Source organism: Haliotis rubra, unplaced genomic scaffold (genome assembly GCF_003918875.1).
Source record: "Haliotis rubra isolate DU_JTF1 unplaced genomic scaffold, ASM391887v1 Scf474, whole genome shotgun sequence".
Taxonomy (NCBI): Eukaryota; Metazoa; Mollusca; class Gastropoda; order Lepetellida; family Haliotidae; genus Haliotis; species Haliotis rubra.
In genome coordinates, this window is record NW_025767162.1 from 680,258 (window position 1) to 752,346 (window position 72,089).

Below are 72,089 nucleotides of genomic sequence, written 5' to 3' on the forward strand. Positions count from 1 at the left end.
AAACTGCAAAATCCACAAAAAAACATTGAATTCACAAAGAGCTCCCATTGTCGTAAAAGCAGTTTCTGGCCAGTCGTCAGGTTTTACCTCGACCGTACCCTAAAGCTAAGTCCAGCGACGAGTACCAACTTGAACCAGCTAATTGATCTAGAGTATCATCTACTCTCGGTAAAGGGTACGCATCTTTCACTGTGATATCATTCAAGTGTCTCATGTCAATGCAAACACTCAAAGATGAGTCTGGCTTAGTTACTAAACCTATTGCAGAAGCCCAAGGAGTATCAGAAAGTTGAATAATACCATACCTTTTCACAGTATCAAAACATTTTCTAACCTTAGCCTGTGTATGATACGGTAAACGACGAGTTGCTTGTTTGCTAGTAGGGTGGTCTTTATGTCATAATAAACTCTATTTTGACCTTCCCAAATCATTTGACCCCTTTGCAAAAATGTCTGAGAAAGCTGCCAAAAGCATGTCCAGTTTCTGACGTTGATCAGAAGAAACATCTCCAACTTCACACTTTCCATATGTAGGTTCTATTTCAGGACTCTTCTGTCTTGTTCTGTCAGCTATCTCTGTAAAATCTCCTAATGCTGTGCCTTAAGGTATTGAGATGTCTTTATCTGTTTTGTTAACAACTCTTACAGGAACTGTTCCTTAACCTGATTTACAACTACACTGGCAACCATGATATCTGAAGTCTTTTCAAAGGTTGGCTGACTTTCAACAATACCTTCGCCCTCAAAATCTCCATCCAATTTAGAAGGGAAAGCCATCTCGTGTATTGCCGGGAATTGTGACAGCGCAACCAGTCTTTAACAGCCAATCAACGTTCACGACACATTTTGTGTGACCAATCAACGCCCTGGTCTTATACTCTAGGCTATCATGCATGTCCCTAGTGGTCACAGTCCGTTTCGGAGTTATTAACGTGTGCGCTTTTATGACTGCGTGAGGTGTTGTTACAGTTGTTACATAATCCCCTCCTTCGGAAAAGGTTTACACATCACACATGACAAAGTATCATGCACGAAATGCCGATACCTATATCTTGGGGGAAAACACATGTTGCACTTTCTGCAAGTTCACAGCATACTTTCACCTCACGGCTGTGAGTCCTTCCACAGTGACACTACGCCCACAAAATGTACACATTACATAACTGGCCAGTTTCGAACAAGACTGTAGGCGAGCAAAACGACCCTTGTTAATCACAAACTTGGTCGTTTATTATCCGTTTGGGGGGATAAAGTCCGGTTTGGACCATTAAGGTGTGTGTGTGTGGTGGTGGTGGTGGTGGTGGGGGTCTCTCTCTCTCTTAGTAGCTCTGGCCAACACAAGTCTGGTTTCCTGCTATAGCTAGCCTACTTGATCAGTGACATGATTCCACTACCAAAGGGGAGAAAGGTCCTTCTGCTGCAACAGCACCCAAAAAGAGCTGCACAACAATCTCCAACTTCTCGTCTGTCACTTGTCCGGAGATCCCTGCCTGAGAGACAACTATCAGAGAGGGCTACAGACATTATCATCAAGTGCTGGAGGACAGGTACTCAGAAACAATACGATACCCCAGCAAGTTGTAACGTTATTGTGGTAAGGAAGAGATTAATCCCATTACAGCATCTGTAGAAGATGGCGGTAACTCTCTAGCCGAGCTAGTTCATGATAGGCTAGGCTGTAGTGGAGTGAACACTGCTAGAAGTGCTCTATCATCAGTGCTGAACTGTTCTAACAGTTTTTCCTTTTGTGAATATTACCTAGTGAAGAAGTTTGTGAAAGGTGAATATGAATGAAACCTTCATTACCTAAGTATCCATGTATATGGTCTTGTAAGGCTGTTTATGACGTATCAAGTAATACATTATAGTCCGTTTGGCTTAAAATCGGACGGATGAATTGCACTCTAACTTGAAAACTACTAAACATATACTAAGCAGCAAAAGAAAAGTCAGTTTTGGAATTTCCCTTCGCAGAAACGGATGACTGTAAACTCATTTAATGTTTTGATTGTATATTTTTGACAACATCTCCAACTTTATCTGAGCAAAGACATTCCTTCCCAAACTCAGAATGGAACCCAGGAAATGGTCTCAAAAACGCAACCTGATCTCAGAGATGGTACGGTGTTCTCCATGTTTTCATGCAACTTCATGCTGCACGCTGTTCACAAGGAACAGCCCTATAAAATGCACCCCAAACCTGGTTGAAACATTCACATTGCCAACGTCAGCAGGATGCCGCGACTCACGACAGCTCAGAGGAACCAGGCGCTAGGAAGACTTGAAGCTGGCCACACTGCACAAGCCGTTGCCAATCACTTCCAGGTCAACGTTCGGACCATCTACATGCTGCAGCAACGTTTTCGGGTCACCAACACTACAAATGATCGCCCCCGTACTGGCAGACCAAGGGTGACCACAAGACGACAAGACCGACATGTTGTGCGACAGCATGTACAGAATCCCTTCATTCAGGCATCCGGAACAGCACGCCAGACAGTGGGAACACACGGAAGACCAATCAGTACTGATACAGTACGCCGACGTCTTAACAGCGGGAACCTCCATTGCCGTAGACCTTACCGTAAACCTATCCTCACCCTTCGTCATCGGCGTGAATGCCTACAGTTTGCCCTACAACACAAAAACTGGCGATACAGGCAATGGAGAACTGTTCTGTTAACAGATGAGAGTCGCTACTGCGTATCAACTGCAGATGGCAGAACAAGAATATGGCGATGACGTGGCCAGCGCTACTCAGACCAATGTGTTATGGAAAGAGACTCATGGGGAGGTGCAAGCATCATGGTATGGGTGGAATAGGCCTGCACCAGAGAGTGGGTGCTGTGGTGTTCCAGAACCTTGGTCCAGGGAGAGGAGGCGACATCACAGCGGTGCGCTACATCTAATCCCCACGCCATACCACATTTTTTGCACGCCACCGAACAACATTTCCAGCATGATAAAGCTCGAGCCCATACTGGCAGAGCTACTCGGGAGCTAAACAGTGATGAGAAACAAGACATTTCTTTTAAATTCGCCTTACCATTGTTTTGAGGCAGAGAATTCTTCATAGAAATCTTAAATTTTATTAATTACCTCAGTTTATGTGAGAATATGGTCATACATTCTTAAGTATACTTGCAATAAAACTATTTGTTTCAGATAACCAAAGAGGACGTGGAAGTGCTTGCTTCGGCAGTATTTGGTGAAGAGTGGTGTGAGGTGGTGCCTGAAACACCAACAACAAGTCAGGACTCTAGATCTTCGTCACATGGAACTTTGTCATCTCAACTGCAGACATCTCAGGAATCCACCTTTGAGTCTACAGCGTCCAGTGAGAGTGAATACTCTATGATAGAGACACTTGGCAGTGATTGTGGTATGTAGTATGTAGTACTTCGATTAATTTGTGTATCCACTTGAAAGGTAACATCACAGTACCGGTAATGAACATTTGAAGCAAAATAAACTCGACATCTGATTCTCCCATGACACTTCAGTCTCAATTTAAGGGGCAGTGAATGCATTATCTGACAACATTGACAAAACACCATATTGGGCCGAGAGATTCCCATACAAAAGCTTCTCGGTCATTACATTTCAGAGTTGAGTTTTAAAGATATTTATCTTTAATATATGGCTTAAGTTAATATATGCCCAAAAATTATGTATTGATAACTAAAAGTCTCAGTTAAAGAATCTGACTAGAAATATTGATTTTATGTGAGAATTAATGTTTGGACATTGCGCTGTATGCCCCCCAACTAATACGTCATCGCAAGAGTATAATTACTGAAGACATGATGATAATTGGCAAATTTTAACTACTAATTGTGATATGCTTGGACACCTGTTTTGTTCAACAGTGCTGTTGTTTGCCCTTGAAAATTAAGAGACATTTCGACCAATTTGAGATGTTAGGGCTCTTTGCAGTGTCAAAGAAATGGTGAGTTCAATTTGATAGAGGGTAGCTGCAATTTTAGGTGGGCACATTACCCATGATCCCTTTCAGCACAACACTGATTCGATAAATATTATATTGTACGTTTGAATGTATATTAAAAGAAATGTTTGTATTCATGATGTGATTTGTGTGGCATAAGATCTATGAGACAAATAATTAAAAACCTTCTTCATTTCTTTCCAGACACATCAAAGCAGATTCTTCCAACTATTCCAATGTTAACTCAAGTCTGTGAAATATGTGGCAAGACGCTGCTGAAGACATCAATGACTTCCCATATGAGACGTCACTCTCAAGACTTTCACATAAAGTGTCCTGAGTGTCCATCCCTTTTCTTTTCGAATGATGTGATGAAGGAACATTGGGCACGTGACCATAAGGGAACAGGAGTGTGCAAGTGTAATACATGTGGCAAGGTTATGCAGACTTTTCGGGGAATGAGGGAACACATCAAGCAACACTCTGGTGAACAATATGAATGCGAAACATGTGACAAGAAGTTCACCACTAAATCTCAACTTCAAAGACATGTTAAGACACACCTGAAATCATTTGAGTGTGAAGTATGTCACCACAGGTTTGCCCAAGAACAGAGTTGAAAGGTCATTCTGTACTTCATGTGGACCAGCCAACTTTGTATAAGTGTTCTTCCTGCAATTACCAGATTAGGTGGAAGTCTGTTGTCTCACGACATGTTGCCGTCACACATTCAGACTGCCGTTCACATGTATGCGACACATGTGGACGTACATTCAAGGAGAGAAGCAATCTGGCACGTCACAAGAAGAATGTAAAGTGTGATCGTGCCCCGTTCAGTTCGAAGTGGACTGTATTGGTCTAATAAGTACAACATATTCTGGATGCAAAACTTCTTTATTTCTTATGAGCACAATGCTAGACCATGATTTCCGTCTGATGTCTGCTTGATTGGTGATAACTGAAATTCTGGACCACTACTTGTATTGTCAACACGTCGTTTTTTTAGCGGGGTGCTGTGCTCAGGGATAAATGTGTATTTTGCAGTATGTCCAGTCTTGTTGATAGGCTTAACTCTTTGTTTAACTCTGTTCAATGACAGCTTGTACTTTCTCCGCCCCATTCTGAATCTGAAACACAAATACATTGGCAACTAAGTCAACATACTCAAATATTTGAGGGAGGAAAAATTGCATAATTTGAACACTACATAATTTCTATTTACGGACACCTGACAGGAATGTCAAGTTAAATAGTTAAAAAGAAATTAAGAAACGAATTTCAGTGAATTAAAGGTTCTATTGCATATCAATAGAGCTCGCTGGTCTTCAATATTAAGATAACAAGTATTACAAATGAACACTACAAAAAACTATTTAACAATCAGTTACTAATTTAGGCTTTCACAATTTCTAACAAAAGGAACTGGCAAACAGACATACCATTTCCCTTCACATTGAGCTTAAATGGAATTCCCAATCTGAGACGGGTCTCTCAGGAACATTCTGCAACAGTTTGAGGAGAACATTACCACATGATCACACCACAAGTAAGGGATACCTATTGAAGGTAACATGTTGTTGATATTATTACTATATTTAATGGGAAGGAGAGATGTAAAGCAACAGCATAAATTATTTAAATGCAGATAATCATTTGGGTATACCACCAGTTTTTTGGTTCTACGTTTTAACAAAGTTTTCATAACTATTATAATGCTCAAATGCATATTTATTGTTTCTATCCCAAGAGTTCATTATTAACTATTAGGCCGAGTAAAAAACAAATTCCTCACTGCTTGACCTTAAAAATCCTAAATACTGCATAGAAATTTTTTTGTGCTTCCATCATTTCAATTTTTGAGATAATTGTGTGTTTTTCGTAATGAAAAAGAGTTTAACTGAATAAAAAAAACCTGCCCGCCTGACTCATTTTTTTTTTAAAATGATGAGAACCAAAACATTTTTTATTACTTGGCCTTAGCTTAGCGTGAATTCAAATGACAACAGCTTTCATCTCCGGATACAAGTGATATGAAAAATATCAAGTGTTAAGAATAATTAAAGATGTAAAGGCAGAGAAATAAATTAGTTTTTCATTTGATTTTGCTAAAAATGAGCAAATCTTGATACTTAACCCATCGAAATTACATTGATTGGAAAAATGTTTAACCTTTCCTAAAATTAAATAATCAATTTTCGTATGTGAAAAACAAATGCCGTTATTGTTTGAGAAATAAATAAGTTGTGTTTGAAATAATGAAACAGCACTACAACGTCATCGGCTATCTGTTTTGTTATCAGCCTGGCAGCAGTTAGCTTTCCCCAAACTGCACGAATTTCTGCCACGCTTGCAAGGAAATCTACACGTATTCATTACTGAAACTTGATGTCAGTTGGATAATGATGTTTGTTTATGCTCAATGCGGGGTATTATTGTCACCTACAACATAATGGTAAGCTCTAACAGATAAAAATGTAACTTACCACAGTCGCTAATTCTTCGTCAGTCGCCATTTTCCCACTGTTCTTGTTCCGGAAATGACGCTCTCGTGTCGACAATAATTATTACCGATTGGGGACCGGAAAAAACCGGAGTTGTATCCGTACCGTACCGTTCAATTTCCACACGAGATGGTCTTGCGACCGAAACGGTCGAATTCGCAACCGAATATGCGACTATTTCTGCCAAATTTGATATTCGTGCATGAAAACTAGTTCGTCTTTTTCCATTCTGAACGCGTTAGGGACCAACATAGATCGATTTCCTTCAATTCCTGCTATTATATATTCTGAACTGGAGGGATTTCTTTCCATATACACATTCTTGCTTCCGTTGGTTAGGGGGGCCTGACGTTGTTAGGGGAGATGTAAGCTCCAGCTCTACACTCGCTTGTTCAATGGGGAATGTTAAGTCAAGGAGTGAGGGGTCGGGTGACCGCATCTCCTAACTAAAGTACTGTCGGAAATAGAAAAAAACCTCTTTTTTTCGCATTTTTATCTACAATTTATGTAGTGAATATGTGAAAGTGTGAAATATCTGTTAAACTAAGTTCGGCCTTACTACAGTCTCGGTGGTAGGGAGACAAGAAACGTAGATAATGGACTTTACTGAGGAGAGATTAGTGCAGAAATGAGCAATGCGGGTTTTCTTCGAAGTCCAAAGCGATTTATGTGGAACATACCATGACTGTATGCAAATTAGTGTGCGATGATATTGTATTACAAAGGACACCTTTTAAATGCCCACTCTGAAATTAGACTTATCTTCATCATAAACGATAGCTGACGTAAACAATAATAACTTTAATACTGACACTATTAAGGATGTAGCTGCCATAGAGTCTCACTATCACTATAAACTGAAACAGGTAGGAGGGGTCGTCTCAAACAGTGTGTCAGGACGGGTGTCACAGACGGTGGTTGGGGTCGGGCTGTAGGATAGAGATATCAGCTGAGGTCAGATAATCATTTAGGGGAAATAAACTGGGAAGCAAGCGGCATGTATGGGCATCCATGACTGGGCATCCATGACTGGGCATCCATGTACCACACAGGGAACTGAGTGGCGTGGACTAGCTTCCGAAATGTAGAGCTCGGACTGCCCGCCCACTGAGCTCCTAGTGCCAAACATGTCTTTTTAAATGGTTCCAACCTAGCCTGATTTTTTGTCACATGCTTCGACTCATCGTTTTGATTCGTTAATCCTGTGTCCACCTTGCACTCATGTGTGTCGTGATTGGATGAATATCGGGCAGCATCGTTCGATGACTCACCCCTTTTCATTAATTTGTTATTTGTTTCATGTAAGATGAATCTGTTATGTCTTTCACGACCAATGTGGTCTGTCTCTCTTTCCATTGCCTACGGCTAAACGCCATTCTCTTGAGACTTTCTCTCTCCACACCGTGTTTAACCGTTGACTCATGAGCAAAACTGCAAATCTAAATACGGAATCTGATGTCATTCTCTAACGGTTGAGGGATGCATTTTTACGTTATAACACAAGTACCTGAAAAGGATCGACAGTGTAACAAGATGTCTCCCCCTCAGCGTCAAACTCAAAGTGCGTTATGTAATCGTGCCTATTTTTCGTTTTTAACATTGATCATAGCGATTTATTGATATTGATGAATTTCTATATTGGTAATGAATAGTATTATCTCATTCAATATTTGTTCATGTAGAATATCTTTTCGGGTCTTTGAATGGCTACCCGTGAAGGTCCGGGTTAGAATATTGATCTTCAGTAACCCATGCTTGTCTTAAAAGGCGACTAACAGGATCGGGTGGTCAGGCTCGCTGACTTGGTTGACACATGCCATCGGTTCCCAATTGTGCAGATCGATGCGCATGCTGTTGATCACTTGGTTGTCTGGTCCAGACTCGATTATTTACAGGCCGCCACCATAAAGCTGTAACATTGAATATTAGTAAACCTAAACTCACTCACTCTGAGTGGCATTTAGAAGTGATACACATAAAGACAAGAAGTTAATAGATGACAATTCGTCCCCTATCAAATCAGTCACCTGATAAATGAGTAAGAATATACTCCGAAACGTCGTGTCCATCACAATAAAGAAGTTGACATCCATAAATTCTTGCCTTTATGAATATCTTTTCGGTGTGTCATTTGGATTTTCAAAAGAAATAATTCATTCATTCATTTAGATCTAGGAGTTGTTCTGATTTATTTCATTTAGATGTGGTGTATTAGTGTTTTGTTTTCATGTAGAATTTCCTTTCGTTGTGTCTTTTTAAATGTTTTGTGGTTGTTGTTGTTGTTGTTTTGGGTTTTTTTTAAAAGAATAACAGTTTGCACCTGTATGTAGACGTGTCTCCTTTACTCGTCAGCCGATGGTATATTAATCTGACAGGGTGATAACATGATAAACGAGTCAATATTGTGAATTCTATCATGAATCAAGAAAATACTAGATTCTGATTGATTTTTCAGAAAAATCAAACGGTTTCAATTCTTGATTGACGATCATCTGATTTTAAGGCCGCTTTTCCACGCATTTACAAATCTTATTGTGAGAACTACTTCCGTTTGACCACAAAGATGGCGGATCATAACAACAACTCCATGGATTTTGACGCGGACTTTGGAATTTTCCACACAGGCAATTTTTCAGAAGTTTACGAGATGGATTTCAGCGACGAGGAATTGAATGAAATTGTCTCTACTATTGATACCTCAGGTGAATTGACTATCACATATTATTTTAAGTAAAAGCTTTATAAGAATTGTCTGCTTACAATCCAGTCAAAATATTTTTTGGCTCTAACTTATAACAAATTTGACAATGAAATTACAATATAATTTAAAACTATATTTTTAGAAATCTTCGCCAATGCTGCTACAACCGGAGCCCAAAATCTTGGCTAAAATCCTAAATTAGGCCAACAGTACATACGCAACCAAATTGTTACTTAATTTTTCTCTACAGATGGGCCTATCATTCATGAGGACCAAAATTCTGGACGGTTTGCCATAGCAGCGGAAAGTGACCTGGCTTCTATCTTCCTGGACGGAAGATCAAAGGCAACCCTACGGACAAGCTGGGGTGTTAAAATTTTCAAAAGTGAGAAAAATAAATATATTGTGATACAATGATACCTAAAAAACGAGAACAAAAATATATTGGATTGTTATTTTGTTTTTTAAAATGAACAGCCTACAAAAGGATCTGCATATGTCAATGATTTATCAAAGCAAATAAGTAATTCCCCCAGTTATGAAAGAAACAACAGGCCAACCCTACTGATAATAAAATGGTCAATTTGTCCTACCTTTATCTAACTTCAGTTGCTGGCAATCTATAGCCCGTTTTTACATTGTCTTGTCATTTCTAGTTAAAATGTTTTAAAATTTAATTACTAGTTTTAAATGGATATCTGTGATACATTAGTAGTTTTTATTTTTAATTTTATTGATCTATAATACAATTATTAATTCTTCTCGTCAGGTTATTGCAGAAATATTGCCGATGTGACGATAAATATTAAATCACTCACTCCCACCTTTAATTTTTCCTTTTTACAATGGCTCTCACAATACGGTAAATCCGAGGAATTTGCATCCTCTCTTCGCCACTTTTATGCGGACGTTCGGTCAATCGATTGTGTGTGTGTGTGTGTGTGTGTGTGTTCTGACAAGTCCTCCTACGTGGAAATTCGATCTTCCATCCACAGATATCTCAGGGCCCCGCCCTTTGAGAGAAATATCAACATTCTCCAAGATGTTGAATTTCATAGCGCCAATAATGTCCTTGTTGAGAAGTTTAAAAAACTATAAAAATTGGGCCTTGACAATTCAAAACATCATGAAGCCATTTCAAATGCTGATCTTTTGAAATTGAGAAATAATCTCACAGTAGACACTCCCACGAACTTGCAGAAAAAAGTTTGGTTCAATATCACTCTGGGTTGGGTCGTCGGGGTAATGAAAATCAAAGAAATCTCAAGATGAATTCTTTCGAAGTTCAAAGGAATGATGTTGGCGCAGAATACAGTACTATGACCCATTCTGAAGCCACCAAAAATCACCAAGGCGATTTAGGCGATACAGCACAAGCCAAATCCCGCATCTGTGCTACCAACACTGAGTCGTGTCCTGTGGCGGCATTATAAAAATATGACTCAAAATTAAATCAGGAAATGAATGTTTCTTTCAGTATCCTCGAAAAATCCGTCACAGAGTTCGACTCGTGTTGGTATACCCTAAATCCAGTAGGCCACAATGTCTTGTCACAAATGATGAAGACAATTTCCAAAGATGCAGGTTTAAGCAAGATTTACACAAAACACTGTACGTGCCACCACGGTCACTCTTCTCTCGCATGCGGGTGTTGAGGCACGCGAAATCATCAAACTGACAGGGCACAAAAATCAGCAATCTTTGATCAGTTACAACACGGATTCTTCCATTGATCAGAAAAGATATTATTCTTCACTTCTTCAGGGTTCAGAAGACACTCCCAGTCAGGTAACATCAGTTTCAAACTTCAGTCAGATGCAATTATCCAGTGCTACCACTTCGGCTGCCTTCCATTTTGCGAACTGCAGTGTCGCGCTCAACAACTATTAACGGGAAATCAAGTAGGTCAAGGTGGACGAGTCTAAGAATCTCAGTGCAGGTGAAATACTGTGCTAACTAATACTGACTAGAATTGTTGTCCAGATGACTTTGGAATTTTTCGAAACGAGATGTTTCCAAAGAATATTAAAGTCAAGTTTGTTGATCAAACGATTTGTTTGTTATTTCTTGTGAGAGTGAGTGTGAGTCAATAGTGGAACGTTCTGAAAGCGCTTAGTTGCCCCTGTCACCCCTTTGGAGGTAAGTCCAACTTCGAAACCGCTGTACGCACCGTCAATGCCGCTTATTGCGCCAAGTAAAAGAATCCATTTGTAAATGGGTCATGGTCGAATGGAGATAAACCTAGTGTGTTTGAAAATCCAGAGACATGCTTTGCTGAATTGATCGCGACTAAACTTCAATTAGAACGCGTAGCGTGTGGTTCCAAATGACATTTAGTCGCCATCAATTCAGCAAAACATGTCTCTGATTTTGAAAACACTAGGTTTATATCCTAAATCAAAGAGGGCGGTGGGGTAGCCTAGTGATTCAAGCGTTCACTCGTCACGCCGCAGACCCGGGTTCGATTCCCCACATGGGTACAATATGTGAAGCCCATTTCTGGTGTTCCCTGCCGTGATATTGCTGGAATATTGCTAAAAGCGGCGTAAAACCCAACTCACTCACTCGCTCCTAAATCAAAGTAGTCCGGGTAACTAACCTCCGATTTCTAGATACAAGAGTGAGTGAGTGAGTTAAATTTACGCCGCACACAGCAATATTCAGCTATAGCTGTAAATAATCGAGTCTGGACCAGACGGTCAGTGATCAACAATGAATCGAGTCTGGGACCAGACACAACCAAGTGTTTTTCAAGTGCAAGAACATATTTTAGCAATGTCGGAAAGTTATATTTAAAAAAAAATTCTTTTCTAAAATATGATTGTATTTTCTTTGTATTTTAAGAAGCTTGATGCAATATTTATGTATTTTTTATACAGTATACTATATCTTATGTTCTTTATTTACAGGTTTTTCCTTTTAAATACATCGTTTTAATATGTAGCATTAGTTTCTCATAACCCTATAGTTGAGGGTGGCTCATGTACATTTATGTTTTGTTTGTATGTTTGATATTGTATACATGGGGTGAGACTGAATACAATATCGGTCTGTTTGTCTGTTTGTTTTACACTAACAGCAACCCGTCACGACGTGGATGAAGGATATTTGTTTAACGCTTAGAGTGTAACCAAAGAAAATCATATGCAAACAAAAGGAGAGATGCAAGCCGATTGTTGTATACAAAGGACACGTGAACAAATTCATTAAGCACTCACAACTGATTGATTTATATATGAATATATTGATCTTAAAACGAAAAGTTAGAATTGGGGAAATAATGAATATGATGTAGAGTCTTGTTTACATTGAATAGCATAGAATAATATTAAAATATTACAGTTATACTTTCATGTTTTCCAGAATCAGGATCGATGACAGAGAGAGTTTTATTTCGATAAAGTGGCCACCGTCCCATTTATACGTGTAAGCAGCGTGCGAAATAGTTTCCAAATTTTGCTGGCCAGTCGGGCTAACTATGCCTTAACGTTACTAGCCCACAAAATAATTCACTAGCCCGACATTTGAATGTAGAAACTAAGCCAGAGATCACAAAAATAGATGAGAACAAGATATTATCGGCATGACACGGCTTTCATCATTAAGCTGCTGCTAATATGATGAACATTTTTATCAGGCCATAATCATGCATGATTTAAAAGTGTTCTATAACTTAATAGTGATATATCTACAAAATGACCCCATGAAAATTCCTCAGCCAGTCGAGCCAGTCACTGTGGAGATTTACTGGCTCTCCTGGGTTTTTACTAACCACGGGCTAGCTGGCCAGTGCCTGTTTCGCACACTGCGTGAAAGTTGGTTATACAATAAGTTGCCGAAGCGCCATAAAATATCATTTACAGATGTTGTGTTATTGCAATATTATGATGGACATTGATAGCATCAACAAGATGTAAACTATTTATTTCGTTTCTTCTGAAATATATAATAATAATTTAGGAGGATAGTTTATTATAACATTAGGTTTTATATGTAAATGATGAAATAGGCGTATTACTAGATGGAAAAACAATAACATTCTTGCAAGAATCGTGAATCGTAGGTCGTGATAAATGGATATTCAAGACAAAGATGTCATTCAGATTCAATAGCAGGTATAACACAGAATGGGCCAGAGAGGATCTTTACTACTACTTCCACTAATAATTCCATAAATAGGGTCCATACTCCATCCACTCGGTGACTGCTCCAGTGGCAGTTATATCAGCGATACTTCTTACAGAGAAATGTCTTTGGAGAGAGAGAGAGAGAGAGAGAGAGAGAGAGAGAGAGAGAGAGAGAGAGAGAGAGAGAGAGAGAGAGAGAGAGAGAGAGAGAGAGAGAGAGAGAGAGAGAGAGAGAGAGAGAGAGAGAGAGAGAGAGAGAGACGTCTTTCAAATCAGGTTGTTGGCGATCTACAGCCTGTTTTATATGGGAAATGATGAGTATCCAAGAGAGAGAGGGGGAGAGAGAGAGGAGAGAGGGAGAGAGAGAGGCGTCTTTCAAATCAAGTTGTTGGCGATCTACAGCCTGTTTTATATGGGAAATGATGAGTATCCAAGAGAGAGAGGGAGAGAGAGAGGGGAGAGAGAGAGGGAGAGAGAGAGGCGTCTTTCAAATCAAGTTGTTGGCGATCTACAGCCTGTTTTATATGGGAAATGATGAGTATCCAAGAGAGAGAGAGGGAGAGAGGGGGAGAGAGAGAGGGAGAGAGAGAGAGAGGCGTCTTTCAAATCAAGTTGTTGGCGATCTACAGCCTGTTTTATATGGGAAATGATGAGTATCCAAGAGAGAGAGAGGGGAGAGAGAGGGGAAGGGGAGAGAGAGACGTCTTTCAAATCAAGTTGTTGGCGATCTACAGCCTGTTTTATATGGGAAATGATGAGTATCCAAGAGAGAGAGAGGGGGAGAGAGAGGGGGAGGGGGAGAGAGAGACGTCTTTCAAATCAAGTTGTTGGCGATCTACAGCCTGTTTTATATGGGAAATGATGAGTATCCAAGAGAGAGAGAGAGGGAGGGGGAGATAGAGGGAGAGAGAGAGAGGGAGGGAGGAAGAAAGCGAGGGAGAGAGACGTCTTTCAAATCAAGTTGTTGGCGATCTACAGCCTGTTTTATATGGTATCGTCTTCTATAGTTAAAATGTTTTAGATTTAATTATTAGTTTAAATTTATATCTGTGATAGTCCAGTTGTTCTACTGTCCTTCTTTGACGGGTGATTTACTTTTAATTATTATGATTTTATAACGTGATTTAGTCACGATATGGCTGAAATATTGCCGATGGGATTTAACTCTTAACTCACTCACCCACTCTTTCAAATCAAGAACGTCAACGTGCTCTGGGGAGTCTCGGTGCTGGTCAGCGTGTGGTCGCTGTTTCAAGAGCCTTTAATTGCTCACGACAAACGATTTTTAATGTAAGTATGAAAGTGCATCTTTATCTCCTACATATCCATGTATATATCACATTTCAAAATGTTACAAGGGAGTGGATTAAACATTGACACAAACCCAGTATTGTCGATGTAACATCAACAGAAATATTAAAAAAACAAAAACAGTCAAAACAGCATATGTATGTAGGGCGAATTTTACAGACTTCAATTAAGATACAGGTAAATACCCTCCAATCCGCTGATTTTAATCCCGGAGTGAGTGAGTTTAGTTTCACGCCGCACTCAGCAATATTCCAGCTATATGGCGGCGGTCTGTAAATAATCAAGTCTGGACCAGACAATCCAGTGATCAGCAACATGAGCATCGATCTGCACAATTGAGATACGATGACATGTTTCAACCAAGTCAGGGAGCCTGACCACCCGATCACGTTAGTCGCCACTTACGACAAGCATCCCTGAACAATACCTGCAGGCAAAAAGAGAAGTTGTGACCATTACATATTTTGGGTGGATTTGACATAGGAAGACGACGTTTGTACTTTCAGTAAAATTATAGCTGTAATTTAACTAAATTTCTCGATAGGCATGTATTGTGTGTTTTTTTATGTTATTTATGTAGTTTAATAATTTATCAAATGAAATGTGACATGTAAATTTATATTCTTTTTTTAAACTAATATATATTGCTTTACAATTATAGAAACACCATGTATGTATTGTATATAATGGCAATGACGAACATGTAATAAACTTCTGGATTATTTCGTTTCGTGTACTTTTCCGTTTACGCATTTATACTTGCCCAGATACTTGTAATCACAAGAAACACCTTTTGTTTTCCAACTTAACAACATTTGATCACAACATTTCTTGCTCATTCCAAGGGATTACACAGCGAGGCGTGCCCAATCCGCAGATTAAGCAAGCTAGATCGAGGGCAATTCCGTATATTACGCACGACATTTACACTTTCACAGATGCTTGTAATCACAAAAAAAATCATCTTTTGTTCTCCAATTTCGACCACTTGCTGTGTGTTTACGAGTCGCCTTCCTGGGAATAAACCCTACAAGGAAATGTATTTCACTTTCTATTATATTCTTCCCAACTCCTATTGTTTCAGTAGAAGAAATTACTGAGGCATGATAATCCCCTTTAATCCCTTATTTTGTTCCCTGTGAAATAGTATCCGGGACCAAATGTGATAAAATATAAACTACTTTTGTCTCAATGTTTATCTTTATTTAATAATTAAATATATATACCAAGTACATTTATATACAACATCAATACATTCAAACACAAGTAATGAAATCATGTCACATATTACATGAATGAAACATCAATATTTCACAGCAATACACATAATATCCAGGGTGGTGTGTACATCCTTGTAATATGTCACAAGGCCATCTTTAGTGTTGATCGTCAGTCTTTCTCACAAACTTCCAGTGGATGTAAGTATTTCATCTTGTCTGGGTACTGTCCTACAGTACTTGGTCTTACCCTGACCGCCGCGTCCATTGGGAATGAAACGAATGTTAATGAACCTTTGCCATAGTGCAATGGAGAAACAAGGAAATCTCCATACTGTAGTGAAACCCCGATACCATGTGTGCCCTCAAATGTGACGTATTCTTCTGCAGTGTTGACAAGAGTCACAGAAGTCACAGTTGTAGGACCAATCCGACTGAAGCATAAGCACGAATCACTACCAAATAGTATGAAAGCAGGTATTCCTGAAAATGTGACTTTTCCCTCTGCACTGTTGACAAGAGTCACAGAAGTCACAGGCGTTGAACGGATCCGATTGTAGCAGAAGCAGGAATAACTACCAAATATTATAATACCAGGTGCTCCTGAAAATGTATCCTGGGGCTGTGTTGACAAGACTCACAGGTGTAGAATCCTACCATCAACGTCATTCGATTACAGCCGTGATGTTTACCCCCATTTCCCACTTGTAATATCCTTGACAGGGGAATATACCCACATCAACCAGAGTTACCTGACATCTTTCACCTGGGGGTGGGATGAGGTCTACGTCTTCATCTTCCACAAGACACCAGATACATGTTTTCCATGGGTCAGTATACAAATCCCTAGTGTCGTCAATATCCGGATCTGTTACCCCGCTCCACACCTTCCGTGAGATGGCGTCCCGCTTTATTTGTTTCAAGCATTCCGTTATATTACCTTGATCCACCTGAACAACATGTCGACTGAATCCTGTTCGAGCATTTTCAATACGCCCCTTGTACACTCCAGTGAATGTCTGATATTCTATCACTTTGTACATGGAGAGAATATGATCTTCCAAAGACATGCTTGCCATGGTGTTCTGAACGGCACACATCATGTAACCGCGTCCAATCTGTCAGGGGCAGCTGCGCAAATGACAGCGATTGAACCAAGGCCTATCGCAGTCACGTAAGGTCTAAATATAGCCAAGGTGTACAAACAGCACGTTATCTGTACTTCAGAACCAGGGCAGGTGTATCTAGAGGATGAAACTATGAGATGAATGCTAGATTTCTCGGTGGGTGGGTGTGGGGTCAATCAATCGGTACAACAAACCCGTCGTACTGGTCATTGACATACCTACCGTCTTACCTATCATCTCGCCCGTCGTGTTATGTACATTCGGTTCATTCTCACTTACCCACCACCCTAGAGTTATTACAAAGGATTAATTAGGGAGTGTTAGTGTTCACGGGTAAGTGATTATACTGCTCACTGTGAAATGTAGTCCTGGTGGGTGAACGGTGGTAATGGACTGTGGTCATTGATTTGTTGTTTTTTAAATTTTGTGAACACTTTTTACCTTTAGTATATAATATTGTGTACGGCTAACCAACAAGTCAATGTCAAGTTCATTCCTAATGGAAGGGGTGGAGAGGATTTAGTTTTTCGAAACAATAAGTTCACAATCAAGAGAAGAAGAGGTGAATCTATCTATTGGGAACTGCTCCCAGAAAACCTGCCACGCCGCTGTTAACACCAAAGATACCAAAACCACCACGCAAAAAGATGAAGTAAGTCCATTTAATTAGTAGATTGTGTAACCTTAAAGAACAATTTGTCGTATGAGTATTGTGACGAGGTTTCCCATTTAACTGGCTATTGAAATGTGTACATGTGTGCAAGCTTTTGTTGTATCTTTCATATGTTCTAATAAATAAACTGATAAACCTGATCATAAGAGTATTTATGAATATGTCTATGCGATACTTAAATGACTTAATGTTGAATAATATTCTATATTTCATGTTATACTAATGGTGAATACTATTTGGGTGATCTTATTTGGTTTAAACATATTTATTCATTTAATCACTGAGGGATTGGCAAACAAGCATAAGAGGACGAGTGTATATCGATACTGACAGGTCATAGACTTGGGACGGACCATGCATGTAGTCTTAAAGCTTAACACATAATGCTGGTTATCTTACAGCTTGGATAACGAAGATCAACACTAACTGAGACAGCGTTTAGTATTCTCGTTATTGAATAAAATATACAAAATGTGCTATTTAGTCCTATTTTATAAAGTCACAATTATTTATTTAGGAAAATATGACATATTTTAGAACTATGATATTACTGATAAATCATTTTTGGGCATTGTGCTGCTTCATTCGGATCGTTTATTACTACATAGAGCGAAGTGTCATCAGCAAATTGACGTATATTACTGCCAATGTCATCGACGACAGAACTGAAGCCGTTGATTACGACACGCTGTCTTCTGCCTTCGAGGTAACTTTTAAACCATAAAAGTAGTTTACCACAAATACCGCAAGCTTTCAATTTCTGAATTCCTCTGTGCCATACGACCCGTGAAGGTCCGGGTTAGAATAGCCCTTCAGCAACCCATGCTTGCTATAAAAGGCGACTATGCTTGTCGTAAAAGGCGACTAACGGGATCGGGTGGTCAGGCTCGCTGACTTGGTTGACACATGTCATCGGTTCCCAATTGCGCAGATCGATGCTCATGTTGTTGATCACTGGATTGTCTGGTCCAGACTCGATTATTTACAGACCGCCGCCATACAGATGGAATATTGCTGAGTGCGGCGTAAAACTCAACTCACTCACTCACTGTGCCATACATTATTGCATGCTTTGCTTATGTCGCAAAAACCTGCTCGTATTTCCTTCCCTTTGTCTAATTCTTTAGCATTAAAATCATCAAGGTAAGTCAGTTGGTAAGATGGTGAATATCCAGGGGTAAACCCGGACTGAAGTGAATTGCCCACCAAGAACAATAGGTGGTGGGTAAATGAGAAGACCCCGTACATTCAACTAGCCCCGCGCTTTGCTTGAATTTAAAAAACCCACACTCACACAAACCATCACCATCAAAACGTGAAAAAAGCACTATTTAATCACTGAAGAGAGCACTGCAAACACCTTTACCGCACTGTCTCAATTACAGCCCGGTCCTCGAATACAAGCCCAGGGGATAAGGGGATGCTGAAGGAAACAGAACCACGGGATTGTAATCGAGGAAATACGGTAACTATACCATCAAAGGTGGAAGATAGTGCTCGAGAAATCAGAGATGTTTCTATTTGTAGTACCTGTTCTTATTAGTGTGTGAAGATTTGGAAGATCACACAGTCCAGCATAAATTTTTGGGTATTTATATAGCGCACATATCCACGCACCAGTGCATGCTCAAGGCGCTGGTATTTTTTCCCTCTATCATTGGATGTCAATCTCAAGGACACATCTTATTATCAATCTCAACTCCCTGGGGACCATACAACTCTTGCTGCCACAAGGCGCACCGAGTTTTTGCGGCTTTCCCATCCTTACGGGGTACCCATTCACAGTTGGGTGGACTGGGACACATAGTCACAGTACTTTGTCCACGATTACTGCACGTTGCTGTACCCGCAACTAGGTGTTTGCACGTATTCATGTGGCCACAATCTGGTCATATACCAACGGATTCGTGGGTTCTTTTAAATGGACAGGGTTGTGTACTGTACACTATGGGTTGTGTACTGTACACTATGGGCTGTGTACTGTACATAAGGGGTTGAATACTGTACACTAGGGGTTGTCTGCACACAAAGTTGACTCCAAGGTTTTAACATCCGGTCACAGGTGGGCTCGATCCCGTCACCTCATACTCGCTGGATCACCAGCCTGGCGCTTTAGCCATCTCGCCCACCATGCCCCACAAGGAAGTGAGGACAGTAGGTAGACCTACACTTACACATGATTAAGGCATAGAATATTTGATCTTGTTATTGCAATGATAAAGCAAACAAACTGTCTTGTATCACCACTCATTAATAACATATCACATCCACCCATAACAATATATGATTGTCACATCTGCTGACAATGTTAGGAATGGCATTGATTTATGGCCCGAGTTCGGACCCTGTCACATTATGTAATTACACAGACAGGCAGGTGTGATACTTGAACACATGACATGTTTTGATGTCTGTTGATTGCAAAATGTTATAAACAAAAAATGAGCATGTATTTACAAAACCCAACAGCTCTCTCTATATATACACACAATTAGCCGTGAAGGCATCTGCAAATGAACCAGCCGTTACACTTGAGTGCACACCCACCCGCTCTGACTGGGTTCGGTATCCCGGCTGCTTCGTTTCTTGGGAAGTAAACCGAAGTACACAATTTTGCACTTTCGATTTGCGATTGTACGCTTATAATTTTGTTTATATATTTTTTCGTAACCAGCAATGTATATTATATGTCATGAATAAGTGATAATTGTGTTTTTATTATGTTTGATCTTTTGGTTGCATGTGACCTTTAACAAAGGAAACCAACCCGAACTGTAACATTCCAGCAGCAATTATGTTCTCCAATTAGCTAACGTTCCCCCCGCTTCGACTACCCAGCTTTGTCAAACTTGCATAATATCACCATCAAACTTGCGTAATATGACCAATGTGTCATGCGGGCTTCGACTTGTTTCAAATTCGGACAGGAGATCTCGGCTATAACTACAGGTGTTAGCTCGCCACTGAGTTATTCCTGCTATGCCTGAGATCCTCTCTGTTTGTATTTGAAGGTAAGTCACTTTTACTTGTTACTTTTTCATTTGGTTAAATTTGCTTAACGTCCTTCTAGCCGTGTTACCCTGCTTGCACAATGAAATCATTTTACTTAATCTAAAGTGCTGCTCGAATTTACCGTTCGCTATATGCTAATTCCATGTAGTGGTGTAGTTGTTAGAGCGTCCGCCCGGAGAGCAGAAGGTCGCGGGTTCGATCCCCGACCGCGTCATACCAAAAGACGTTAAAATATGGTACTTGTTCGTCCCTGCCTGACGCTCGGCATTAATGGGTACAACAAGGACTGGTCGGCTCGGAGTCAGTATAATGTGTCTGAGTGAGGTATTCATGCTTCACTGCGGCATGGTATCTCAGTGGGCTAGCACTATAAAACCAGCTTAAGTCTGGGCTAGTACAAGCAGCCGCACATACACATACACACGCATGCACGTCATCATATGAGCGAAATATTCTCAAGCACGACGTTAAACCTAGTTTCACCTCACCTCACCATGTAGTTTAAATCGATATTCAATAGGTTATGAATAATCGCGAATCCCAGATAAAAAATCGTTACTGTCCTAGACCACCATTAGTGTATCAGACGCCTAAACTATTTCAGCTAAAATATAACGTTCGCTTTAGTTACTGGAGTCGTGGAAGCCTATCGTCAATACATGCCCAACGCGTGTAACGTTTACAACATATTCCAAGAATCTGTATTTTATCCCTGCCGTGTCACTTGTCATAGTGTTTGTAATTTCAATGGGAATATTTTCTGCACGCATGTATCTATTGTCTGATTGCTGGTAGCTGAAAACCAGTCTGTGACCGTATATGTCGAGAATACAATACTCTTTCTATAACAAAATGCGCACAGATATGGCAATGTCTTTTAATTGTATTCTCATTTAATGCATCTGCATTAACTTGAAGCACCGGTCGATTTAGTGTTTTTTTTTGTTTTGTAGAGTCGTCACAAAGTGTCAGGCTTCTCAATAACTACGTAAGAAGTACAATGTTGCAAATTACCAACATTTCCCTTATAAACACCTTTTTCTCATATATATGATATTCACCTTGTAAAACTTGAAAACTTAAGATTAATGTTATAATGGTTAATTGTCATGATTTTTGTTAGTATCTTCAGGTTATCTTGGTTTACCTGAAAGTGATACGGTTTGTGGCTCGGTGCATACCCGCTTCGCCTAAATTCCCTGCTATATTTTTCCCACATCGCCCCATGAGCAGACATATCAGAACGCCTAATATCTATAATCACTGAACCGTGGAGTCTCACTGGAACAGGCTAAGTTCCCAAGTGGGGGTGTCCCTTCTCCCAGCACTCCATTATTTTTTTAGAACAACATAAATTAAGCTAAAGAAGTTAAGTAGCTTTATGTGACTTTGAGATGACTTTAGAGCAGGATATGTGGAAATACACTAAACGATACGTTACCCTCCTTCCGTGATGACGGAGGTACCTATCTTCAGCTGGCGTTGTGAAGCGTGGACGTCCACTTCTTGGTCCGTCTGCGGTGATCCCAGTCTGTCTAAGGTCCTGAATAAGTCTTATAACCGTGATTCGGTGGCATCTCTCCTTTCAGCTGTTAATCGTGGCATATTTCTCGTACTTGTGTATCAGATCATGTCTCCTTGGCTCTCTTTATGCCCTATATAATCATTCTACATGTGAAATGGATGTAAATACTGTTTGAATATTGCTGCGTTTTGGCGATTGATATTGGTATGTGTTAAATCAGAGACTCTATTATATGGTCTCTGGTTAAATGGAAATGGAAATATGTTACTTTGCAAGCCAAAATGTTTACAAAGATATTTGTAGATGTTTCTAAACAAATGGTGACTTTAAATGGTCTATCATTGTCCCAAAGCAGAACTTTATTTCAACCTTTCCTTTGGACATCAAAATCACTATTATTGGTTTATTTGGGCATGGACGAATATAGGACAATTTAACTCTTCTGAAAAAGATGCATTTCACCCAAATATGAATGCATTTGAGTTTTTTTCGTGATTTGCATAAAGCTGTGTGTAAACTATTAAATATATATAAAAAGGTCACTTGCATTTTGTCATTCTTTGAACACCCCTCTGATCACTACATGTGGACTCTCCCATTCCTACTTTGCCTACTCCTTAGTAATCATCCAGGCGTTACATACCCACATTGCCTAAAAGATTTTCAGTACCTAATCGGTTAAAATTAGGCGAAGTGGGAGGACACCTATGGCTCACAGTGCCGTCAGCTCATTGTTTACTTGACGGCGCACTCACCGTGACGCCCGGCTTGGGTATCTATACTTATATAGTTACCATCGTTACACGGCATCTCGCTGTTATATTTACTTTTCTGTACAAGCTAAGTAGCCCCATTTATCTGTCACATTTAAATTCTAAGCAGTGGGAAATGTAAGGTTAGAAATGAAAGTATATGAATGTCAGAATGAATTATTAGGTGAGAGTAAGAATAGGTGAAACATTAATTACCACGCTGTATTATCGCATGATAGTATCTGGCGTTATTGCGTTTACTAAAATGAAATATGGATTCATTGATCAAGAAGAGTATTGCAGAGTGATCATTACATATCATTGTTTTACAAAACTTATATTGTAATATAACATTGTCTTAACAATGAACTAAGAATTTGAATGTGACTATAGAATGCTAATTGAATGTATGTTGCTTTCACCTATTTTCTTTTATTCACGTTTTTTCTGAGATCTTCTCTGTATTTGAAGGCGTTGAGATTCCGGAGCTAATTCCCCGAAATAATTCTAGGTAGAAACAGTAACACAAAAATACTGTTTCAACAATAAGGCGTTGTGATGAAAGTCCCCAAATGGGTGCTCCATACATGAGAACCAGTTCGACCGTTGATACGTATAAATTGGTGAAAAGATCGTAAGCCATATCTCCACATTGATGGTATTTTGAGTACAGATAGAGCTGTATTAGCAATTTTAGATATTTCCAAAATACTGTGTTTCATATCTAAATGTTCCTCGAACCTCACCTCCGAGATACTTGTAGGATCCAGCAGAGCACAGTTCATCTGCGCCATAGTAAAAGTTAAAATCTTATAAAAAGACTCTTCTATGTCTAAAATGAGTTACCTTTTTTATCCTTATTTATAAGAAGCTTCATTTCGAACACCACTGACACAGTACATTTAACATCTGTTGCAGTGTAGCTCCTGTTGGAGCCATCAAAACGATATCATCGGCATATAGCAATATGGCAATACATATATTGTCTATCCACACACCATTATCACTCTCTTGAATCTCCTGCTAGGTCGTTGATTTACAGTGAGAATAATGTTGGCGACAATACACATCCCTGTTTAACTCCTCTTTTCACAGTGCAAAAATGTGTCATAAAAAACTTCACCCGCACAGTACAAGATTTATTTTCATATAGTGTTTTGATAGTATTGAATATTTTACCCTTCACGCCGAAGTTTCTTAGTTTAAACCACAGGCAGTCTCTATCAACGTTATCGAATGCTTTCCTTAGATCAATAAAACATGTTAACGTCTCTTGTTTGCCGTCATGCCTGCTCTTGATGATAGTGTAAAGACTATACATATGTTCAAAACTACTTCTCTCCTTTCGAAAACCATTTTGCTGTTTCGCTATATTATTTGCGGAATCAAGCCATGAGGTTATCCGTCTATTCAAGATATCACAGTATAGTTTGCACGGTACAGATATCAGGGATATTCCTCTGTACGCCATAGGATTTTTGGAATGCGTGTTAAGTTTAACAATTGGATTAAAAACAGATTCTTGCCATGCACTTGGGACGATATTTTTTCTCAAAGCACACAGTAAACAGTTTATGAAGAAAATTAATACAGTCACTATTTTTCAATATTTCCACAGGAATATTATCTAATCCAACCGCTTTCATATTTTTTGCCCTTTCGACAGCGTTTTGTACTTCGTCTGTTGTGATAGGACTGTTCAATACATGATTACAATCCCAATCAGAAAAAAAGTAGATCTCTCAGTTCTTCTTTCACATTACCATAATGGGTCTGGTCAAATACGTTATCCCGGTCATCGACCCCCGAGTATATGAATCTAAAACCAGCCTTCCATCACTCTAGCACAGCGGGTGTATCAGTTGCTATAGAACCGTTAGCTGTGGGTTCACCGCCATGGGTATTGGTGCTCGTCATGCTATTCCTAGTGTACCAATCACTTTCCAAAAATCAATCTCAGCCTCATTCAGTTTTTCCAACAAATTTTGTTATTTGTTTTCCTGATGTTTTCTTTTATATTTTCTGTTTAGCTTATCAAATGTTTCCCACTCAACACAATAAGCATGTGTTCGGCGTGCTTTCTCAACAGTGGGCCCGTTACATTTAAGCCATGCACGCTCATATTGTGTCACTTCATTCCACTGTAACTATAAATCATTATTCCAGTAAGGTTTCTTGAAACTCTCCTTTTTGTAAGTATTATCTCTCCTTTTGGGAGCTCCGAGAACATTGTGCAAACACTACATACTGAGATGGACAAAGTCATTATATCCACAGTATATTTCACATTTCGAACTTTGTTCATCTTCAAGTTTACTTATGGTATCCTTCAGTTGTTGCATCGTGCTATCATTCACAAGGAAGTTTGTAGGAAGTTTACTACGGTTATGTCTCTTTTTGCACTTCTTTACACCTGCGCATGTCTGTACGTCCCTGTCATCAGCATGGTCGTCACTTCCTGTAAATCCATATAAATCCAGACTATACACTAACATAGACTGACTGACTGAGTTTGGTTTTACGCCGCTTTTAGCAAAATTCCAGCAACATCACGGCGGGGGACACCAGAAATGGGCTTCACACATTGTACCCATGTGGGGATTCGAACCCGAGTCTTCGGCGTGACGAGCCAACGCTTTAACCATTAGGCTTCGCCACCGCCCCCACTAACATGGAATGGTCTGGTAAACTGTCTGGGGAACTTGCATCATACTCATTCAATAATGACGTCATCTTGAGTACTTCGAAGTCCTTGAAATAAGGTAATTGTTAGTGAGGTGCTAATACATAATCCACCACTGATCTCCCGTTAGCACTAATGCACGTAAAATCGTTTCTAACTGAGTTTCGACCGTTTAGCATGCAAAAGTTAGTATCAATTAGAAAGTCAATATGTTTCTCAACCAAGTAACGACTGCCGCGAGCTGTAGGGATGAATCTCTGATCTAGCTGTGCATTTGCCATTTCGAAATCATATTTGAATCCTTTGGCCATTCAATAGATATTTATACCAAAGATATGAACAGTGTTCAATATTGGCACTCTGCTAAGTGTTATTGTAAATTTTTCAATCCATTCGAAGTGACATGTGCGACGAGTTCACCGTATCCAAACATCTATAGTAGATTATCCGCAACGCTAATTAAGCCTAATCAGAACCTAACCTTCAAAGGAAACCGCAGGTCCTGAGACTAGTGGAAAATCGAAAGGTCGGCATCCTGAGACGACACCGGTAAGACAGCGTTTACGTATGTACAGATGAATGAATTCCGTGCCTTGTCCACTACCTGGAATGTCAACAACTCCCCGCGCAAGCAAAGCTACGTGTAATGTGGGCCAGCGGGGTTTTCTCGGGACGTGGACACCCTGTGTCGTGTAAAAACAATGTCCAGACAAAAGTGTCCACTTCGTGCGAATGTGTTACTGCGCTCATTAACGCCAGACAATAGACAACGCTTGTGATTGCAAGACTTCGGGTAATACTAAATTGTGAAATTCTAAGGAAACGAAGCAAATATTTTTTACAATTTTAATAAATAAGACAAGCACAATGGCGCTGGTGGCCTCGTATCTTTCTTGCAGGTTTGCGTATTTTATTATTACACATCGACAAACCTCAATTTCATTCGGAACAGCGGGGTGGTTGTGTGCACTGAGCGGCTCGGTGAGGATATCGTTGACGGTAGATACAAATCGTACAATTGATTTACAATTTGATGGTACATTGCCAAGAACATCAGTCATTTCGTATTCTCTTCAGGATTCTGTAAGTGTGCTCATTCACGCAGATGTATCTTCCACTTCAGGATGTGGGAAGGAATTTGTAATCCAACTGTATGTTGGCCATAGCGAAAGTGATGCACGATTTACCTCATTTCGCCAGAATTATAAGTACATGTACAATGTCTTTACACTAAGTAAATGTTTGAGTAAATTTACTCACCTATTGATGTATACTTATCGGAGTGAACATGAAATCCATCAGCGCTGAAAACAATTTCTGAGTGAACTCACTCACCTATCATAGTCATATGCTTACCAGAGTGAACATAGAGAAATGTACATAACACGAAGGGCGAGATGTTAAATAAGACGGTAGGCATGTCAATGACCCATACGACGGGATTGTTTGCTTTCTGGAGGTTTGGATTAGTTTTCTAAGCAAGTACCGATGGCTGGAGTCAACAGAAAAAAGCCCGGGCAATCTAGCACTCATTACAACTCATATTTTCATCCTCTAGATACACCTGCCCTGGTTCTGAAGTACAGATAACGTGCTGTTTGCACACCTTGGCTATATTTAGACCTTACGTGACTGCGATAGGCCTTGGTTCAATCGTTGCCATTTGCGCAGCTGCCCCTGACAGATTGGACGCGGTTACATGATGTGTGCCGTTCAGAACACCATGGCAAGCATGTCTTTGGAAGATCATATTCTCTCAATGTACAAAGTTATAGAAGATCAGACATTCACTGGAGTGTACAAGGGGCGTATTGAAAATGCTCGAACAGGATTCAGTCGACATGTTGTTGAGGTTGATCAAGGTAATATAACGGAATGCTTGAAACAGATAAAGCGGGACGCCATCTCACGGAAGGTGTGGAGCGGGGTAACAGATCCGGATATTGACGACACTAGGGATCTGTATACTGACCCATGGGAAACATGTATCTGGTGTCTTGTGGAAGATGAAGACGTAGACCTCACCCCATCCCCAGGTGAAAGATGTCAGGTAACTCTGGTTGATGTGGGTATATTCCCCTGTCCTGGATATGACAAGTGGGAGATTGGGGTAAACATCACGGTTGTAATCGAATGACGTTCATGGTAGGATTCTACACCCGTGACTCTTGTCAACACAGTGGCAGGATGGTAGGATTCTACACCTGTGACTCTTGTCAACACAGCGGCAGGATACATTTTCAGGAGCACCTGGTATTTTAATATTTGGTAGTGATTCCTGCTTCTGCTACATTCGGATTGGTTCAACACCTGTAACTTTTGTGACTCTTGTCAACAGTGCAGAAGAATACGTCACATTTGCTGTCGTACCTGGTATCATACTATACTCTTCAATAAAAGTAGGGGGACTTCATTTATATTTTACGACTGAAAACATTTGGGAGATATATCGGAGTCAATCAATGTTGATATGATAATAATCACCTTGCACTTCCTTATGACCTTAGTTGTTTGTACAGTAATCGCTCTTGAAAGATGAGATGGTGCATGACGTGAAATTTGCATGTGTACGATTTTCATTTTCAAAAAAAAACAGAAACAAAGTCTAACGACCGTGTGATGCAAGATGATTGTCCAAATTAACGGTCCACAGTGATTTATCGACCTTCTTGAAAACCGTCAAATCAATGCACGTGTATGGGGCTACTGTGTTGCATGTGCATCCCATGCGTTGTGTTTACGAGTGGTGATAAACAGAAATGGTAGTGCGTTCATAAGATGTCTGGCTTTGAAAAGTTGTTTACGCTTATAATATACTTCCTATCCAAATTGAAAGTTCAGGTTCCCTTACTTTTATATAAGAGTATATTTGGTGGTGATTCATAAAACATTCTTATGCATGTTTAGTATTACCAAGCTGAAGTGAGCTAACAAGCAACTAAACAACTGTCAGTTATCACTAATGATGATACAACAATCGATCTGCATGAAACATTCCGGATGACAAGAGACCCTTGCCAACAGTGCTGTTCTACTGGATGATTCCCATGTTTACGTGTGGCGGTGAAAAATGGATCGCGGGATGTTTGTGAACGACTTTGTTGTGACAATCGATATCATTGTAGCTGCGTTGTTGTGAAACAACATTGACATTTAATTGATTGAGACCAAGGCCACTTGTTTTTAGGGAAGAATTCGCCCAAAGCATGAGGAATGGAAACATGATTGAAACTTGATGTTTGTGTACCTTCCTATACATTCTTTGGACTTTATTTATTAAATCATTATCTTCGGCAAAACATACTATGTGTCAAAGTCTTAAAATAACTATAATTAATCCAAAATTTTGGTGATTATATTTCAATAATAAGTTGCGTATTTACATCAATATTTTATTTACCAATCAGCGAAACATTTATATATTTCTTAAAGGTCACATGCAACCAAAAAATAAAACATAATTAAAACACAATTATCACTTATTCATGACATATGATATACATTGCTGGTTACGAAAAAATATATAAACAAAATTATAAGCGTACAATCGCAAATCGAAAGTGCAAAATTGTGTACTTCGGTTTACTTCCCAAGAAACGAAGCAGCCGGGATACCGAACCCAGTCAGAGCGGATGGGTGTGCACTCAAGTGTAACGGCTGGCTCATTTGCAGATGCCTTCACTGCTAATTGTGTGTATATATATAGAGAGAGATGTTGGGTTTTGTAAATACATGCTCATTTTTTGTGTATAACATTTTGCAATCAACAGACATCATAACATGTCATGTGTTCAAGTATCACACCTGCCTGTTTGTGTAATTACATAATGTGACAGAGACCGAACTCGGGCCATAAATCAATGCATTTTGTTTATGGCGTTAAGTTCAAATTGCATGTGGTCAGTGATAGCAGCTGTGTATTGAATATTGTCATTAGCAGACAGGCAGGCAGACACATAGGTGTCAATAAAACAAGACATTGAGTTTTTTCTGTGACAACGACATATCTATATCACAGTTAGAAATTCTGTCAACGCTAAATAATGACATTGCTTTTAAGTATCGAACTGAGAAAGTGTCTCGGTAAGAAGAACGTGTGATGAAATAGACAAATGAAATTATATAAACAGTTAATTTACTGTCATAACATATAAAAAGCTCGCGCCTGTGAGATATCAACAAAACATTAGAAAAATAGCTCACACCAAAGCCTTCACCGAGTATTCACCCGACAACCCGCTTCCAAGCTGCGCGAACCTATTTACTTGCGCTCGTGCTATGAGCGCAGCCCAGCTGTTGAAACCCGTTTTCCCCAGAAAAGTCTGGGGCAAATTAGTGAAACGTTTGAACTCCGATTTCGCGCGTTTTTTTTTCATCGCGTTATTTTTCAACTTTATAAGTTGAATTTGCATTTTTTGACGATTTGTTTCGGTATGTCCACACCGAAAGGTATCAGAATCTGCAAAGTTGTGTTTTACGTTGCATGTGACCTTTAAGGTAAAGTTAACGACTTGCCATCCACGTAGCTGACCGTGACATATCAGTAACTCTGAATCATGCAACTCGGTCAAGCTGCCTCTGCTAGGGTTATGCCCCAGCCCGTAATGTGCATGGTCGGGCGCTTCGTCATTGTAAGTAGATAAGGCCAGATACGTAGTGATATATATGATTTTAAATGGTCAGTGCATACCGTGACACAGGAATAATTGCAAATGATACCCCAGACGATGGACACGTCATTGTAAGTAGCTTATGTCAGTTGCGTAGTGATATAAATGATCACATACTCAACGTACAATATTTGAAGGACCACCACAATATTCAATATTTAAGTATCATATGGATCATAATATGAACTATAGCTACTAAATACTTTATATTGAAAATTGCGATGGGCCTAACGTTTGTGTTGAGTATTTACCTCTCATCACTTGGTTGTAGTCACTTTAAGCTTGATAACCGTGTTAGATTCTCCACAGAAGTGTCACTCTAAACAAGACGTCGTTATCCATAAGTCGCAATCTTTCTTATTTATTGTTGTGGTCGAGCCTTTTGTTGTAACTGAGATGGGCAAGTCACTCATATCCCCTTATCTAAATACTTATGTTTTAATTTGTACAGCCTAGCACGATCGTTGATGTCACGAACCTCTTAGGGATTTATCAGCCAGGGCAAAGCGTGAATAGGTTAGCTCTAAATTACTGCGTTTCCATGTGAAACGTGATTCTGTTATGAATACCAATATGCTGACATGATAAATAAACACGCTGCAGTCATGTGACAAAGTGAGTAAACATTGACCACGTTCATAATTAAATCATACTCACATTTGTTTTGAAAATGAACTAGCAGGTAAAACTGTTTAATTAAAGACATTACAAAGTTGGGTTTATGTTCATAGGTGCATGTGTCATCTCGTCATGGTACAAACATATTAAACGTTCACGTTATGCACAAGTCAATATGATTAAAATAACCATGTACAATATTCACTCAGTACCAACATGTCTGTTCGAACAGTCTGCTTAGATTATTCGATAAATGTCCACGAAATTAAGCTGGGTTAGAACTGATCTTCAGCAACTCATGCTTGTCAGAAGAGGCGACAACCGGGATCGGATGGTCAGGCTCGCTGACTTGGTTGACACATGGTATCGTATCTTAAGATCGATGCTCATGCTGTTGATTACTTGATTGTCTTTTTCAGATGTCCTTGGTGAATAGAGAATCAGATAAAGTAAAATGCGCTTTAGCTAATTGCCATTGATAACGAAACCATAGACAAAGTTGAGGAATATAAGTATCTTGGCACATTGATAGATTCTAAGCTCACCTACGGTTCAAAAGAGGACCGATGAATTGCAGTCTAATTAACTCGAAAACTAATAAACATAAAATATTCAATGAAAGGCTGATAATAATCAAAACATCAGACCAACTCTGTGATGTTTTTTTCAGAATATATGTCCTAAAAATAAAAAAGGTTGTTTAACAAACTATCATTAAAAATTTGACACAGTTCACCGTTTGTTACGAGGGTGGAGTGCAGAGAAAGGGACAGCCAAGTGTTCGAGCAGCACGGGCAGCAGGGCCGACAAAGTTATTGATTCATTAACTTGTGCTGTGCCTCCTCCATCCTTTCTCGCACACCTGGCTCTCTCTTTCTTTGCACTCCTTCCTCGTAACAAATAGTGAACTGTGTCAATATTTTAATGATACTTTCTTAAACAATCGAGTGGCGGTTACTACCCTTTTTTGCATCCGTCACCAACTCGTGTTATTCCGGGACAAGCCGAATAGCGACTCGTGCCCCTCTGGAAGGATTTCATTTTGGCGTATGAACATCAGAACTGCTTTAAACAAGAACGTTAATTCTATTCCTGTTCGATTCCAATGGTACTTAATATCGCCGAAGCACTTGTATATCGATGACCAAGATATTTTATGGATTCAAGCTTCTTTATACAACAACTTCTAAATGCCGCTAAATGACATCACTGTTATATCTTATTGCATTTTCAATCCATATACTTATTTCGTTTAATAAAGTAAAAATCTCTGATACAACTAAAAGAAGGAGGGAAAATATTTGTTAAACACATTCTAATGTCTTTCGATGCTTGTTATGTGCGAAAATACGACAAACCATTCAGAACGTGTGTAATGATTGCGGTGCTTTGATACAAAATAATCCCGCGTACTAAAATCGTTTATGGCATTATGTGATTGTTTAGAAAATCATGAAAATGATATATCGTCATTTTGAAAGTATAAAATAACATAGCTTACAGAAATGAGTTGCCTGGTGTGAAGTGTTAGCAAGGATAATGCCTGGGACGGTGAGAGATTCAAATACAGGCATTTGCGTTTGTTTGCATAACGGCTCTCATGGGTCCAGTTCGGTGTATTTCTGACGATCTTGCGAGCTTGTTTTGGAGATTGTATGTGCGCTTTCCACCAATTTTAGGAAATATAGGTATGAATCGCACGAGTTTCAAAACAAGCATATTATAGCTACACGTAACTAATCAACTTTAATCTTTAAAATTGGGTATATATTTCATATCTCTGGGGATATTTTATTCATTTTGAAATTCCACCAGGGGTTTGGCAGCAAGCCTAAGGTTAGATAAATGTGCAGTTTGAGAAATATTTTGCAATGATTTTTGAGTATCTGCTTTGGTATTTAATGTAGCTGAAAAAATTGGTTATTGTATTTGCATGTTCAATAAAACAAATCCCATTTGTGATTCTTAAACCTTATTTAGAAATATACATTTGGAAAAATAAGGTGAATAGCTGGTAATGATTACGTTTGAATGTTTGTTTAACACATATCTTCTCCCTTCGTTTAGTTGCAGACGTTTCAGATGTTTAATTCTTTTAAATAGATAAACAGAAGCGAAAACAAAAGAACAATACAATATACGAGTACCATTGGAATCGGACAGGAATTGAGTTATCGTTCTTCTATAAAGTAGTTCTGATGTTCATGCGCCAATATGAGGGGCACGAGTAGTTATTCGGCTTGTCCCGGAATAACACGAGTTGGTCACGGATGTGTTATTCTGGGGCAAGCCGAATAGTGATCTTCTGTCGGGTTACGGAAAGGGACGAGTAGTGACGAATGGCCTGTTGTACTCTACACACGTGACAGTACGTCCCTTGGCTACATCATATTACAGGGCACAACCACGTGCAGGTTACAACCAGAAAGTGCCCTGTTGACCAGGAAGTTCATCAAACCACAACACCGACTATAGCTGCACCTGTGTCAGAGGAGGAGAGGTGAGGTGAAATTGGGTTTTACGTCGTGCTTGAGAATATTTCGCTCATATGACGACGTGCATGCGTGTGTTTGTGTATGTGCGGCTGCTTGTACTAGCCCAGACTTAAGCTGGTTTTATAGTGGTAGCCAATACCATGCCGCAGTGAAGCATGACTTAGACACATTATACTGACTCCGAGCCAACCAGTCCTTGTTGTACCCATTAATGCCGAGCGCCAGGCAGGAGGAACAAGTACCATATTTTAACGTCTTTTGGTTTGACGCGGTCGGGGATCGAACCCGCGACCTTCCGCTCTCCGGGCGGACGCTCTAACCACTACACCACGGAGGCGGTCGTGTGGAAGGCGTATATTTGACAGAGAGGCTTCTAACATATCTTATCATTAACGACGAAACGGGAACAGATTCAGCACAATGGCATCATTGGACAAAATGTTTTCGTTTGATTAATAAAATCCTGAAGGATAAGACATACTACTGGAATAAAGAAACTGTGCATTATTTCATGTCATGCCTTACTTAATGCAAAACCATAACATGATTTGTGGTGTTTTCTTTAAAATCTGTTTAACTGTTGACAGGATAATATCGAAATATGTATGATTTGACACTAGGCATTGTGACACGCCCTTGAAGAGATGTGGTGCCAAAAGTCAGTTCACAAATTCAGCATCGTGGATGTCCACCACTGGTGTTGATGCAAGCTTGAACATGACGTCGCATAGACTACACTAAGAAAGTTTGGGGAACGTCTGAACCAACGCTTGTCAATGGCTGATTCAGGGCTTGACGTAAACGTCACTCCACCATTATCCCCAGCGTGCTCGATAGGGGACAGGTCCAGAGAAACAGCTGGCCAGGGGAGTACCCGAATGTTGTGTTGTCTCAAAATCCATGCTTGGCGTAAGATGCGACTAACGGGACCGAGTGGTTAGTGGTCTGACTTGGTTGACACATGTCAACGCTTACTAAAGAGTTAAACAACAAACAAACAAATCGTATTACTTTTGATAATTGATGATCCTATATGTTTTAAGAGGATGTGAAAACATCAAGTGGGAGTTGTAGTTTCTTTTGCTCCACAGTTTGTAAATTATCGTTTAATGCAAACCCACTTAAATATGTATGAATACAGAGACACTTCAAGGGATTAGGAAAGGATCCTTGTCCTTTCACTTTGAATATCGTGACTAAAATGATATATTTAAATAATTTATAATGTGATATCCAGAAGTGAGTGAACATGCTTTTGCGTTGCTCTTAGCAATATTCCACCCATATCACGTCGGGAGACACAAGAAATAGGCTTCACACACTGTACCTATGTGGGGAATCACATCTGGGTCTTCAGCGTGACGAGCGGAAGCTTAATATTAGGCTACCCCACCCTGGGTCTATATTGTGACATATAGAACAATACCAGGGGAGAATAACTTAAACTGTGTCAACTTACAATGAGTATAACGCATGTTCCATTATTTTACCAATGTTTGATATAGAGTACTAAAATCACTATACACTAGACGCCAAAAGAAACGTTACCCTCCTACCTTTATGAATTACTGAAAAACTATCAAACATATTTTAGAAGGTTTTAGTTTACAAGAAAGCTTAATAACACAGCTTTATGCAAATCACGAAACAAAATTCTCAAATGCATTCATATTTGGGTGAAATGCATCTTTCTGAGAAGAGTTAAATTGTCCTATATTCGTCCATGCCGAAATAAACCTATAATAGCGATTTTGATGTCCAAAAGAAAGATTGAAATACAATTCTGCTTTGAGACAAAGATAAACCATTTAAAGTCAGCATATTTCAACTAAATTAAAACAAGAAACAACTTTTGTAGAGTTTGTGAAATTGTAAAATAATCATTGCTATGATTTCAGTCTTTTAAAACGTTTTCTGCTGATTTGCATATTAGTGAAAACAAGTAAAACGTGTCTTTGATATTGTGAAAAAATGTTTAGGGACATCTACAAATATCTTTGTTAACATTTTTACTTGCAAAGTAACATTTTTCCAATTCCATTTTATACATAGCAATATCAATCGCCAAACGCAACAATATTCAAACAGTATTTACATCCATTTCACATGTAGAATGATTCTACAGGGTATAAAGAGAGCTTATAAGACATGATCTGATACACAAGTACGAGAAACATGCCACGATTAACAGCTGAACGGAGAGAAAGAAAGAGCAATTGGGATTGTGCAGATGGGGTCGATATACAATACTGTTGCCAACGCCCACGGATGCCCCCGTATCACGGTTATAAGACTTATTCAGGGCTTCAGACAGACTGGGGTCACCGTAGACAGACCAAGAAGTGGTCCACGCATCACAATGCCAGCTGAAGATAGGTACCTCCGTCATTAAGGAAGGAGGGTAAACTTTCTTTGGCGTTTAGTGTATTTAGTGTACAATTATTGTGATCATCTTTGAATAACCAGTTGCGTATTTACATCAATATTTTATTAAACCATCAGCGAAATATAACATAAAGTAAACGACTGTCCACGTAGCTGACCGTCACACGTCAGTAACTCTGAATTATGCAACTCAGTCAAGCTGCCTCTGCTAGGGTTGTGCCCCAGGCCGATACAGGCTGTACGTGGTCGGGCGCTTCGTCATTGTAAGTAGATAAGGCCAGATACGTAGTGATATACATGATTTTAAGTGGTCAGTGCATACCGTGACACAGGAATAATTGCAAATGATACATTAGATGATGGACACGTTTCGATTACAGCTACAATATTAGGTAACTTTAATATTCCACAGAAGGCCTGAGTCCCTGTATATACCGAGACCAGTAGCATATCTAGATACTTCACTCTGCTACGAATAAAGACTCCAAGGGACTCAGCAGCCTTCTCTCTGTTTTTAAGGTAAGATTGTATTATTTTAATGTATTACTTAAAGTCTTGAAGTATATCGTGCCATATGCGCTCCACCTGTGTGTACTACTTTTTCCTAGCCTTAACCATATGGTGTAAATCCAGCTAGAGACCATGCTGGACGCAAATGTACTGTAAGTCCCCATGGTGCCTATAGTTTGGCATGAAATGCATGTGGACCCGGTTTTTTGTAAATATCTCTTCATACTATGACCCAATTGATCTCAAACTGTGCAAGTGGATGTTTTGTCAGACAACCTAATCACATTGTAAATCACCGATTTTATGCATTTGTATTAAAGAATCTGTCTATGTAACTGTCAACAAAATCAACAGCAGAACGCAGAATGCTTGCAGAGGGAGGGGAGCTAATGACCTGTAACAGCGGCAGTGTTGGGTCTGCCTGCCTGTCTGTATATTATTTGTCATGAATAAGTGATAATTGTGTTTTAATTATGTTTGATATTTTGGTTGCATGTGACCTTTAACACACACACACACACACACGCACGCACGCACGCACACACACACACGCGCGCGCGCAAAAACACACACACTCACATAAACACACGCACGCTCAATATCTTGTCGTCATTGTGACGTAGTCAAGCTCAACCTCCATCAGAACAAACAAGCTACTTCGGTTTGTTGTTTAACGCCTCACTGAACAGTATTCCAGCTACATGGCAGCGCTTTGTAACTTAGCGAGTCTGGACCAGACAATCCAGTGATCGATAATCGCCTCTAAGAACAAGTATGGGCTACTGAAGACACATGTATCCCGGATCTCCGCGGGTGCCTATCGTAATAAAGGAGTTATTATAAAGGAGTCAATATATATTTTTACTTTTATCAACGAGTGTTGATATATTTGATATCAGAAGACACGAGGGTGAGATTCTATTTATCATCCAAAATCACTCTTCATTAGTTTTCAATGAAAAAATGTACATCTCTGAACACAGTACTGCCATTAGATTTGCAGTGCAGTGATGTCATAGCATTGTGACGTCATCAAGTTCATGACGTCATAGCATTGTCAGGGCATTGTGCAAAATCTACTGTCAAAACGATATCTCCTAGGAAATATTGTCTGATCTCACACAAGCGATATCTCCTGTGGAGCACAGTTTTGGATGATAAACTGTTATCCTTCTTTTCATTTCCAATTTGATAACAAATGTCAATAGTTTTCTTGTTTGTTCATTTGTTTATTTGTGACACTCAGCAATAGTCCAGCTATAAGACAGCGGTCTGGATATTATCGAAATTGGTCTTGACGTTTGTTTGATAGAAGGAAGGGAAATGGAAGAGCTATTTACTTAGTCAGATGCCTAAATGAAAGTTCTGTCTTGGCAGAGAGTTAGATTTCTCGGGAGTGGGAAAATATAGCACGGTTTCATGACTTGATAAAGTAATTATGTTATCGGTGCCACATGACTCGAAATGTTTTTTAAATTTAACCTAAAGGGACTGACATGGGAAATCCCAATCTAAAATATCTGTTTATGATAATACAAAATGATTGTTAAAATAGACCATCAGAGATGGGTTCAAATGAGCCTACTGGATGAGTGAGTGAGTATGACTTTACGCCGCTTTTGGCAATATTCCATCAATATTACGACTGGGACAAAGAAACTGACATGTTTTATTAATACCTTTTTTGTGGAAACGATGATAATGAAAGGGAAACTAAAGTCCTTTTCATACATCATCATCATTATCATAGGTTTATGCATTGCTATCAAAGGGACAAGACGTTAGTGTTAAGGTGGGGGCGGTGGGGTAGTCGTCACCATAGTGAACACCCGGGTTCGTTTCCCCACATGGGTAGAATGTGTGAAGCCCATTTCTGATGTCTCCTGTCGTCATATTGCTGAAATATTGCTAAAAGCGACGTAAACCCTAGCTTACTCACTCACTTGTCCATGAAATAATTGTGATGTATCTATATATGCCCATGGCACATAGGGCCTGGTATAGAAGTAAAGATAACGTATTTGTGGGTTGGGGCAGTCGGCTATATCCCGATTGTATTTAGACCTTAGTAAATTACGATATAACATGGTTCAATCCTTTTCATTTGCGCAGTTCCTGGCAGATTGGGCTTGGTTGTATGCTGTGGGCCGTTCAGAACACCATGGCAAGCCTCTCATTAGAAGAACATATTCTCGCCATGTACAAAGTGATAGTAAATCAAACATTCACTGGAGTGTACAAGGGGCATATTGAAAATGCTCTAACAGGATTCAGTCGACATGTTGTTGAGGTTGATCAAGGTAATATAACGGAATGCTTGAAACAGATAAAGCGGGACGCCATCTTACGGGAGGTCTGGAGCGGGATAACGGATCCAGATATTGACGATACTTGGGGTTGGTATACTGACCCATGGAAAACATGTATCTGGTGCCTTGTGCAAGATGATCACCTCATCCCCTCCCCACGTAAAAGATGCCAGGTAACTCTGGTTAATGTTGATGTATTCCCCTGTCCTGCATATTCCAAGTGGGAAATGGGGGTGAACATAACGGCCATAATCGAATGACGTTGATGGTAGGATTCTACACCTGGCGTATTCTGTGACACAGCAGCAGGATTCGTCACATTTCCAGGAGCTCCTGGAATCATACTATTTGGTAGTGATTCCTGCTTATGCTACAATCGGCTTGGTTCTACAGCTGTGACTTCTGTGACTCTTGCCAACACTGTAGAGGAAAAAGCCACATTTGTAGGAGCACCTGGCCCCGATTTCTCGGGTTTTCACTCAAATTTAAGAAAACGCAGGAAAATGCATTTCCCAGAATGAACTGAAATCGATATCAAACTCAAACATAGTACACAATTTGAGTTTGATGGAAAGATTACTTATGTTGTTTGGGGTTTTTTTATTTTAAAAATGCAGTTACAAATTGACAAACGCTTCAGTTTGTTTCGAGAAATCGGGGCCTGGTATCATAATATTTGGTAGTGATTCATAAATATATGCTTATGCTGTGGTCGGATCGTATATACAGCATACTCTGCGTTTAGTAATACCAAGCTGTAGTAAACTAACAAACATCTAAACAACTGTCAGTTATCACTTCTGTGGCATCACTTCTGTGGGATACAGCCATCAATCAACACATCCAGAATGACAAGAGTCTCTTACCATCACCACTGTTCTACTGGATGATTCTAATGTGCACGTGTGGCTGTGAAAACTGGATCGTGGGACTTTGTGAATCGATAACATCATAACTGCGCTGTTGTGAAACAACATTGACATGTACTTGAAATGGTCTCAAAAACTCAACCTGATCTCGGAGATGGTACGGTGTTCTCCATGTTTTTCATGCAACTCATGCTGCTCCTGCTGTTCACAAGGACCAGCCCTATAGAATGCACCCCCAAACCTGGTTGAAACATTCACATTACAACGTCAGCAGGGTGTCCCTTCTCACGACAGCTAAGAGGAACCAGGCGCTAGGAAGACTTGAAGCTGGCCACACTGCACAAGCCGTTGCCAATCACTTCCGGGTCAACGTTCGGACCATCTACAGACTGCAGCAACGTTTCCGGGCCACCAACACCTCAAATGATCGGCCCCGTACTGGCAGTGCAAAGGTGACCACAAGACGACAAGACCGCAATGTTGTGCGACAGCATGAACAGAATCCCTTCATGCAGGCATCCAAAACAGCATGCCAGACAGTGGAAACACACGGAAGACCATCAGTACTGATACAGTACGCCGACGTCTTAACATCGGGAACTTCCATTGCCGTAGACCTTACCGTGGACCTATCCTCACCCCTCGTCATCGGTGTGAACGTCTACAGTTTGGCCTACAAACCACCCAAACTGGCGATACAGGCAATGGAGAACTGTTCTGTTCACAGATGAGAGTCGGTATTGCGTATCAACTGCAGATGGCAGAACAAGAATATGGCGACGACGTGGCCAGCGCTACTCAGACCAATGTGTTATGGAAAGAGACTCATGGGGAGGTGCAAGCATCATGGTATGGGGTGGAATAGGCCTGAACCAGAGAGTGGGTCCTGTGGTGTTTTTGATCCTCTTATTATGTCAATTTTTGTAATGATTTGAATTCAGTCCTTAACTAATTTTGAATTCGTACTGAGGGTTTTTTTGCTGCTGAGTATATTATATATATTATATCATAATGTATGAAAAAAACACTGTGGACGAAGGACAGTAAAATAACTAGATAAATTCTCAGGACTTTATTTATTGAAACAATATCTTCGTTAAAACATACTACGTATATATATATACCTCTCACCACTTGGTTGTAGTCACGTTTAGCTTCATAACTGTGTAGGAATCTACACCCTAACGTCGCTCTAAACAAGATTCATTGAGTATGGTTTTACGCCGCTTTTAGCAATATTCCAGCAATGTCACGGCGAGGGACACCAGAAATGGGCTTCACACATTGTACCCATGTTGGGAATCGAACCCGGACCTTCAGCGGGACAATCGAATGATTTAACCACTAGGCTACCCACCCTCCCTCTGAAAAAGGAAGTAGTCGTAATCTTTCTTAATTTTTGTGCCGAATGTTCTGTTGTAACTGAGACGGGAAAGTCACCCATACAGCCTTATGTCACCATAGATGTTTCATTTGCACAAAGCATCACGATCGCTGATGTCACGAAACACTTCTCAACCAGGGCAAAGGGTGGAAGGGCGAGCTCTAAGTTACCACGTTAGTATCAAGTCAAACGTGATTCCGCTCTGAATACCGATATACAAAACTGATGTATAAACATAGACCCCGTTTATAATTAAATCATACTCATATTTGTAAAGCTGTTCAGGTAAAGCTGTTTAGTTAAAGACGTTACACAGTTGGGTTTATATTCATATGTGCAGGTGCACAGCATTCATGTCCTATTTCCTGAATTTCTACTTCTTACTTCTGGTCGCCGACTGCGCACGCAGATATTCAGACTAAACAGGGCTCGAAATTCTTTCATCCCAGCAAGCATCAGTGTTTTAAATGAATTATTTTAATGTTTGTAAATAATTTTAAATGACTTTATCAATTGTTTCAAACTGTAATCTTAATATACATTTAGTGCTAATTATAATGTCGCCACTATAACAGTAAACCTTGAATATATTATTATTTATTTATCATGTATATTTACCTGATATATTGGGCGTTGTTGCCAGCTATTTTAGTAATATTTGACATAATATATGTATGGGTGTTTGGGTGGTCGCATGTTTTTGTTGTATTGGTTTCAGTGTAAACACGCAACCGTATACGGTAAATTTCCCTCGGGATAATAAATTATCTTCTCTTATATTTGATCAGAATTTGCAGGATTCATGTACAGGTGAATCAAGTAATTCACTGGAGACATAAAGATAAAACGCTTCCCTAGAAATGATTCTTCCTTAGAACACAGGCTTCCTTAGAAATGCTATAAAATGCAAGTATTTTCTTACTGGACTTGACATTCATTCTTGTTATGATCCTGGAGTCTGTATTTCGTGAACATCTCTTGAGTAGACGACAATCCGATTCTAAGTGAATCTTGTTGACTAAAGAAGAGTACTTTAATTTGATTGGAGAAGTCAAGGTTGCACTAAGAGCTGAGAAGAAGGCATTCCGGCAGTATTACGTTCTTGGGAGGTATGAGATCGTATGTGGTGACGTTGAGAAGTTAATCAGAAAGAGAAGGCCAGCATCAGAATCTGCAGTTAGCTACTTCACTCATTCCGATGAGATGTTTGATATCATGAAACATGCCCACATTTCTGCTGGTCATGGAGGCAGAGACAAAATGGTAAAAGCATTAGTGAAATATGCAAATGTCACACGCGATGCTATTGAGTTATTCAAATCCCTTTGCATAGAATTTCAAAAGAAGAGGAAACGTGTTACAACAAAAGGTGTTGTTTGTGAAACCTATCGTCTACCGTGGACAGGTAGATCTTGTGGACATGCAGTCAATGGCCAGTGGATCACATAAGTGGATCATGGTTTACCAAGGTCACTTTACTAAATTCTGTGTCCTTCGTCCACTCACGGATATCGTGGATATCTTCTTGCTACTTGGTGCACCTGTCAAAAATTCCTGATGTCTTTTATGTCTGTGATTTACTTCAATGTTTGTTACTGTTCTAAACGTGGAAAGCAGTGTGCCACACGTGTGTTACAAGTTTATTGTGTATTGGTTTATTGTGTAACAGCAGATGCTACTATTTCATGTCTGTAATTTACTTCAATATTGATTTGTATTTTTGTGTTACGTAGCTGATACTATTTCTTTTACATCAGAACATCATGTGTTTTTTAATACTGTTTGAAATAAAGTCATTTGTGCTTCAATTAATGAATTTGTTAGATATTCACCACTTATTCATTCAAACAGAACGAAATCCATGCTGATCTTGTCTGCTCAATAATCCCTGTTCAACAATCAGTCAATCTGTACAATAATTGAGTTAATTAATCAGGCAATGTACACAATGCCTGGAAATTTTAGACAATATACACAATGATTGCATAGTGCCATTTAGAAAGTGGTCAAATGTAACATGTGTTATATTTGGGATTACACTTTCTTAGTAAAGTACAAATTCTAGTACATTTTGAGTTGAGACCCACCGGGATTCGAACTCACACCCTCAGAGTCAGGCACCTAATCGCCAGCACACAAAGTCAGAACCTCTTACTTCTCTGTGTCATATTGTTTCGTCAAACGTTATCATAGTATTGCGCGGAAATCTAAAATAGAAAATTGATGTTATGTCATAAATGGTGTCTTTTAAATATATTTCAGCAGAGGTTATCAGTATTTAGATGTGTGCTGTATTGCATGCAATTCTTAGCATTCTGCCAATGAGCTACTTAATGAGCGGTTGAGTAGCCTTGTGGTTAAAGCGTTTGCACGTCACACCGATTACCCGTGTTCGATTCCCACGTGGGTACAATGTGTGAAGCCCATTGTGATATTGTTGGAGTATTGCTCAAACCGACGTAAAACCATACTCACTCACTATACACTACTTTAGATACTAACATTGCCACACAACTCCACAATCTCACAAGGAAACTCTGTGTGTCGAGACAAATCAACAATTTGACGAAAAGATTTGAATGAAAATGCCCAGACGTTTACCCTTTCGGTGAATTCAGGATAAATGTGACACATTATATGTTGGCTGTTTCTTACAAAGAGAGTGGATTTCATTCAAAGCTGTAACCTGAAACGTATTCCGTACAAAGGTAGTCAGTCATTGTGAGCTGGTCCATGGCGATACACCAGCTCTATCGAACATTGACAAAACACATTTTTAACGTGGTTAAACAGAATTGCTTTCCCACAGAGAACGTGGATTATCTATTTTTGTTCCTGACGTGTTTTGTGCAGAGTAGACAGACAGATTTTTCAACGTTGTTTAAAGCATTATATCTATATGAAAGCATACTTTACGCTCCGACATGTTGTCATGCTGAGCTGCACCCAAACATGAAAAATACTTTTGCTGCAAAATTAAATAACATAAATGACTCATTTATAATAACATGTAACTCAAGAAAAGAAGAGCACAAATACGAAAGTATATATTGTATGTATTCTACAAATGGTTCAGGTTTGTTATTGTTAATGATTGATGAGGGTAGAAAAACCTTTATTGTCCTTTATGTAACATTGGAATAGAAAATGAAATTCATTTTACTCTGTTATCAGGATTTAAGGCAGAAATATATACCAGTCCATTTACTAACAAAACAACCCCTGTATGCATTTATATCTATATAATCCCCCCGACAAAAAAAACAAAAACAAAAAAAAACAAAAGAAAACAGACATTGGTACACATCCAGGGAGAGACATTCTACACCAGTTACATTCATTCAATTAAGCATCTTCTTGAGAAGTTTGTGGAACTCGGATGGGATTTATGCTTGAAATATACTGGACAAAATAAGTTAGGGATATTGGTATTTTTATGATTGATATTTTATCAGTGTATCAATGAATATATAGATCGCTATTCATAATTTCAAAATGTACATATATCCCTAACTATTGTTGTCCAGTATATTTAGTAACCGATGCAGTCAACCGCACTAAAACTCAGAACGTTTCAGCCCCCGTTTTACGTACATGGGCGACCACAATATTTATCTGTTGAAGTTTAAAACATGAGACTTTCTCTCGCATAAAATGAAATATTGCGCAGTCATTTAACATTTTTTTTACTCAGTAACTAAAGATTTCATCGCGTTTAACATTGTGCAGCTTTGACTGTACCCGTCAAGCAACATTCCACCTGCATGACTCAACGTTTATATTCAGTACATAATACACTTACGACAACACAAATATGTGAGCTGTTATGCTCATGTAAGGAACAAATGCATTTAGTATTCTTAAGAAATATAGCTCTGAATAGACACAACACAGTTACAACCCTCAGTAGACTTGGCGCAAACTGTTTGTATTGATACTTCTGATTGTGTAACACAGATTTCACGTCCAGAAATGTGTCAACAGCTATGAACATTCCCTATCGCCACTCAAGACATACAGAGGGATGTTGTATAGATACATTCAATTTGTCAATCCCACTACATGTACTTGTCAAAACCGAAATACAATATGAACATGCACACAATAGCTAAATTGAAAGGCACATCTTGCCAAACAAGGTTTTCAAGAGCATATACACATAAATGTCAGTGTCTTTTACAGACTAATATGTGCACGTCTTGAGAAAGGTCAAAGTTCCTATTCCTATCTCAGTAAACAGGGTTGTTCAATCACACATATATACACACCAATTTTGCATGACAAATAAGTTAATGCACAAAAGAGAATTTAAAAAGGTTGAAATTCAAGATTATTCATGTGCATATCTTGGTATATAAGGTTTTGCAATGCATCACTGCCGAAATGCCAACAGGCGAAGGCGATCTCCAAAGCACGTTACCATCATCACCAATGTAAACAACACCTTAATTTCACATGACAAAGGAAGTTTATACACATAACGAAACTCTTGGTCCTGACAGAGTGAGTAACCCCAAACAGAATTCCAATTGGTCAGCTCGACACCTTATAAAACAATCAATTCGAGATTTCTTTAGAATGTGCGATATTTGGCTGCGCGTTATGTGCAGTCAGTCTTTTTCAACAAAACACCCTCAGGAGCACCTGTACATCTCACACCTTGCCCAGTGTGATCAATGGATTGTGTATACATGGAAAGCAAAATACACTTGAAAGTCGTGGCTGTTTAACTCCAATACACAAGACCAACGGATGGGTCACAACGACTTTCTCGGCGCAAATTGCGGAAATTACGTAACTGAACGCGGAGATACACTAAACGTCATCGTTCCGCTCCGTGACCTCGTCTTTGCGAGCTACACTAAAATGCTCAACTGAGGTGAAACTCAGAATGATGAAATTGGAAATGAGGAAGAAACCAGCTAAATAAACACGTGGATGACAACACAATAACTTGAAAATCTCTCATGAATTCGTATGACAATCCAATATCTGTTGAGACCATGACAATTTGAACAGAGACCATATCTATTATATGGTCCCTGATTTGAACAACGGAGAAAGTAATATGGATATACAACTTCTTTATTATAATGTACGCAGCGTTTCGGCGGTGTACCCAAAGCAGGCAGCAGGGGGTTACCTGGGATAAGAGGACACGCATGAATGAGCGTGCAGGGCAGGTTGTTCCCTGTGTAATTTGGTCCAGGGTATTTCGGCTGCCCATAAAATTGACACTGTGACTTCATTCATTCATTTATTTCAACATACATATTATCATCATCATCAATCCCATCAACAGTATTATGAAATACGACCATTAGGCAATATTAGCACTAGCATCAGTAGTAGTATCAAGGCCTTTATGGCGTCAAAATCTATTTTTAGCTATGGGGCTTTATAGGGTCAAAATCTATTGTGTGAACACCTGGTGTGTCTATTTTTAGATGATGAGTCACTGCTCTCTATTGTATTTTGAGATCTATGGTGTGAACACCTGGTGTGTTTTTAGACTCGGGTGGCAAATAAAAGGTCCCCCTGAACAGCCCTCCATACACAGTTTCAGTCACTACACCTAGTGATTACACATTGTGGATATACTACCAGTGTTCCTTGTGCAACCCTAGTGACTACAGTTACTGGGTGTAAAGCCATTCTTGGTTTAAGACACTGTACTGTGTGGACGTGTTACCATTGGTCTGGGATATCATGGATGTGTGTGGACATTACCCATTCGACAAGACTGTCGTTGCCGATTGCTGTGCAATCAAGACTGAATGGACTTCATTCAGAAAAGACTCGATTCGCTTAAAGACTGGCCAGTGCAGATGAAACAGAGTCCTAGTCAAATGGCTCAGGCAGGATTTGTGTACTTAATCAGAGGGACGCTTGCAAGTGTTTTCAATGTGGTCTCGTTCTAAAGAACTGGGAAGTAGATGATGATCCCTGGACCGAACATGAAAAATGGTCTCCAGATTGTCCGTATTTGGCCCTGGTGGGAGTACCTCAGAAAGAGGCGACCGTTGGGTTAGTCATGTGGATTTGCAACCAAGGTGTGATGTAAAATGTGTGACTATTGGAAATAAATCAATGTTAAGAGTATGTCTGCCTTGGTTGTCTATGTATAGTATATAACAGAGCATCGGCTTAGTATGTTTGGTACACCCGGTTTAGTTTGTCATAGTAGTGCATCCGAACCATCCTGGCAGTGATGTTGAAAGCTATACCAAGCCCAAGGTCAATGAAGATATCTATATAACAGGCCACAAGGACTATCTAACTTCATTTAGCCGTGGACCAGTGACAGTGACGCATCACCCCATACCACTCCGTTTTTTTCATCATGAATAATCCACGATACAAACTCTTACCGTACGGATGCCGAAAAATGGACACGGTATTACATGCTCAGGGCTGAAGGGAAAGGAGACCCTTATCATTCTATAAACGTGGAGGAGAAAAAATCTGCCATGTTGTCTGTCGATCGATATTTGGAACTGTATGATCCAGAGTGGAAGAAAGACAAACAAAACCAGAAACCACAGAGCAACCTAAGATTAATTTCGTTACCCCTACTCAACAAGTGGTCGAACAAGCCAAGGCTCTTATTCAGATGCAGAAGAAAGGGAATCTAAAGTTGGAAGTTCCTCCCAGTTTCCCATGATAAAAGCAGTCTAGGACATGGTTCCCTGTCATTTAGACTAGGACCACCATGCAGTCAACAACGTGTCCCGTGTGCTATCAGACGTTTTCCAGAAGGGATGCCATGCTTAGACATCTCAGGAATCAACACAGACAAGCAATGCAGCCCCCACAACCTCCACCTCCACCTCCACCACCTCCACCTCCACCTCCACCACCACCACCACCACCACCTCATGGACTTCCTCTTTCATTAATGCCAACTTGGCAACATCAGCATCAGCATCAGCAACTACAGCATCAGCATCAGCAGCAGCAGCAACCAGTGCAACCACATGTGGGTGCTTTGGAAGAATGTAGACTGATTCACCCCTTCACCATGATTGTCTCAGGGCCCACCTCCTGTGGGAAAACCTACTTAGTAGAAACAGATTCTAGAAAGGATGAACATTAAACCTTATCCTGAACGTATTATATGGCTCTACAAACGATGGCAGCCCTTGTATAATGCCATTCAAACCCATGTTTATCCCTATGTGGAATTTCATCAAGGCATTCCTTCTGATCTCGAAAAGGATGCATTTCTAGACCCCCATGTGGTGAACGTGGTTATCCTCGATGACTTAATGTCTACTGCCAGCAAAGATCCACGCATTACAGATCTGTTTACGGAAGGAAGTCATCATCGTAATCTCTCAGTGATCGCCTTGAACCAGAATTTGTATTTCAGTAAGGATCCACACAGCGAAGAAACTGTCATTATCTGCTTCTGTTCAACAACCCTATCGATCAACAACCCATCATGACTTTGGCGAGGCAAATGTATCCAGGTAACACAGACCATTTCATGGAGCCGTTTCAAAGGGCTACCCAGAAGCCTTTATGGCTACTTGTTGGTTGATCTAAAACCCCAAACACCTCCCCATAGGCGACTTTGTCCCAATGCATTCAGTTTAAAAGGACACCTCCAAGCCAGGACAATTCAGTCCGAGTTAGATGTTCAGCGTGAGCAGACGTGTGAAGACAACCTCTCAACCATGCCATCTTGTGATGCCTGTGGACTCGTGTTTCAAGATGTGCAAGATTTGCAAAAACACAGAAGAAACTGGTGTCCCGAAAAGTCTTCAGTGCGTCCTCCTGGGATACCCCAAGTGAAAAGGCAGTGGGAGGAAGACAACAACTTCTCACCTGTAAAGAGACCACGTCCTCTGTCGGATTGTGACTATTGTGGTCAAGTGTTTAGCACTAACCATAATTTACAAAGACATTTACACGATAAACAATGTCCTGAAATGGAAAATGAGGACGATGATGTTGAATCATTAAGCGATGTCACACACTACAGGGAAAATAAGATGGCTGATCTCGAAGAGCAAGGTATAAGACAAATGTATTCACGTACGCGAGAGCTGAATAAAGACTTTTTGGATGAAAAACGACAGCTGTACATAAAAAGAGGTTTAAACGAAGACATGATTCAAGCCAAACTGAACAAATTGATGTGGAGCACATTTAAAGAGACGTATGCCCGATTTATTACTTATCTGTACCATATGCAGTATGGTCCAAAGACAGAAGGAATACTGAAACAAGTAAAAGACACAAATAATATGTATCATGAAGTGATTTCAAAATTGTACCAATATAAGTCTTGGGTCGAAGGCATGACCGAAGATGAAGACATAACATCTGATGAAGAGAGTGAAGGACAGGTGGATGATGATGAAGGGTAATAAGACAACAGATGTAAAGTAGGCATTTGGGAGAGCTCCTATCCTAATGTCTACTCATTCGAAACGGAGCTAATAAACAATGAAATCTGTATATCTCTCTTGTTTCTTAATGTATTGTACCCCTGGGTTACCCTTCAGTAACCCATGCTTGTCAAAAGAGGCGACTAAGGGGATCGAGTGGTCAGGCTCGCTGGTTGACACATGGCACATGGTGTAGAATGACGCTCATGCTGTTGATCACTGGATTGTGTGGGCAATTATGTACAGACCACCTCCATAGAGCTGCTGAGAGTGTACTAGACTCACTGAATGTATTGCTGTAGGATTGACTGTTGTACAATTCTTGGTTTTTATAATACCAATTTCAACCCTATTTCACTGAATCCACGAAAATGTTTAACCTCCTCATACTATTATCAGACATACAAGTTTCAGTTTAATCGTCATTCCTGTTGATTGAATACAAGATAACAACTGTTTCAGTTCATGGTATTGAAGATAACAACTGTTACAGTTCATTGTATTGAATACAACAACAATTTTAATGATCTGTAATGAATATATTTATATACATATATATATAAACGGTTTATAAATACATAAGCTATTACACTAGTGTTGTAAAGCCATTTTTGGTCTACAAAGCCGTTTTGGACATGTAGCCGGTTTGGACATGTAGCCATTTTGAGTCAGAACCGTTTGCGAACCGGTTTGATAGACCCTTCTGCGATCCAGTTTGACAGAACCGGTTTTAGGCAGGGGCTGTTGGCGCCAAGCTTGAATGCTCTTTGTTCACCGCCGTGTGCAGCCGGTATGTTGTGCTGTGCGTGTTTAGGTATTCTGGCGGTTTCATGGCGGTTTAAAACAGCACAGTAGGTGTGGAATTTATGTGATGGATCATTCTATATTCTAATTTGTGAGTATTTTTGCGTATGAACGTATTGTGTGAATAATGTTGTTGACGACAGTATCGTGAGTACACATGTTAACAATGCGAGTGCATCTACGCACTATAATTGGTTTTATGCAAGCTATAGTTTAGAAAAAAACGATGAATCTAGGGAAAGGTTCTGATTATGATTGGACTGTGTTTATTGTGTTGGGATTTAATGATTCGTGGCAAACGGGAGTCATGTCAACTTTCTATCGGTCGTATCCTGTGTGTGTGTATCGGGCTGTGTTTATTCATGTGATTGTGTGTGAGTTTTAAAGTAGGCTCATGGCATATGTGAGTCATGTGTAATCAACTATCTATAGGTTGTATTCTCTGTGTGTATCGGCTGTGTTTATTCATATGATTATGTGGGATTTTAAAGAAGTAAGTTCATGGGATCTACATGGGATATTTTGGTGAGAAGTATGCTGTGAGTGATTTCGCTATGAGTTTCAACATTTTACTCAGTTTTTTTTCATCGGCGGGCATGGCTAGGACTTTGTTATTTGTTTAAATCTATATATTTATCATTTTTTTCAAAATGGCGGCGGGGGACGCGATCTAGGACCTGGTTTCTTCAATGGGCGTGAAGGCCGTCATGCTTCTCGGGTCATTGAACGTAGGGAGAGGCAATGTTATGGTAGAATGAACATGGCACACCTCGATCGGAGGCTGTCGCAAATTAAAAGAAAGTATTAACATGGACACTCGGTAACATGTTTTTGAAGTTATTTTATTTTTCACTCCATTATACGCTTGTTTTCTTAATCTTCATGCTTGGGTGGGAGAGAGGGGATTCCCTTCCCGTAAACATAGCTTTGAATGGCTGTAGGTCGGACTTACGGGTGGGCAAATGAGTCATTCATTGTTGGAGTACAGTATGAATCAATCTGTTTCTTCACATGAATGGGTTACTTGTTCCAACCCCTCTAAACATCTAGATTTACCACCACTGTTTGCCTCAACAATGGATATGATGAACAGAGGTGAGTTGACTTCATGTACACTAGTCTTTATCCCCAACACTCGTTCAATCTGATGATGATGTAAATCTTAATCTGTGTTACTATGTATTCTGTGTTACAATGTAAGGACTGAAGGTAGGACGTTGCATACATTTGAATTTCACATTTTTAATAGTTATAGTTAGTCAGACGGGAATTGATACTGCGATAATGGGCGCTCGCTTTTGAGATAAAGAAATACACCGGTATATAATGTGTAGTCACTCCATTAATTCAAAGATGTTTTGTAATCCAGTGAGAAATATACACAATGTTTAATTACTCCAGAGATGTGTAGTTGAGAGGCTGATGAAAATATAAACCCAGTAGACAGTATAATCCAAGGTTGATTAGTAATCCAGTGCACACAGTATAATCCAAGGTTGTTTAGTAATCCAATAAGACTGGTATGGAGTATATCCACAATGTGTGAAATCACTAGGTGTAGTGACTGAAACTGTGTATGAGGGCTGTTCGGGGGGACTTTATATTACCCACCAGATGTTGATATGAGTCATGGTCTAAATATAGACTCTTCTAAAAATAGAAACAGCAGGTGTTGACATGACTCATGGTCTAAAAATAGATTTTGACCCTATAAAGCCCCATAGCTAAAAATAGATCTTGCCCCCATAAAGGCCCTTATACTACTATCAGTAAACATACATTATTACAAAATATCACATTATACACAATATCACAAGCATGCATCATTATTCATAGTCCCACAAAGTGAGACACACCGTAAGCAAGTGGAGTCTCGACACCATCTTGCAGCTGTCTATCCTCGCGGTCTAGCCGTTCTTGAAGCTGGCGATACTTGTTCTTCTTAGGTCTCAGAAACACCACCCTGCAACTGCATCAATGTTATTTCTGTGTAGTTCTGTTCTGACTTTATCAGACTGATATGTCAACGAGATAAGTGATGTGTTCAGTTTAAACATAACATCAATCATTAATTTAATCACTCACTCGTATTAGATTCAGTGCAGTCATTTTCGACCCCCTTTTGAAAATGACTTATGACCACATTGAACCCCCTGGTTTTAACCCCTGAACCACCCCCACCCCCTTTCAAAATTCCTGGATCCGCCCATGTGTATTCCTGTAGTATTCCTCATTAATACTATGGATATTTAATGTATAGTTTAAACATGTTTTCTTCAGGTAATCATGACGGGATTTGCAAACAAGCATAAACATGCATATCAATGCCGCTCCATAACAATAATACAGTTACATAGATAGTGATGTACACTGTGTACAAAACAATGTGTATAAATCATAATGGAAAGTGTGGGGTTTTGCCCACGATAGAATTTATTCAACAATGAATCCTATGACGACATACCGAGTGTCACAGTTTTTATGCTTTTTTTCCTTTGTGAGAAAGTTTGACAAGGCCCTTAGTTCCTGAGTGGTGACGTGTGTCGTCCTGGGCAGGAAATGACAGTGTATTGACTTCTTTCCTTAATTACCCATTTGGGGCTCCCTAATTAACCTTTATTTGTTCTGAAGCAGCATAGACTATTTATTTTATTTGGAAGTGGTTATTTGCGAATGTCAATAGGATTGACAAGACATATTTCAATACAGTTAAAGCTCTCACAATACTGTTTATGTTACAAGAATTACAAAGTAATATTTCATATTCAACAATTTCTTAATTTTGACTGTTCCGACGTGTATGTTTTGATATTATCTGTGCGTACACGCATACCACTGACGAGCCACATTTCGCATGTTGTACGTTAACAAATTGATTTAAACATATTTTTATTCATGAAGATGAATTGGGATTGGTGAACAAGCATTACTGCTTATATTAACACCGCTCCCATGCAACATATAATACAACACGTTAACAAATTAAAAAATAAGCTCCTGTACTAAGGCTTATCTTGCTGTGATTTCTGTTCTGTTTCATGAATCAATGTATCATTGAAGCAGTATGTCAGATACAGTTTCCAACACAAGGTAGCTCCTTTGTGTTGTTCTATGAAGCCATATCACATAAAAATGGTAGAACTCTGGATCATTCGCAGATGGTTGCGAAGCGGCATTTTTGACAATATGTTCAGTCATCACTCGATCCTGAACAGGGTCACCAGTGTTATGCCCTTGGTGGTAAAAAACGATGCCTTTTCAGTGCTTCTGTATTCTCAAATCATCTACTATACAATATCACGTCATACTGTAGTTAGATAACTTGTTCCATGGCATTACTTCTAATGTTTTAAGTGCCTAGTGACTACATAATAATGATGATGATTATGAGTTTAACGTGGGCTTCTGGCTGTAGCCAATGTCGCCGACGGGGTAGGTGGTTTAAACATATTTATTTCATGAAAAAGCAACGACAGAATTTTCATGAACTGGATTGGTCAACAAGCTTAAAGGTCGCATGCAACCAAAACATCAAACATAATTAAAACACAATTATCACTTATTCTTGACATTATACATTGCTGGTTAAGAAAAAACATATTAACAAAATTAGAAGCGTACAATCGCAAATCAAAAGTGCAATATTGTGTACTTGGGTTTACTTCCCAAGAAACGAAGCAGCCGGGATACCGAACCCAGTCAGAGCGGATGGGTGTGCATTCAAGTGTAACGGCTGGTTCATTTGCAGACGCTCTCACGGCTCATTGTGTGTGTATATAGAGATGTTGGGTTTTGTAAATACATGATCATTTTTTGTGTATAACATTTTGCAATCAACAGACATCATACCATGTCATGTTTTCAAGTATCACACCTGCCTGTCTGTGTAATTACATAATGTGACAGAGACGGAACTCGGGCCATAAATCAATGCGTTTTGTTTATGGTGTACAGCCTGATTGGTGTTAAGTTCAAATTGCATGTGGTCAGTGATCGCAGTTGTGTATTGAATATTGTCATTAGCAGACAGGCAGGCAGACACAAAGGTGTCAATAAAACAAGACATTGAGTTTTGTCTGTGACAACGACATATCTATATCACAGTCAGAAATTCTGCCAACGCTAAATAATGACATTGGTTTTAAGTTTTGAACTGAGAAAGTGACTCGGTAAGAAGAACGTGTGGTGAAATAGACAAATGAAATTATATAAACAGCTTATTTACTGTCATAACATATAAAAAGCTCGCGCCTGTGAGATATCAACAAAACATTAGGAAAATAGCTCACACCAAAAGCCTTCACCGAGTATTCACCGGACAGCCCGCTTCCAAGTTGCGCGAACCTATTTCACAGCCCAGCTGTTGAAACCAGTTTTCCCCGAAAAGTCGGGGGGAAATTAGTGAATCGTTTGAACTCCGATTTCGCGCGGGTTTTTTCATCGCGTTATTTTTCAACTTTATAAGTTGAGTTTCCATTTTTGATGATTTGTTTCGGTAAGTCAATACCGAAAGGTATCAGAATCTGCAAAGTTGCGTTTTACGTTGCATGTGACCTTTAAAAGAACTTATATGAAGACCGCTCCAATATGCACATATATATATGAAACAGTATCATGACAAGAAAAGATGATATCTAAAATGAATTAGATGGTATGACATGTACCCCGACGGGGTAGATGGGAGCTAGAGTAATAATTTATAATTTATATTTAGGGATAAACCACCATACCCCAAAAATGTAAATGATGGGGTGTTAACTTAAAGGTCACATGCAACCAAAACATCAAACATAATTAAAACACAATTATCACTTATTCATGACATATAATATACATTGCTGGTTAAGAAAAAACATATAAACAAAATTATAAGCGTACAATTGCAAATCAAAAGTGCAATATTGTGTACTTGGGTTTACTTCCCAAGATACGAAGCAACCGGGATACCGAAACAAGTCAGAGCGGGTGGGTGTGCACTCAAGTGTAACGGCTGGTTCATTTGCAGATTCCTTCACGGCTCATTGTGTGTGTATATATAGAGATGTTGGGTTTTGTAAATACATGATTATTTTTTGTGTATAACATTTTGCAATCAACAGACATCATAACATGCCATGTGTACAAGTATCACACCTGCCTGTCTGTGTAATTACATAATGTGACAGAGACCGAACTCGGGCCATGAATCAATGCGTTTTGTTTATGGTGTATAGCCTGATAGGTGTTAAGTTCAAATTGCATGTGGTCAGTGATTGAAATTGTGTATGAATATTGTCATTAGCAGACGGGCAGGCAGACACATAGGTGCCAATAAAACAGACATTCTGTTTTGTCTGTGACAACGACATATTTATATCACAGTTAGAAATTCTGTCAACGCTAAATAATGCCATTGCTTTTAAGTATCGAACTGAGAAAGTGACTCGGTAAGAAGAACGTGTGGTGAAATAGACAAATGAAATTATATAAACAGTTAAATCGGTAATATCAACAAAACATTAGAAAAATAGCCCACACCAAAGCCTTCACCGAATATTTACCGGACAACCCGCTTCCAAGCTCCGCGAACCTATTTCACTGCGCATGTTCTATGAGCGCAGCCCAGCTGTTGAAACCACTTCAATTCCCCCAAGCGCTGGGGGAAAGTTAGTGAATCGTTTGAACTACGATTTCGCGCGGTTTTTTTCATTGAGGGTTTTTTTCAACTTTATAAGTTGAATTTGCATTTTTGATGATTTGTTTCGGTAAAACCATACCGAAAGGTATCCGAATCTGCAAAGTTGTGTTTTACGTTGCATGTGACCTTTAAGTGAATTTGGAATGAAAACGGCTACAAACATGATAATAAATTAATAAAAAGCCGTGATTATGAAGGGAAAAGAAAAAATAATGTAGTCTGATTTAATTAGATGAGAAGAGATGAGAAATAGAACTAAACTGATAGATATAAAGTGGGGCTGGTTAGGGGTGGTGTGTGTGTGTTGGGGAGGAAGATTTGTATAGCATAGTGGGAGCTTGTTTTGGAAACAGTTAAGCTGTTTATAATTAAATAATGGGTAAAGAAAGAAAAAGGGGTTAAACGGGGGTGGGGTGAGGGGGTGGTATGGGAGCATTGACGGGGGCAAGGCAGGCTGAGCGAGTGTAGTAATTGAGAGGCAGTAGTAAGCTTGGTTGAGTGGCCTTGACTGAGGGGCTACGTGCGGCCTTGACCGTGGAGTTTATGGTTGGTGATTGAGAGGTGGCGGGGGTCGGTGGTGGCTGGAGGCGCGCGGACCTCGGAGGAGACAGTAGTTGTTGGGAGGTAGAGTTGGTGTGAAATAATAAAGGAATAGAGAGGCGCGAGGACCTCTGAGAAGACAGGTGGTTGGAGAGAGAGGTGAAGTTATAGATGGCTTGATAGTGAGCTGAAAGTGGATCGAGATTGCTAGGTTGAGAGGTGGGCGCGGACGTGACATACCTATCCCTGAAACAATTTAGTAATGAAACAATAGGCGAGAGTTTTCAATACAACTGATAGCTCATGACAGGTAATTAATGACAGATGGTCGGATTGGGGTGTGCTGATAGTTATAGCCCGGAAAGCCACTTTTAAGGAAACAAGAGTTGAAAATGGTGTGGTTCAACCGGCAATGGGTATGGTTGAGTGATCGTGTGAATGTGGGTCTCCCGGCAATTTATTATTAGCTAATCCATGTTACCGTAAATAATGCAGATTTTTAAATATCGCTCTAAATTAGCCGAATTAAGTCAAAATGAACTGTATTTTGTGTTTTGATACTTATAACATACTTTCATTCATTTACAACCTCCAAAACATGGAAATACATATATTTTGAGTAAAAGTGGGCCCATGGGCCAAAATGTTTCTCGATTTTTTAATATCACTCTCAATTAGCCGAATTAAGTCAAAATGAGTTGAAATTTGTGTCATGGTGCTTATAAACATACACTCATTCATTTACAACCTCCAAAACATGGATTCTAAGCGAAATTAAACATTCTCGCCCATTTTTATCTTGAGTTTTCGAAAAAACTTTTTTTCTTTTTTTTTATCCTTAGCATATATTCATAACAACTGCATGTTTAATTTGGTCGAATCCCTGGTCAGAAAGTGCCCACAGTGCGGAGAGTTTCTGGACTTTTGTGAGTCCAGAATGAAATTGTGACGTGTTAATGGTAAAGTCTTTATTATAAATTTTTGTGTTAATTGCCAGGACTTCTAGATCTTGGGTGGGGATTTCGAAAGTGGTATAGTTTAATTTTTCAGATATGAAGATGCCCAGGCCTCCGGCAGGGGGGCCTGGGATATTTACTGGCCTATAGCCTGGTATTTTGAAGGCAATTTTGGGTGATAATCTGGTTTCTTGTAAAGCGATTAGTTTGGGGAAATTTTGTTTTGGGCAATGAGTGCCTTAAGCTCATGCCCGTTGGCTCGGAGTCAATTGCAGTTCCACTGTAATAAAGCCATGGTTGCAGTAATTTGGAGAAGTTAAGAAAGACCATGGGTTGGGGCATAATTTGGAATGAGCAGTTGGAGGCTAGGGTAGCTTAGAGGTCGGTTGGGTTTTTATGAGAGGTTTTTGATAGCAATGAGTTAGTGGGTTTGGGAGGTGGTGGAGCTGTGTTAGGGCGAGGTGTAGGGGTGTGGTGGGTGTGGGTAGGGAGTGGTTGTTTAGGTTTGTGTGGTTTTGTGCGGGTTTGGGTGGGGAGGGGGTAGTTTTGGTGGGTGGTGGGTTTGGACGTGGGTTGGGTGTAGCGTGGTTTGGATGGTTTGGGAGGGGGCGGGGGGCTGAGGATTGAGCTGATGGAGGTGTTAGCAGATGGGGTAGATGATGATACTGAGGGGACAGAGTGGTAAGCTAGTAGAGTGCGTGCTGGTTTTGGCAGGTCGGTGTGTTTTATGTGTTTATGGAGATTTAGTATGTGTTTTTGTTTGTCTATAAGTAAGTGATTGAGGGTGTTAGTGAGTGATCGTTTGTCAGGAAATGTAATTTTGAAGCCCCGGCCACGATTGTTTATGTATTTGTACTGGATTTGTTGTTGTTTGAGGCACAGTGCGAACTTATTGATGGAGTATGTGTGGTTTAGAGGTGTGTGTGTGTTGGTGGCGAAAGCTAGGAGAATGTGTTTGATGGGTTGGGATTAGGGGGGGGTTGTATCATGGGCACATTGTTTTCTGTTGGATTGGTTTGTTTTCAGTAGGTGATATGTGTGGTCTTTTTGCTGTTTTAGTGGTTTTGCCTTCGGTGGCTGTGTGTGTGTGTGGGGTGGGGGCAGGGGGTTGTGGTTGTGGTTGTGGTTGTGGTGATTGGTAGGTCGGGTAGTATGGCTTCAAGGTCAGAGACCAAAGTTTAAAGTTTATAGGGATTGGGTCTATTTGGTGTGGGGATTTGAGCTGTGGGAATTCTTTAGTTGGGGTGAATACTGAACATGTATAGCATAGGGGCAGATATTTAAATGCAGTTAAGCTGCATAAGTTATATAAGGGGCTATATAAAGAATGAATAAAAAAGGTGATAAGTTGGACGGGTAGAGGCGGGGGGGGGGGAGGAGGCTGAGGGGAGCAAAGGAGGCGCAATGAGGCATAGGCCGGGTTGAGAGACAAGCGGTGGTAGTGAGCTGGCTGGCGAGTGACCTTGACCATGGCAGTATGGGCTTGTGACGGGTTGTTTACATGGATAAATGAAATTGAGAGCCGTGTCTAAAGTTGTAGGGGGGGCAGAATGGATAACTGAGGTTTGAATGGCTGGCCTGAATGTTGCAGTGAGTGGGAGGTGAGAGAGGTGGCTGTAGCTTATTTAATGAGGTCTAGATTCTTTTTAGAAGGTTTGAGTTTTGTAGAAATAATGTTAGGGCGTTGAAGATACTTGTTGGGTTGTGGGGGTTGAGGAGTAGTGGGATGTTATTGTGATATTTAGAGGGAATGCTGTTTTGTAGTTGCTTAATGTTTGTCTTTTGTAGCTTGCAGTGTATGAGTATGTGATTTATGTCTTCTTGGGTATTACAGTGTGTGCATAGTCCATCTGCATGTCTATTTTGTTTGTAAAGTGTGTGGTTGAGGTTTGTGATGCCTGTGATGAGTCTGTTTATGGCCGTGTCAATATTTTAATGTTTGAGAATGTAGGGAATTTTCCTTAAGGGTGATTTTATAATGGAAGTAACCCATGTTGATTTGTTGTTGTTTATGTTGTGTTGAAAGTCAGTATGAAGAATATTTGATTAAATGAGTTGTTTAGTTTCTGTTTTGGATGTATGAAAGTTTATATTTGGTGATTTGTGTGTTGTTGCTAATTTGGATGCTGTATCTGCTGTGTCGTTTCCTAATATGTTTGAATGGCCTGGTATCCAGGTGAAAGTTATGTTTTTATTTGCTCGTTTAAGTGAGTCGGTTTGGATTGTGATATTATGAATGAGATCAGGGCGAGATTTGGAGTGCTTGTTATGTATTTGCGTAATGGAGTTTAGTGAGTCGGATAGAATTAGGAGTTAGTTTATGGGAGGGTAGATATATATGGTGTGTGTTGGGTAGTTATTGTTGATATAGTTGTTTGTGATGTTTGTTATGGTGGGTTTGTTGGTGTTTTTTGGTAACTGTTGGAGAATGTTGTCTAGGGTGGTGTCTGTGGTGGGTGGGGGTATGTCGTGAATGTAGCTTGTAATGAGAGGTGCATGTTGTATGTCGTTTAGCTGTTGTGTCTGTAGTAGTTTATGGAGGTGGGTGAGGCATGGAGCTTTTAGGGGATTTCATTTGAATTGATTTTGAAGTGTTGATTTTTTTATGTTGCTGTATTTATGTGTGACGAGTTTAAATAGTGGGTTATGTTGGGCCCCAGCCCAGTGAGTGTTGTTTGGTTGATTCTTTGTGTGAATGAAGTGGTGCCTGAGAGTAGAAGTAATGTGTTTAGGGAGGTACCAGTCCTCGTGCCTAGGGCTAATTTTAGGGCTTTATATTGGATGGAGTTTATTTTTTGGAGGTTACAGGAGGAGAGGGAGTGCAGAATCGGGGCGGCGTAGTCCAGTTTAGGCAGTATGAGCGTTTTGTATATGTTAATAAGTGTGTGTTTGTTGGCGCCCCAGTTTGTGCCGCTGATAGCTCTCATTAAGTTGAGATCTTTTTGACAAGAATTGACAAGGTTATGAATGTGGGGTGTCCATGACATATGTTGGTCAAAGGTTACTCCTAGGAATTTTGCTTCCTTTTTTAATTCAATTTTTTTGTTATTTAGGTGCAGTTTGGGTGTAAAAGTTTACATTTTTTGTGTTTTGAAGAGTATGCCCACCGTTTTTTTAACATTAATTTAACATCAATATGGTTAAGCACTTTTTGGCATTTTGTAGAGACTTGTTTAACAGAAGTGTAAGAGGTCCAGAAGGAAATATCGTCGGCAAATTTGGCTTTTTAAATTTCAGGCCATTTATCTGGGAATATGTCGTTGATCATGAAATTAAAAAGTGTTGGTGATAATATGCTGCCCTTGGGGGTCCCATGTTCTAGGGGATGGGGGTCCGAGAGGGTGTTGTGAGATTTGAGGATTATCTGTCTATTATTAAGGAAAGAGTGGATGAAATTTAGAATTCTGCCGTTAATGGCATATTTTTGGAGTTTTTGTATGAGGCCGTTTTGCCAAACCATATCAAATGCTTTACTAAAGTCGATGAAAATGGCCATAGTGTATTGTTTTTGTGCATTGGCTACCTTGATGTCTTGTTCCAAATGTAAAATATGGACTGACGATACAATTTTTCCCTCTGTTTTATACGATGTCATTTGTGTTAAATAAACAAGCATTTTTTCAAATTGATCTTATTCCGATTTCGCAACGAGATTTTATTACTTGTCACGTGACCGTAATGGCGGCCTGCTTCATGTCATTCACCATGTAAACTGGATAAACTCACTGTCATTGCTGATTGGTCTACTCACTGAGATACTCGCAAGCTACATAAAACAATGAACAACTTATCAGGGCTGGCTTCCAGTTGTCAGTGTATTGTCAACTGCATGATGCCAGCGAGCTGTAAGTAGGATGTTTGTTTAGCCGGAGACTGACATGGCCCCTCATGTCGGATTATGTGGTGATCGCTAATTTAGTTATCCGAGTTTAGTTAACCGGACTCTAATAATGATAATTATTGAAGAAATTTGCCGGGACCCAAAGAATAGTGTTTACTTATCCGGTATGTTTAGTTAAGCGGTCTTTACTTAGGCGGTTTCAACTGTATGGTACATCGGGCCTGGTATAGAAGTAAAGATAACGTATTTGTGTGGTTTAAATATATTTTTATTCCGTCAATGCAGAAACCTGGATAGGCGAACAAGCCTAGTGGCTTATAGAAACGCCGCTCCAGTACACGCTTCCAATATAGCTGGATACATATTTGAAATAGTCCGACAAGAAAAGAATAATACTGAGACAAAATTACACTCAGAAAAATGATTAAATAATAAATATTTGGTTATGGTGTTGGTTGTGCCTAGCAACGAAAAGAACTGCCGCAGAAAATCAAGTTATATAAATGTTGTCTTGCATTGAATATACATGTATATGTAGTAGAGGTGATAATCACTGGAAGCGCTTACTTTAAGAAATGAACTGGTGTAATGAGTTGAGAATGTCACAATTTGTTGAGTTAGCCAATGCGCCGTTACCGTATAAGGTAGTTTTAACATCGTATCCTTGAATATAAAAAAACACCGTTCTTAAATTGTGATAGTTCCGACATGTAAAAAGGTAGTGAAAGACGTCTTCGTTATAATGACCACATGAACACTTAGATGTTTCTGATATATGTCGATTATATCTGTCTGCGTTCAGATCACTACAGCCGAGCTTGAGGCGACAATGGATGATTTGACAAAATCTAGTCCCAAAATTTAAATCAAAGTAGTTGTCAGTTTCTGTTGGTTTTATCATGGTTTTAAACTGCCTCACGGAAATAGCGTTAACAGCTCCATCGGGCAATGAATTCCACGACATTATCGCGCTCGGTATAAATGATTGAGAATATCTTTGCGTTCTACAGTTAGTAGTTTGAATGGAAGTACTATCTCTAAGATTATAGTTGCTTTGTTGAAATACTCTACCTGGTACAAGATCATTCAGATAATCAGGAGTCAGACGATGATACATTTTATAGAAAGTTATAAGTTTAGAGCGATATCGTCTTTGTTTCAGTGTACTATAATTGGTTTCCTTGTATATTTTATCATGACTGGTGCCACGAACCACAAGAAAAAAATGGTGATTTCCAAAAGTTTGCAATGTATCTTGCTTGTGACATATTTATTCATGAAAACTGCAGGAACAAGCCATATTTTCATATTATCCCTTTGTGCGTGATATCAATGCACGCGTGAAGTGATACTTTTTTTAAAGTTGGGATTATGTTTGGAGTAAGTGTTTACTATTCGCCGTCCTATGCGACCAGCTAGGAACCAATTCTATATATTAGTTTAACTTCACTCATCTGCATTCTTCTTGTTCTATGTGTCAGAAATTTATATTGACTGTTCTATTTACCGCTAGTATGGCGAGCATTTTCAAAAGTCAGTTTCAAGTGTATGTTTTAGTTGTTATCCACAAAAGCGCAAATATATTTATTTTTTCCCTTTCTCAATGTTCGTATGAATACAAATTCCATACGCCTACGCTATATGGACTATATAACAGTGTACCAGACTTACTGTTTGACTGAGTGTATTACGTGCCATAAAAGTGAACACATGTCATTGCATAATGGATTCCCGTGAAGTAGGATTTTGTTATTACAGTATAATCTCGTTCATGTTGCGTCGGTGTTGTTATACGGGATTAAGACACTGGGTGCTATAAAATTCTGAACTTGTTTTGAAATATGAACGAATTTACTGAGTTAATTTACTGAGTTTAGCTCACTGAGATTATAATGATACTGATTCATGTGTTCACTCAACGTCTACGGGGATGATACGTTCTACGTCTCGCCAAAGTTATTGATTAATCTACTATTCTACCATGAATCAAGAAAATACTAGATTCTGATTGGTTGTTCAGAAAAATCAGACGGCATCAATTGTGGATTGACGCTCATCTGATTGTAAGGCCGCTTCACCGCGCATTAACGAATCTTATTGTGAGAACTACTTCCGTTTGACCATAATGATGGCGGATCATAACAACAACTCCATGAATTTTGACGCTGACTTTCGAATTTTCCACATAGGCAATTGGAAATTTTTGGATTAAAAATGATTTTGATTTCATTGCGCTTCACTTCGCACGTATAGAACGCTGCCGCACTACTTCAGCTTGACCACCAACATGACTAATATCAACACAACAGACGTGATGGAAATGCTGATAAAACATTTATTTAAACTCGAAAAATACAATTATATGATTTCCCCCACACAATTATGAGGGAACCTCACTATCATATTACCTTCTATTATAAAAATATTCAAACTCAATTACAATACACAGCCCCAAACATAAACAAAACAATATCTAACATATAAATCAGAAAGCCTTGTAAAATACATCCCTATCTATGCAAAATATGCAGCAAAACATTAGTAAACATTTACCTACCTGGTAAATGGTATATTTAATTCCGTTTAGAATGGGAAATTTGCAAGATAGATCTAACGGTCTGGCGAAACACCACATTTATGCCACTCATAGTCATACTCCATCATATCCCGTTGGCGTTGCATCGTTCACAAAATAATTCTGCTCTCTGCCAGCTTCCCTGCAAGGTTGTCACTGTTATGTTCATCTACTTTGGAAATCGCTTGGACACAGTCCAGTCCCAAACGACGAAAACAAAGTTCCAAGGAATCACAAGTTAGTCGCATGTACACTAAGCAGCAGCACTGTCACTCTGTTGTCGCATGCCGGGGTGGAGGCAGTACGTGAAATCATGATCGGCCGGTCATAAAAATCAACAGTCTTTGATGAGTTACAGGTCGTAGGTTGATCAGGAAAGGATCTATTCTTCGATTCTGCAGGGTTCAGATTCGACAGTCAGTCAAGTATTGTCCACTGTCACTTCAAATTTCAACCTTTCGCAAAATGTAAACACTGGCTCGTCCGCCATTTCAAACTGTTGCGTAACTGTCTACTTCGAAGAAAATAAGTAGGTCAGACGATTCCATTATAGTGTGGCCAGGGGGCTACAGTTTCACGGCACACAAAACAATAGGCTGATTTTAGTCGTGTGGAGATGGGATGAAAAAAACACAAGATCTTGGGTATTACATAATTGCATTGAATAAACAGTAGTTTGATTTCTTTGGACAGAATATTGTTATGTTGTAATGTTAAAAAATACGAACGGCACCTACCGCTCCCTTCACAGACGAGTTCAATTCGCCTCTCGTCCCATGCCGGATTACGCAGTGTCTTCCGCAGTAAGCGAGGGAAGTTCGATTTTAAATGGGTCATGGTAGAATGGTTCGGATTGAAATTTAGTCCCTCAGTGTGTTTGAAAATCAGTTATCTCCTGAATATCTAACATGTTTTTGACCTTCGTAGGGTCAGTGAATTGATAGGTGGCGATTTAAATATTTCTAGTATTGAAACCTGTGCGCGCGCATGTGACGCGTTCGACGTCACACAAACAAAAATGGAGACCATAAGAATCCGTCCGTCAAGAAATTCTCAATTGCTCTCAGACGCGTTTTACCTCATAAATCATGAAACAAAATGTGAGGTAGAAAACGGTAAAGCAGCAAGAGTGGTACGGAGTGTTACGTTCTTTACCTCGTATCGTAAACCCAATGCGGGAACGAATAATAATTTTGAAGGAGGTCTGTAAATCTCGTACTGCCAATGTAAAGCTCTCTACAATACTAGGCAGCAAAACAAATGTAACAAGACACTCAAAAATAACACACCCTCCAGTTTATGTAAAGCTCTCTACAATACAACACGGGAAGGCGGTTATATAAAACACAACAGAGGCAAGTAGAAACAAAATTTCACAAATTTTATTCGTACATATGCACAGCTACATTTCTACTCACAAAACAGTTGGGAGACCATATTTCCTGTCCACCGACAAGGTGTATTCGTTTCCAGAGTGCGATGATGGCAATACTTCTCCCTTCTTATTGAAGAAAAGTTTACATCTTTCTCCATCACTCTGCTCATTATGAGAATCGGGAACGTAGTAGCAGGACATCGTGGTACGGAGCACTCAAAATATACAACCTCGCTCTCGGGCAGACGGCTTCCAACTAGCTACTGCGTGTCGGTGTGTGTGATACTCTCGTCACCATCAGCGGTTACGTCCGGAAAGAAAGGGGGGGCGTGACCTAAGGGCGCCTCGTCCTGTCATTGGATGGTAAGGGGTCATGACAGTATGGTTTGAGAGTGGTCAAGTGCGTGGTCATATACACCTCAATGGTCCCGAAGGGTAATTGGGCGTGTCCTCGTTGTAGTCACAGCCGTCACAATACACGCTCGGTACGAGCAGTAGGAAGACGAAAGTCGCCTCTATTATCTTACACACCATATGTCCACGGCTTATCATATATTGCTGCTATTAGGTCTAACCAGCCCTTATTACACAATCGTTGTGTGTCAACGCCATCGCCTCTACACCCCCTACGTACGTTGTCAATAGGTTTAATTGCTCTAATGGTCCTCTAATACACAGCCGTGAGTGTCGATGTCGTCGTCTCGCCAGTTTTCCCCAATAACTCGCGTATTGTCACGAAAATTACCTCTACTACCATATACACCATTTCTCTTCTAGAACATCCCGAGAATGCTTGAAAAGAGCTATCTTGTCACGAGATAGCAGAGAGTGAAGTTTAATGTAGGCATTATACACAACTCAGTGGTTCTATGGAAGGGAGCAACCTGCCTCACGGCCGATACCGTTTAAAAAGGTGTCATGTACCACTAACCGACATACTAGTTATTTTATTTCCACACACCCGCTATAAAGTATCCCTGCTACTGATGCCGCCACAGGTGGTTTTAAGAAAAGGGTCATTATTGCCAAGCCATTGCAAATCTCGCCCGTACAGTATTTTAGATGGAGAGGTAAACTGCCCGTCATCTGCATTAGTGTATAGCAGCACTGCTAAAATGATCACATTGTATTATATACTGTCCAACTCTCTATAGCCGACTAGTGTCAACCACAACATGCGACACTTTAATAAACCACTTATTACTGCTGTGTAACCATCGGGAGTGGAACATCTTGACCTCATGTCTAGCAATCAGACACGCTAAGAAAGGCAGGTAAACACAGCTTAGGTGTAGTGTGTTAATGTCGGGAGGAAGTATAACCACACCCAAAGGCATGACACACTGTTCAAAAATTACGACACACTATTCTAAAAGTGTCACACGTCCTTCCCAGTGTACGACTAACTGCTCCAAATGTATGACGACTCGTTTCAAAAGTATGACACACTGTTCTAATAAAATAACCCCCCTTAAAACCATCATCACACACACACGCACGCACACACACGCACACACACAAAAGTAGATCTTACCTCCTAAGGGACCGTACATAATTTATGGCTAGTGTGTGCGTGCGTGTGTGTGTGATGATGGTTTTAAGGGGGGTAACCCATTTTGTTCTGGGGAGCTAGGGAGTCAGCAATTTTGTACATAAAAATATTTGCCACCCCCAGCCATAAATTATGAACGGCCACTAATCACCACGGTTTAAGGAATGAGAATCTCTGTTAAAGATCATACATTGCGTTAAAAGTGTAACGTTTCAATACAACATGCCATCAAGACATAAATCAGGTAACGGTATTAGTGCGGGTGATCAAGAGAGACTGATATCACAGTAAAATTGTCGATTACAGATTATATGATTGACTGGAGGGTAGTGTAAATGGAGACAGACACACACAGACACGCACGCACACACACATAACATACATACATGTATTGTAATGTATTCAACGCACGCATACACACACACACACACACACACAAATAACATACATACATGTATTGTAATGTATTCAACTACTCGACCCTCGCAACAGATAACATTCAAATATTTCAAGAAATAGATTGTTCGAATAACGGACCGGATCACTGTCAGATACACTTAATTAATAATCTGAACATCTCTCTGTCCGGTATTTCAAAATTCGTTTTGATGCACCTTTTTTTCTCGAATACCAGGACACCTCACCACAACACATTTTAGCCTCGATAATCCAGATTACCCAGTGGTTTCATTAGAAAGGTCTACCTCGGTACGCTTATACAACTTCCAGCAATATTCCAGCAATATCACAGCTGGGGACACCACATGTGGGCTTCACACATTGTAGCTACGTAGAAAAAGTTTAGAGTGCGTGGGAACCAGTTTGACAGAGAACACCGAGAAATATAGACGTGTACCGACCTAGGCAAAAGTGAATAGAATGGATTGCCATAACGCTCAGAGTTGCGTTTCGGGGAATGAAATGCTGAGCAGACGACGGTCGGTGGGGGGAAGCTGCGACTCCGACCACGACCGACATGTGTCGTAATTTTGGAACAGTGTGTCATGCCTTTGGCGTGATTATACGTTCTCCCCATACTTTTTTGGTAGTAAAATCTATGGAACGGGTCCGCGACTAATGACACGGTTTTGGGAGGGTCTTTCATGCTTTTGGAACAGTGTGTGTAATTATTAAAATAGCGTGTCATACTTTTGAAACGAGTCGTCATACATTTGGAGCAGTTAGTCGTACACTGGGGAGGACGTGTGACACTTTTAGAATAGTGTGTCGTAATTTTTGAACAGTGTGTCATGCCTTTGGGTGTGGTTATACTTCCTCCCGACATTTTTCAGTAGTAAAATCTACGGACTCTCGAAAACAACACAAAAACAGTAATACGTGTTTTAACAAAGACGCTGCATCAGTTTCACGGTAACGCTTTGATAAGATTATTTATACGCGCAATGTTAGCGGTTAATTTACACCATTCCTCCATGGAGATAGACATACCTAAAATTGTCTCTTTGCCAGCTATAAATTGCCTGATATCTACGATGGGTAAATTTTCTTTCAAACAAACGGAAACACGTTTTGATCGCCCCTGTCCCCTCCCCAATATATAGCAGGGTTCAGCCATTCAAAGGTATGACGCAGTGTCCCAAACGTACGACAATCCGTTCCAGAAGTATGACAGATCCTCCCAAAAGTGAAACTTTAGCCTCGTACAATTCTCACAGATTTTACTACTAAAATGAGGGGAGAATGTATAACCACGCCCAAAGTATGACACGTTGTTCCAAAAGTATGACACACCCTTATGAAAATATGATAAACTGTTTTCAAAGTATGACACACCGTATCAAAAGTATGGTAGGCCATTCCAAAAGTATCACCGGCCCTTATAAAAATACGATACATTGTTTTCAAAGTATAACACACTACAGCTAAGCCGTGTTTACCTACCTACCTACCTACAAGATGTTCCACTACCGATGGTTACACAGCCATACATTTCTAGGGACGATATGGTGAAACATTACAGTAAAGAGAATATGGTTAAAAACGATTCCATGGTTTGTATGTGGAAAGGGCTTACTCGAAGAAGAAGTGTTTACGAAGAAGAAAAGTTGTATATTAAAGTGTCGCATGTTGTGGTTGACACTAGTGCGCTATAGAGAGTTGGACAGTATAATAGAATGTGATCACTTTAGCAATGCTGCTATACACTAAGGCAGATAACGGACAAATTACCTATCCTTCTGAAATACTGTACGGGCGAGATTTGCAATGGTTTGGAAATAATGATCCTTTTCTTAAAACCATCTGTGGCGGCATCAGTAGCAGGGATACTTTATAGCGGGTAGTATGTCAGTTAGCGGCACATGACGCCTTTTTAAACGGTATCGGTCGTGAGGCAGGTTGCTCCCTTCCATTGAACCACTGAGTTGTGTATAATGCCTAAATTAAATTTCACTCTCCGCTATCTCGTGACACGATTGCTCTTTTCAATCATCCTCGGGATGTTCTAGAAGAGACATGTCCGTATTTCTCACTAGCTCGTATACAGGGTCTTCCTCGTCAACCGTGATGAGAATGTTGTCGTTGTGCGCCATTTTGTGATAAAGCGGGAGAGAGAGAGAGAGAGAGAGAAGGCTGTTTGGTTTACCACCGTGATTGAAAGGTGTATATCGTCAACGCACACAATGGAAAACACTGGCAGAGAGAAATGGCGTGTAAGATGGGGGATGTAGTTTTCGCGATATTACGCGAGTTTATTGGGGAAAACTGGTGAGACGACGGCGACGACACGCACGACTGTGTATTAGAGACGATTATGGCAAATAAACCTGTTGACGATGTACGTAGAGGCTATTTTCGAGACAATAGGTAAGTCTATGTGAAGGAAAATGTGTAGAGACGACGGGGTGGACACTCACGACTGTGTATAATAGGGGACGATTAGAGCAGTTAGACCGATTAACGATGTACGTAGGGGTTATTTTCGAGACAATAGACAAGTCTATGCGGAGGAAAAGGTGTAGAGGCGACAGCGTCGACACACACGGTGGTCGAAACGATTGTGTAATAAGGGATGGTTAGATCTAGTAGCAACAATATACGATAAGCCGTGGACATATGGTGTGTAAGATAATAGAGGTGATTTTCGTCTTTCAACTGCGCGTACCGAGCGTACATTGTGACAGCTATGGCTAGAATGAGGACACGTCCAATTACCCTTCAGGACCATGGGGTGCATATCACTCTCAAACCATGCTGTCAACAGCTATCCGCACAGTTTGGACGTAATGAGCCTGTTCTTAAAAACAACTATGGCGGTATAAGTAGCAGAGATACTTTGGTAGAGGTGTGAGGTAATAAAATAGACTGTAGTGGGGTGAAGAGATTGGAATATCCTATACTGTTTATTTGCAACACGGACAGAAAAAGCGAACCGGGTAGATTACACATGTACGACTCGTATGGTATAGATTACACACGAATATGGCCCGAATTTCACGATTTTGTGGCAAAATACGGTCGTTTGCATTATTCCTACAAAAGAGTTCGTGTACAAAGCCTGTCGTCGGTAGCTTGCGGTCACCATTGTTTATATTTCGGCAGCTGACGATCTCGAGGTATTTCTAACGATGATATAGTTAGGCATTTCAGTAGTCTGTCTCACAGTCCCTGAACCACATTAATTTCCCTACTCTCAGTAAAATTAATACGCTTGCAAACGATTCCATGGTTTTCAGATGGTATGATAATACCAAGAAGAGTATACTCAAGAACTTTAAGAGCAAGGGTTTTGACGAGGGAAAAATTAGTTTAGTGACAAAGCTGGAGGAATGTTTACACTGTTTCCCACGCCACCGTCTCGAAGCAAACCGATTTTACTAGGCAACCATACAAAGAGGTGTTATGTGCGGCTTTTAGCGCTTACGCAGCTGGGTACCCACGGCGATAACGCCTGTGTTTGATGTAATAGGTATAATTATGTGTAGGACCGGGATTTGACCCCTTAGCGTCCAATGGCAGGACGAGGCGCCCCTTAGGTCACGTCCCCTATTCTTTTCGTACCTAACCGCTGATGGTGACGAGAGTATCACGCGCACCGACACGCAGTAGCTACTTAGAATCCGTCTGTCAGAGAGTGAGGTTGTATATTTTGAGTGCTCCGTACCACGATGTCCTGCTACATTCAATCCTTATCTAATTTAAACAGATTTCGAAACGTTCGACATTCATGCTGTACGTTTTATGCAGATGTATCTACAGTAAAGGACGGGAGAAAGTATAACCCCTACCAAAGGTATGACACAGTGCCCCAAACGTAGAACAATTCGTTCCAGAAGTATGACAAATCCTCCAAAAAGTGTAAATTTAGCCTCGTACAATTCTCACAGATTTTACTACTAAAATGACGGGAGAATGTATAACCGCGCCCAAAGTATGACACACTGTTCCAAAAGTATGATACGCCCTTATAAAAAATATGACAAGCTGTTTTCAAAGTATGACACACTGTGACAGGAGTAGGGTAGACCATTCCAAAAGTATCACCGGCCCTTATAAAAATACGATACACTGTTTTCAAAATATATCACACTACACCTAAGCCATGTTTACCTGCCTTTCTTAGCGTGTCTGATTGCTAGACATGAGGTCAAGATGTTCCACTCCCGATGGTTACACAGCAGTAAAAAGTGGTTTATTAAAGTGTCGCATGTTGTGGTTGTGTTGTGGCTATAGAGAGTTGGACAGTATATAATACAATGTGATCATTTTAGCAATGCTACTATACACTAATGCAGATGACGGGCAGTTTACCTTTCCATCTAAAATACTGTACGGGCGAGATTTGCAATGGCTTGGCAATAATGACACTTTTCTTAAAACCACCTGTGGCGGCATCAGTAGCAGGGATACTTTATAGCGGGTGTGTGGAAATAAAATAACTAGTATGTCGGTTAGCGGTACATGACACCTTTTTAAACGGAATCGGCCGTGAGGCAGGTTGCTCCCTTCCATAGAACCACTGAGTTGTGTATAATGCCTACATTAAACTTCACTCTCTGCTATCTCGTGACAAGATAGCTCTTTTCAAGCATCCTCGGCATGTTCTAGAAGAGAAATGGTGTATAAGATAGTAGATGTAATTTTCGCGACTTTACGTGAGTTTATTTGGGAAAACTGGCGAGACGACGGCGTCGACACTCACGACTGTGTATTGAGGGACGATTAGAGCAGTTAAGCCACTTAACGATGTACGTAGAGGCTAGTTTCCAGACAATAGGCAAGTCTATGAGAAGGAAAAGGTGTAGAGACGACGGGGTCGACACACACGGTGGTCGAAATGATTGTTTAATAAGGGCTGGTTAGAGCACACCTTAGGCCAGCAGTTGAAAGTATCATAGCGTCCAGCGCACACCATGGAAGACATCGATAGCTCTTTTCAAGCTAGAAAAGAAATGGTGTATATGGTAGTAGAGGTAATTTTCGTGACAATACGCGAGTTATTGGGGGAAACTGGCAAGACGACGACATCGACACTCACGGCTGTGTATTAGAGGACCATTAGAGCAATTAAACCTATTGACAACGTACGTAGGGGTGTA

The 72,089-nt window shown here is 39.9% G+C and overlaps 1 long non-coding RNA gene across 1 annotated transcript; it reads left to right on the forward strand.

The window, feature by feature from the left end:
• Positions 1 to 20,506: 20,506 nt before the first annotated feature.
• LOC124290784 lies at positions 20,507 to 38,819 on the forward strand. The gene is made up of 3 exons (XR_006902036.1): positions 20,507 to 20,614; positions 36,156 to 36,262; positions 38,366 to 38,819. It is a non-coding gene; the product is annotated as an uncharacterized LOC124290784 (long non-coding RNA).
• Positions 38,820 to 72,089: the final 33,270 nt, after the last annotated feature.